This window comes from Mytilus californianus, unplaced genomic scaffold (assembly GCF_021869535.1).
Source record: "Mytilus californianus isolate M0D057914Y unplaced genomic scaffold, xbMytCali1.0.p SCAF_3, whole genome shotgun sequence".
Classification (NCBI taxonomy): Eukaryota; Metazoa; Mollusca; class Bivalvia; order Mytilida; family Mytilidae; genus Mytilus; species Mytilus californianus.
Genome location: NW_026262679.1, coordinates 115,621,092 through 115,693,180, shown reverse-complemented (window position 1 = coordinate 115,693,180; position 72,089 = coordinate 115,621,092). Strand labels below are relative to the sequence as shown.

The 72,089-nt window shown below is 32.7% G+C and overlaps 2 protein-coding genes and 1 long non-coding RNA gene across 4 annotated transcripts; all 3 read right to left on the bottom strand.

Moving 5' to 3' along the window:
• Positions 1 to 6,778: 6,778 nt before the first annotated feature.
• LOC127733727 (uncharacterized) lies at positions 6,779 to 12,911 on the bottom strand. The gene is made up of 7 exons (XM_052243043.1): positions 12,490 to 12,911; positions 12,030 to 12,202; positions 10,421 to 11,530; positions 9,764 to 9,957; positions 8,761 to 8,911; positions 8,048 to 8,239; positions 6,779 to 6,942 (listed from the first exon to the last, which is right to left on the bottom strand). The coding sequence occupies exons 1-7, from the start codon at positions 12,909 to 12,911 to the stop codon at positions 6,779 to 6,781; spliced, it is 2,406 nt and encodes an 801-aa protein (XP_052099003.1).
• A 276-nt stretch (positions 12,912 to 13,187) lies between these two features.
• Positions 13,188 to 17,983, bottom strand: LOC127735903 (uncharacterized). Its single transcript, XR_007998650.1, has 3 exons — positions 17,882 to 17,983; positions 13,959 to 14,353; positions 13,188 to 13,311 (listed from the first exon to the last, which is right to left on the bottom strand). It is a non-coding gene; the product is annotated as an uncharacterized LOC127735903 (long non-coding RNA).
• Positions 17,984 to 40,109: 22,126 nt separating this feature from the next.
• On the bottom strand, positions 40,110 to 70,287 carry LOC127735898 (eukaryotic translation initiation factor 2-alpha kinase 3-like). 2 transcript variants are annotated; one of them, XM_052246319.1, is made up of 18 exons: positions 69,968 to 70,287; positions 66,384 to 66,513; positions 65,696 to 65,893; positions 63,404 to 63,537; positions 62,542 to 62,663; positions 62,239 to 62,345; positions 61,477 to 61,621; positions 58,861 to 58,989; positions 58,268 to 58,366; positions 57,458 to 57,578; positions 56,945 to 57,038; positions 49,855 to 49,931; positions 49,452 to 49,571; positions 49,135 to 49,278; positions 47,536 to 48,322; positions 45,574 to 45,738; positions 42,702 to 42,866; positions 40,110 to 41,632 (listed from the first exon to the last, which is right to left on the bottom strand). In XM_052246319.1, the coding sequence occupies exons 1-18, from the start codon at positions 70,183 to 70,185 to the stop codon at positions 41,456 to 41,458; spliced, it is 3,132 nt and encodes a 1,043-aa protein (XP_052102279.1). In that variant the 5' UTR covers positions 70,186 to 70,287; the 3' UTR covers positions 40,110 to 41,455. The 2 variants fall into 2 exon arrangements, with proteins under 2 accessions (XP_052102279.1, XP_052102280.1); XM_052246320.1 differs by lacking the exons at positions 66,384 to 66,513; positions 69,968 to 70,287 and having other exon boundaries at positions 63,404 to 63,559; positions 65,696 to 65,816.
• Positions 70,288 to 72,089: the final 1,802 nt, after the last annotated feature.

Here is a 72,089-nt window from a genome sequence, read left to right as displayed (position 1 = left end):
GGCTGACATTGTTTTGTTTATCAGCTCATAGACATAATTTTGTCATGTGACCGTGACGTCATCAACATTTTTTCATGGTTTACTCCAGTTTAAAATGGAATTTAGAACTAAATTACTGTAAATTCAGAAATTATTGTGAGGTTTTTATTAATGCCAATAATGCGACTGTGTGAGTATCTCAATAATAAGAACTCGCATTCTGATATCTGATGCATATATCTGTATGTAGCTTTTCCTGAAATCGCAATCATTAATCTCGCATTTATGTCCATTCTTCAAAAATCGCAATAATTTCTGTATTTACAGTATAAGAAATGACTGTAATATTTTTTCTGTCTATTTGAAATAACATAAAAAATGTGGTGCACACTTTAAAATAACACGCTACACGGGTTATTCAGTGTGCACCACATTTTTTATGTTATTTCTTCATAGACAGAAAAAATATTGTGAAAATGAGGTCAAGGTCAAATAAAACCTGCCAGACTGACATGTACATCGTAAAATATTTCCATACACCAAATAAAGTTAACCTATTGCATACAGCAATAGAAAAACAGACCAAAACACAAAAACTAAACTATAACCACTCAACCATGAAAATGAGGTCAAGGTCAGATGACACCTGCCAGTTGGACATGTACACCTTACAATCATTAAATACACCAAATATAGTAGACTTATTTCTTATAGTATCTGAGATATGGACTTGACCACGAAAATTTAACTTTGTTCACTGATCCATGAAATGAGGTCGAGGTCAAGTGAAAATTGTCTGACAGCCACGAGGACCCTGCAAGGTACGCACATACCAAATATAATTATCCTATTACTCATAATAAGAGAGAAATTGACATTACAAAAAATCTGAACTTTTTTTTCAAGTAGTCACTGAACCATGAAAATGAGGTCAAGGACAATGGACATATGACAGACGGAAACTTCATATCATAAGGCATCTATATACAAAGTATGAAGCATCCAGGTCTTCTACCTTCTGAAATATTAAGCTTTGAAGAAGTTAGTTCACTATCCCTATGTCGTGCTTTCTGCGACAAAAGTCGCAGGCTCGACAAAAAATAAGCGTGCATAAAAGCTTCTAGAGTGTTTTTCAAAAGTAAAATACAAATATTTGACTTGAAAGTACATTTGACTTTCAAAATAATGTTCAACTAATTAGTTAAATGAAATCTGTCAGAAGCAAATGATCTGATATATTCTTAATGTATCAAGTAAAATGTATGAGCTATAAGCTTAATCTTAAACTTATATTCTAATCTGACAACTGAAAATGAAAAAAAAGAATCAATATGAGAACCAAAACAAAAATGGTACTAAGGGGTTTCTCCTTAAGAAAGTTAGTACAATAATGCAGATATTTCTTATTCTATTTTGTTTAATTATTTTACCTCACATATATGCAGAGTAGCTACAATTTTGTCACAATTGACTACAAAAATGCCAATAAGGGCTTTGAGGAAGGACTTTGCAGTTATATAAAATTAAAAGAACAGAGTTCCAATGTCCCCGGCGTTGCATATCTTATATTTCCAAGGGGCATAACTCTTTAAAAAAAAAGTTGATTGTCCACCATTACAGAACTTATTGCTGATAGTAACCTATAGTATAAGTTTTATAAAAAATCTGGCAAGAATTGTACCTGTGAGAGTGCTAACGAGGCCATTTTCCATAAATTTAATATTTCCAAGGGGCATAACTCTTTTGAAAAAAGAAGATCGGCCACCCTTATAGAATTTGTCCCAGATATTGCTGATATTAACCTATAGTATAAGTTTTATTAAAATCTGGCAAGAATTGTACCCATGAGAGCGCTAATGAGGCCATTTTCCATAAATTTAATATTTCCAATAGGCATAACTCTTATAAAAAGTCAATCTGCCACCATAATAGAACTTGTCCGAGATATTGCTGCTATTAACCTATAGTATAAGTTTTCTGAAAATCTGGCAAGAATTGTACCCATGAGAGCGCTAACGAGGCCATTTTCCATAAATTTAATTTTTCCAAGGGGGCACAACTCTTTTTTAAAAAGTTGATCTGCCACCATTATAAACCTTGGCCGAGATATTGCTGATATTAACCTATATTATAAGTTTTTTTTAAATCTGGCAAGAATTGTACCTGTGAGAGCGCTAACAAGACCAGACAGACGGACGGACTAACGCCCGGTATTTCCATGTCCCCTGCAACGCGTTACGCAGGGGACAATAAAGTATGTAGGGAAACCATAATCACAACATTTTTGTGGATAATGAACAAAATCAAAGCAAACAGACAAGACATAATCATAATAAACAACTTAAGTGGTCCAACTAGTTATGATGGCCTAAGTAGAACATTAAGATAACACAACTTGTATGTCATAATACATTGGTCAAAGAATTATAGAGGAAAATTTGCCATAAAATTGAATCTTTTTTTAATATAAATTTGTAACCTACTCATTATAAAACATAATTGAAATGTCATAACATTAATATCCATACTCGTTTTAACTACCTTCAAAAACATCACTAGAATCATATATTAAGTGATTAACATTTAAAATTACTTTCTCAATTATATATCTATAACTTGATATTCTGACCAAATCACAAACTTTAACAATCCTGTTATGCCAGACACAACACACCGCCTATGTAATAGTTAAACAGGCACTCAGCAAAAAAAGATGTCCCTTGCAGCTGTAAAAATATGGTCAACCAAAGGCTAACAATCCTACCAAGTATGAGATCTTTCTGTAAAACAGTCTAAGAGGAGTTGAGTTCACAAGGTGATATCTTTACAATTCTGAAGGATACAATGGTCAAAGTCCAGCAACTCCTGTCAAATTCGTCAAATCACACTGATGATATAGCATGGTCAAGAGAATACGACTACAAATAATCATACCTAGAATGAAAGCTTTCTGTCAAATTATCTATGAGAATATTGATATGTTTGGGACAGACAGATGGATACTATTACCATATCCAACATGGCATGGGGAATTCAGGACATGAAAACTTTTCCAACAGAATTTGAACATGGTTATCAAATTGAAAAGCTTCATCTTGAAGTTACCGACAACAATAAAAAAAAATAAATGGGGAATGTGTCCATGGGACACAGATGATGCCCCCGCTTGCATATCATATAAAGTTATAAAGGGACATAACTGAAGAACTATAAAAGTGACACTACCCAAATTTGTACTTCATCTGAGTTTTGTGGTAATAAGTATTGTGTATAAGTCTCATAACATTTGGTTGAGGCTAACTTAAGTTAGAGAACGGAAACTAAAAATTCAGCAATTTTTCCATTTGTAAACAGGCATAACTCGAGAACGGTAAAAGTGACACCACCAAAATTCAAACTTGATCTGTATTTTGTGGTAAAAAGAATTATGTATAAGTTTCATAACATGTGGTTGAGGCAAACTAAAGTTAGAGAACGGAAACTAAAAATTCAGCAATTTTTATGTTTATAAAGGGGCATAACTCAAGAACGGTAAAAGTGACGCCACCCAATTTCAAACTTGATCTGAACTATGTGGTAATAAGCATTGTGTATAAGTTGTATAACATTTGGTTGAGGCAAACTAAAGTTAAGAGAACGGAAACGAAAAATTCAGCAGTTTTTATGTTTATAAAGGGGCATAACTCAAGAACGGTAAAAGTGACGCCACCAAATTTTGAACTTGATCTGTATTATGTGGTAATAAGCATTGTGTATAAATTTCATAACATTTGGTTGAGGCAAACTAAAGTTAGAGAACAGAAACCAACTTTGGGACGTACAAACGTACGTACAGACTGACAAGGGTAAAACGGCGGGGGCATAATTATATATTTGAATAACAAATGGATAAATAAATACAGAATAGTTTTGAGACTGCCAGACAGACAGACCTAAATCAATTGAAACACACCTCTTTACAGCTGTAGTATAAATACATTGGAAAAGCTTTATCTAACACCACTTTAGATTCAATTACATGATTATCAGAGTCATTTTATATTTGGCAACATTGTTGTACACTTGTAGTCAATGTTTCCAGGGTATTTCAAATATTTTTTGTTGTTGAAAATTTGGCAAATAGTACATTCATGACATAAGAAAAGAAATACCACCATCAGTTTTGATCTGACAGTCGCAAATATCTGTTTTACTGGCTCACTTACACATCAATAATATATCTTCACTTGTAACCATTAGGCTTGCAACTGACAACAGTGCCATTCACAAAACAGTTATTTCTTATTTATACCTAGGCTAAAATACTAGCCTTACATATAAAACAAATCTACATACAACTTAATAACTGTAAACAAAAAATTACATAAAAAAGTAACATGATTATTTAGGAAAGAGAATAATTAAATCTAGCATGTAGCACTACCACCTTTTTATGCAAGTGACAACATAGTCATTTTAATTTGCTTCTTTTTCAATATCAGTTTATTGTTCAAATTCCTCTATTAAATCTCGTTACAAACTTCAAACTATCATGAAAAATCTCAATTTTATTTCTCATAATAATCAGGGAATAACAGCCGCATATCCATTTCTTTGCAACCAATAATGATTTAGGTTAATTGACATGCCTGTCACATATTTCTCAGGTATCACCTAGTTTGTAAATTTTGAGCTGATGATTGAGAAAATTGACAACAATTAGACGTCCATCTTCCGTTAAATGCATATCAGAGGGTCTTTTGATAGGTTCTGAGAAACCAACAATACACACAAACCCACCATCTGGACGGAATATCTGAAATACAAACAATCCACTCTAATAATGTTGTTAACATTTACCAAGGGAACTCCTTGATGATATTACAAGTTCAATTCATTGATCCAATCAATAATTATGTTAATTTATTATTATTTAAGAAAGTTGGAGTAAAAATTTTATGTCACTATAACATCACAAACAAGAATGTGTCCATAGTACACGGATGCCCCATTTGCACTATCATTTTCTACATACCTGCCAACTTTTGAAAGTCCCCATGGGGGTTTTAGTGCGCGACAACAATTCTTTGTGACATATTTTGCGTGTGCTGTTTTGTGGTCTAGAGAAAGTGTCATATTTGTATGATGAGTTTACAAGCCCTTTTCTTAAGTTTATTAGCATGATTCTAGTTATTATTAATATATCAGTAGAAAAGATGAATCTGTAGCTAGAAGACCAGGATTTATTTTCTTGTGTTTGGATATTAAATGATTGTTGATGTTTAAAATTTAAAATTATGCATAAAGAAGGACTTTTATCAGGTTGGGAACAACACCCCAAATGAGGGGTAACCCCTCAATGTAAGGACATTAAAAACCAATTTTAAGTACAAATGAGCACATATCTATAATATTTGAAGAAACTTTTCCTAAAGAATTATACATCTATCTGGTATTATATGGTCAAAACATGTCCAAGAATTTTGTAATGTTCCTGGATTTTTATCTTCTTTATTATTAAAAATAATTGGACCCCTCATTTAGAAAAGACTTTAAAGTTGTTCCAAATATAATGAATTTTCCCAATTTTAAAAATTTAAGTTAAAAAATCTTAATTTATCTTTTTTCTTTTATACAACAGTCATTTAAGGGATATACCCCTCATTTGGGGTTTGTTCCGTACCTGTTTGTTTGGTCCTTGTGAAAAATGAAGTACAAATGTATAGTACATTGTACCTTAAATGATTTGCCCCATTTGGTAATTTAATTGAATACAAAAATGACATATGTTTCAGCAAGTGTAATGTCAATAAATTAGTGAATAAACTACTATTTATTATCTTTATGGTAGTACTGCATCATTGAATTTTGTCAGTCAGCCATGCTTTTATTCTTACGCTGTTTAAGAACCTCCTTGCAGATGAACATAAACCTTCCATGTTCACAATTTTACAATTCTGACTAACACACAGAGGAATACAACACAAGTTCAAAATCTAGCATGTTAGAATTATCTTAAGAGAAAACGTTTTTGATTGGCTTATTAATTTGATCATGAGAAACACAGAATTTGATTGGCTGATCACGATTGTCTTCCCTTGGGATCAGGTCAAAATCGGGAACATTCATATTTTTCGTGTAGATTTTCACAAAATCGTGTTTTAGAGGTTTTTTCACGATCACGATCGTGCAATCGTGACAAAGGGTCAAAATCGTGTAGTACACGCCTAAATCGTGAAAGTTGGCAGGTATGTTTCTATGTTTAGTGGACCGTGAAATTGGAGTCAAAACTCTAATTTGGAATTAAAATTAGAAAGATCATATCATAGGGAACATGTGTACTAAGTTTCAAGTTGATTGGACTTCAACTTCATCAAAAACTACCTTGACCAAAAACTTTAACCTGAAGCGGAACAGACGAACGAACGGACAGACGCACAGACCGAAAAACATAATGCCCCTAAGTGGGGCATATAATGTTGAAAGTCGGAAGTTCCAAACCAAATACTTGAGAGAAATTCGTGTTCCCTAAACACAATAAAATGAACATGTGTACATGTACAAGTTTCATTGTATATACTAGCTTTACCAAAAACTTTTATTGTGATTTTGGACAGACAGACACACAGATACATCAAATATAATGCCCCTTGAGTTTGAAGGCAGAGCATATAACAGACAAAAATTGATTCAATGCTAAAATTTCATGATCATTTTTTGTACTTGAACCTAGTAAATCTATTTCATACCTGAACCCTGTCATTTTTACTATCTGCTACTATCATATTACCACTACCATCCACAACCTAATATAACTATTTCATACCTGAACCCTGTCATTTTTACTATCTGCTACAATCATATTACCACTACTATCCACAACAACACCGGAGGGTTCAAAGAATTCTCCATTGCCATATCCTCCTCTACCAAAGTAAGACTTGATCCTTCCTTGTAGATCTGTTACATAGATCTCATGTCGACCTTTAAAAAAATAATTATCAGAAATTAGAAAACTGACATGCCATCATGATGATATCAAATTAAATTTTCCAAGTTCATAAATATTGGGCGATGGATCATTATTCTCAAAAGTCAAAAAGCAATAGTATTTGCAAAATATCATATAATTTACTTCAGTCATTGTGACTGCAATCCAAAAACTTAATAGAACCTAAAAGACACCTAGAGGGCAACACAATGCTTCCATTTATATGGGTGTAAAATCCATCAAAATTTACATTCAAGATGAGTTCAATTATCTCCCCTTTAAGACAGCTAACTGGAGTGATTTTGTTTTAAGTACATTAACAGATGTTGTAAAGGCTGTACATAAAGTTTAAATGAAATTAATTTGAAGTTGTCTGAGATGTACATGATTTACTGACGAATACAAAAATTCTTATATTTTCTAACCATTTAAATACTGTACTATTATTTAATTTGTGTTTTGCACAATATCATGTCTTTCAGTATTGTTTATGATGTTGTCATATTTTCTACCAAGTACTCTGAATAACAACTATCAATATTAGTATAGGATGAAGTGATTTCTAATTAGGACTGTTCCATTCAAACATACATGGTACCCAAAATAGCTATTTTGAAAACAGGGTAACCGTCTAGAGAGGCAATTTAAGAATTTCTCTCTCTTTCACTGTGCAAAACCACCCACCCATGGATGAGATTTCAAGATGCATTCCCTGTCTCATGTTTTATTTTATGGATCTTTCACTGTGCAAAACCACCCACCCATGGATGAGATTTCAAGATGCATTCCCTGTCTCATGTTTTATTTTATGGATCTTTCACTGTGCAAAACCACCCACCCATGGATGAGATTTCGGGATGCATTCCCTGTCTCATGTTTTATTTTATGGATCTTTCACTGTGCAAAACCACCCACCCATGGATGAGATTTCGGGATGCATTCCCTGTCTCATGTTTTATTTTATGGAACAACCCTAATTAGAAATCACTTCATCCTATACTAATACTTAGGTTAGGTATTTTGAGCTTTATTGATGCAGTTTTTGTGTGTTTTTGTTTTACTTGTGCTTCTAGTTCAGATTTTATAGTAGCTATTTACCTAGATCACTGACAACAAGTGTACTCTTGCCAACATCTAGAAATCTACACCTTGTCTGTGGAATACGTCCCTGCAACGGTGTGTAAGGAAATGAGTTTACCAGTTCTCCCTCCTGGGAGAAAATAACTATTCTGGGGTTTCTTTTATCAACATCCAGTGTTAACAGATTTTTGTCTGGAGTCATACTCAGACCTGAAATTAGAGAGTTGACAACATTGAAGAACTGAAATTCAAGTTGAAAAATTATCACGTTATATAAAACAAAACACATTTGAATGAACTATTTTGAAAATTAGGAATGTAAGCGAGTAAGGTGTTACACAAACCAGACTTGAAAATATTCCTGGGGTCTATGTCATTTGATCGTCTTTAAAAATCCCTATCATGAATTTAAATCTTATACTGAATTATTCTGTACCACAAAACCAAGAGAGTTCACCAATTTAAATTTAAGTATTAAATGTATATAACTGAATTTTACAATTCTTTACCCATAGAGTGAGTGATTTGAATAATCCCATTTCATTCAAGTATAAAGTATGAATATTTGAATTTAACAATACTTTAACATGTGGATGAGAGAGCATTGGTGTTCTATTTGTTAAAGTTTTAGATATGAATTAAACCTTACTGTACCATAAGGCTGGGAGAGTTGACCAATTCCCATCTGTCTAATTATAACATGTATATTTCTAAATTTAACCATAATTTACCATAAGGTTGAGAGAGTTGACCAATTCCCATCTGTCTAATTATAGCACCTCTCTCTAGATCAAACATTCTGATACATTTATCATCCTTTACAAACAGTTCATTTCTCTCATTCACAACCACTGCTGATGGTCTCTGCATGGCAGGTTTCAGCTGGGAAAAAAAGAATGTTAAATAACCTTGATAGATTTAACAGACAGAGGCCTTACTTAAACAATCAGCTTTTCAAAATTTACAAAAAAAGTTATGCCGAAAATGAGGCTTTCCCAATTATATAAGGGCTGTTCCTTTATTAAAACATTACATGGAACCCATGGAAGGCACTTTCAAAGTTAATTATTTAAAGAAACTATGGAGGCAAATTTAGAATTTCACTTACATTTTTACTGTACTCATCACCCACTCATAATGGAAATTTCAAAGCCCCTTCCCTTGCTCCCATGTATGTTTTGATGGAACAGTAAGGGGTGTACTTGCTATCGAACTGGTTTAAGATATAAATTTGCACATTCCCTACTGTTACTCATAATTGTTATTGTTTTGTTGTACTGCAAATATTGTGAATTTTTGGTTTTGTTCTCCATCAAAATTCTGTAATAGACCACTTTCGAGTTATGTCCTTCACCTGAAAAGTTTGTCAATTGTGTGCCCCTTTGTGACGTCATTTACCAGATAGAAGGGATCGCCTGTATTCCTGCTCTATTCAAGTTCATCAAGCGTCTTTGTGATCGTCATTATGCAGGATAAACTAGAAATAATATTTGTTCCATAAGTACTTAATCACAATTCCCTAATGATATAGCAGTGCTGAATATCAACTATAAAAATTTAATTTGCCGAATAAATCGTGCAGTATAGCATTATCATTTTTTTCAACCAATCGCTCAACATAGGAACGGAAGTGATGACGCCCCTAAAAACACGAATGATGTTCACTAAAACCAAAGTTTTTGACGGAAATGCAACGAACTTGGAAGTTGTCTATTAGCTTAAATAGTTAATTACCATGGTACCAATGGTTAATTTCAACTTGCTGTCAGCAGTGAAAATCTTAACAAGGTGATTTCCAGTGTCTGCCACTATGACATCCCCTTTACTGGAGGTGGTGACACCTATTGGGAAATGAAAACCAAGGTCTTTCCCACCAATTTTTCCAACGAGTTTGGCTGGTATTGGAGGCAAAATCTTTGATACACCTCCTATGATATAAAATCAACATGCATGCGAGTAAATTTGTTTGTCTATGTCTATGATTTACTTTATAGAATTTTACATACATGAGAAATAACTACTGAATGATAATATAGATTGCTTGTCACAGCATTATATTTACAAAATCTCTTTAATATTACATAATGAGTGAAATATAAAGATTAATAATTAAAATGTTATCTAATTATAGCAGATGTTCACATTTTTTATCATTTGTCTGTACTCATGTAATTTTGGACATCATTATTGAGACAGCGAAAGATAAAGATAAAGATAATAAGACTATAAACGTTTTTATTCAAAAATTCCAATTTGAAGAGGACTGTAATAACTGAAAATGGCAAACATCACTATCAAGAAAGAGCTGCATTAAATTTTTTAAATGTCACATTTTGATATTTATTCATAAATTCAATTTTAACATACATTTTTTATAATGTTTTTAATTACCTTTTGACATGTTCTTTATATATTTAGCAACAGGACTAAGTGTACTAGCTCTAGGATTATTACTTTGTGTGTCTGGTTCAGGTTTGTTCAGTTTTGTTTCATTTGGTTCTCTGATGTTAACTTTGCCTGTACTGATTTCTGTTGAAGGACCAGTAACTGAACTACCCCAATCATCTTTAGGGTTATGACCCTTTATGCCTGTTAACGCACTGGTAACTTGTTTACTTTTAGCACCAGACCCTGTCTCACACCACTCATCACCTGAACTGTATGCTTCCTGTAACTTGTTTAAGCTGTGAACATAATGTTGTCCTGTTTTAGAATTTATGCCTGTTTCACACCAATCATTCATTGCATTGTGACCTCTTCCCACATTTGACTTGTAAGGATGGTTACTTTTCCCTGTTGTCACTACCTTAGGAACAGTTTCTGTCCAAACTTCTCCACCTCGAATGAATGTAGCTTTCTCTTGGGATGTTTCCAACCAGTTGTCAGCAAACTTTCCTGAATCTTTACCATCAGACACTCCAGAATCTTCTTCCCAACCAGAATCGGCTACTCCGCTTGAATCCCCATCAGTCTTGTCATCTTTGTTCTGAAGACTTTCAGTCTTGAATAATGTTTTTACTGGTAATGCTACTAGTTCCAATTTTACAGGTGATTGTATAATACCCTGCTTCTTACCCTTAATGTCAAGATAGCCATCACTTCCTTCTGGACGGGCTATTCTATAATTTATTGGAATAGCATTAAAATTGTTATTTGCATCTTTTTCAGTTTTAACCATTACTGGACGCGGAGATGTCTTTAAACTGGTTGAAGGTCGTCTCAATCTAAATTCCTCTGCATCTTTATCAAGAAGGCTTTGACATGTATATCTTGACTCAGCAATTTTCTTTTGACCCTTAGGTGTACTTGTATTAGAATTAGAGGTCATCACGTGCGACTGGTCATTTAACCAACATTCTGTTACACTGTCCACTGAGCCTACACTTTCTCCAAAGGGCAGACATTTTTCAATATATTTAGATTCTTTAATTGGAGATACATGTGGCTGACAATTTTTTGTATCAGATGATTTTCCCCACCAGTCTGAATTTTCTGGAAGATCTGAAATGCACGAAAATAACAGCCATGTAAGCAATATTCACTATGACAATGTTCAATGCTAGTTGTAAGTTGCATCCCTTAAAATCTTCATCTGTGCCTATTACAATTCAGACTACCTCATGTCTTCTTTGCTATTTTGTACTTTGATTTATGCAGATTTTTAGGAAAGAATGTTGTTAATTCATATACTTGAACTATTACGACAAGAAATAATCTTTAGCGACGAACACATGATTTTTGTACATGTATGTCCTGTTATTAATTTGCACTATAGAAATCATGGTGACCAAAAATAATTACCTTTGCAACTTTCGTATGTCATGTTGTTAAATTTAACGGTCAATACAAGAATTAGAAAACCCTTCAACTAGCATGTTATTTTTGAATGTCATGTCTTTAATGTGTACTTTTATGACAACAAATACACACATCTGCCACTAACATGTAATTTTTGTATGTCATGTTACACATTTGTACTATCAAGATCAACAATACCAACCTCTATGGCTAACATGTGGCTGGTGTATGACATTCTCAGCTTTCGCTGTAGTAATCAGACCAGTCAACATAGACAGACTTTGAGCAGCTAACATTGGTTTTTTCTGTTTCAGCGTCTCCTTCTCAGATAGAGGTAGAGGGGGTATTTCTGCGATACCAGGAGGTGGAGGTGGTCTGGAAAAATAAAAGCATTCTTAAAAATTAAAATACAAGTCTGCTAAATCATATTCATATTGTTAATTGATATTACTCAGAAGCTATGTTTTTCAATGAACAGATTTAATTTTATCTACATCAAATTTATTTTCGTTATGTCAAATTCATAAAATACACATGTTCAGGGGTAGGCATTTTAGGTGATAATTTGAGAAATAGAGCATTATTTTGGGCATGGGTAATTTTTTCCAACCCTAGAGAATGCTTTAAAAAATCCATGTTAAGAAATGTCCCTTTTATCTTACACATAGTTCTGTGTGAGGTTATCAGTATCATGTCTGGGAGTTTTTTTACTGTCTACTTTCCCATCTCCATAATTTTTGGCAGTAAAGGACAGTGGGTTGGACGACCTTTCCCCCTCCATCTCATCATCACTACTATTCCAAACAAAATCTTCTTCAAACTGCTTGTTCTTATCTCTCAATTTCTTGCCAGCCGTTTTTCTCATTTGAACTTTTGCTGATGATTTGACCTCCTTCCTAAGAGGTTTTGAAGGTGAACTTTTACAATCTTCTGGATATGAGGAGCTACTCTCATCTGAAATTGATCTTTTACCCAAACCAACATCCTCTAGAAAGTTACGTACCAACCTCACACAAGGAGAGATGTTAGGATTAACAACATCAAAGAACTTTCTTTTATCTAAGTTTTTTAAATCACTGTTCATAGCTACACCCTGATCGTGACTTTTATTTTGCAAAAACTGTTCGGTTGAATTTGCTGATTTACTAGCAATATCATTTTCATCCATAATCACATGGGACTGTGTTTCACATTCTGCACAACTTATAATAGTCTGGCTGTCTACATCTTTCTTGCCTTTACTGTAAGTACGTCCACAAAATGGACAATAATCTTTAAACAGTACTTCTGTTTGACTGGACCGAGACGATGTCAATCTATTTTGGTTCAAGTCTTTTTGATTATGATTAACAAGGTTGTCAGCTTGATTAATTCTGATACTTCCAAAGTTAGAGTAGTCATCAGCTGCCCTCTGTGGTACAAAGTCTAAACATATAACATCTTCTTCGAGTTCAAGGTCAGCAGAATTTTCTCTTGAAATTATCCTGAAATGAAATTACATAAAATTCTAATAAGCAGATTTCTCAAAATGTTGTTTGTCTATTGGTAATAGGACCACAAAGATTGAAATCTTTCCGTGAACATAACAAGTGAAACTGCGAGCTACTGCTCTCTGATGATACCCCAGCCGCAACTGGATAATTTTATAATTTAAAATATGCAAGTGTTCGGTAAACAGGAAGTTGTTGAGTGATGAATCTGAAAACGCATCACACGGTATAGCTGACTTATATAAACCCTGAAATCAAATTTCAGAAATCCTTGTGATGTAGCTACTGAAAAAGATGCGACGAAAAATATTCATGGGACGGATGGACTGATTGAAGGACAGACAGAGGTAAAAAAGTATACCCCCACTTTTTTAAAGCGGGGATAAAAAAATTTATTGCAACCCATTGGTCACTTTAAAATTTAAGATACATGTTGATCATAGAATGCACTTTATTGAACCCACCACTTTCATTTGAAAGTTCCTGTACAAAGTCAAGGCTATGAATATTTTTTAAATCGCAATAATTAAACACACGTTTTTGATGATTCTTCAAAAATCGCAATAATAAATGCCTGCAATAATTTCTGAATTTACAGTATTTATAACATTCATTCATTTCTAAGGGAATTTTAAGCATACTTAAAAGCTTCCAGGAGAGTTTTCCCTCTTTGAAATTGTACAGGATTAACTGTTTTAACAACTTTCTTTAGAAGTCCTTCTGTTTCCAAACACAGTTGTTTTACTGTGGCCTCTTCTCGCTGCAACTGCACTAAACACGAATTGAGGTAAGATGTCTTTTCCTGGAAGGCGCTGGCTAACTGATGCATCATTTCCTCATGAAATATTTCAAGTTTCATTCTAATATCCTGTACATATTCAGACAGCTGTTCGTTACTTGTACTTTGTTTCATCAACAACAGGGTATGAGAGGCATTTAGCTGACGGGAAATGGCTTTCATTTTCTTCAGCAGACCATGAGAATTCATTAATGAATGTTGAAGATCACTGACAATATCTAATGGCTGATCCATTTTCTGAAAATAAATAATCAATTCAATCTTTTAACATGCATTTCTCATCATTCAAAATCATAATCAATTTGATGAGCATTTATTTTAATGATTTAGCACATGTACATAATTTAATATTGTACAAGAGTTTTGGGATGCCTATAGCTTCTTGACCTCACAATATTTTTGAATTGTTAATAAATTCTTACAATTAGATATTGTGAGAACAGTTTATACAACTTTTTCATGTTGCCTTTTGTTATTAAATTTAAAAGTAGAAATGTTAATTAAACAGTAAGCAACATATAAACAAGTCAAAATGTTCTGACTTGTGGAAGTCAAAATATTTGGTGTAATGTACTAATGAGTTACCTCCCATCATTCATTTGTCATTTCCAAACAAAATCTGACTTCTATAAGTCAGATGGCAATTTTATTCTAAATCAAAATATTTAAAATTTGACTTTAAGTCAAATAAAATGCTCTGCAGTGTCCAGCTTGATACGACCACAAAGGTCGGACCCTGAACAGTTGGGGTAAGTATGGACACAACATTCAAGCTTGAAACAGCTCTGAATTTGGATTGTGATTAAATATTTGACACAGCATAGGTTTCTGACACAGAATTATTGTGGTCTCAGAACTTAAAAATTTTGAAATTGGACATTCACCTATTATGGTCTGATATCCAAAATCTAAATACATGATTCAATTCAGAATATCAAAGAATCCAAATGATTCAACGTTTCTATGAAATCAAACAAAGTTTAATTTTGGACCCTTTGGACCAATTTAATAACGGGGCCCAAAATTCAAAATCTAAATACATGGCATGGACTGACATTAACAGCTGTCCGATTGCCCGGGACAACTAAAAACGATGTTCGGACTACTGATTTTCAAAGTGCACTTGTCCGAGGTGACAAGTTAAAAAAAAAAAAGATTCAAACTAAATTTCTCCAGTTATAGTATTTCTAGATAGGAAGTTTATTCCTAAAATCGTAAATCAATTGTTGATGTCGTTTATTCAACCTTTATACATCTGGTGCAAATTCGGCATTTCGAGTATTATCCGTAATCTAAGTTAAGTTTTAAATATGGACCAATCAAAGAGCGCAGTATTTTTATCGGACCAATCAGAAGTCTCTACTCTCGCTGTTTCTTGGAAGTGGTTCTTAATAGAAATTAAAGGGGCAAACATCCAAATTTGATTTTATTGAATAAAAAAGTTGTCTAAAATTAAACACTATAAAAATTAAGATGTTAAAAGATTGATTTGAAAGAGAAATTTACCAGTACCATACCCAGAGTTCGAAAAAAGCGCTATCCCGCTTGCCTGAGGCAAGAAAAATCTGCAGCGGGCAGGTGAAACCCATCACATAGTTGTCCGCAAGTTACAATATTGTGTTTGTGTATAACTATGTTAGACATTAATTTCTCTGTGGTGTGTGTATTATTGTTACCTTTTTCATCATCTTTATTTATTTCATATGCGCATGCCTGGAAAATCGTAAACACAGTAGTTTCACCTGAATAATTCTATTGGATCAATTCCTATACGTAAGCCAATGAGCGCCAGCGTTTTAGAATGTTTAGTTGTATCTGCTCTGGGATTTCCACTACTAATCATGAAAGGAAGTCGATACAACGATCCAATCAGAACACATTTCGCAAACGACTTTTGGGTTGATTTACAAATGAAAGTAGAAAGAAAAAAAAATATTACCTAAAGTGTGCAACCCTGGGTAAAATGGAACAATTTTTAGTAAATTATGTCCCCCCTTTAAAAAAACTTAAAGAATCCAAATAAATTATATCTGCATTGTTTAGAATGAATGCATATTTTTCACAGGAAATTTGACAACTGGGTCAATTTCTACATGTACATTGTACATCTGAAAAATTTTTGTCACATTTTTTGTAAAAGTAAGTTTTTGTTTGAAATCATCTGCCAGGAGAGGTCTAGAATGCAGGATTTGGCTTCATTTACCCAATAGCTTAAGCGGCCGCCAAACCCCCTACCGTAATTGCGACGAGCTTTGCCATCCACATTTGTAGGGCAAGTTAATCTATATATTAAGTCAATGATCTTTTTTTATTTCTACCCCTGCATGGTACCAATGTACCTTTTTTAGTGTATGTCAGTATATGATTTTTATTGATCGCCACATCATTTTTTGAGTTTGGTCCAGACACTGACGCTGTCCCAACTAAGTTAATCTATATATAACTTGCCCTTGGGCAAGTCAATGGTCTTTTTTTATTTCTACCCTTGCATTGGTACCATTTTTAGTGTATGTCAGTATATGATTTATATCAATTGCCGCATCATTTTTTTAGTTTGGCCCAGACACTGACTATGTCCCAACTAACTGAACAGGAGGTCATACACTGACTGACAGACATTAACAGACTGTTAAAATAACAATATAGTAATATAGAACTTGTCATTGTATCAGATTCACTCTGTCTGAGCTCTATCTGAAAAATTCATCTTTATTTTTTCGTTTGCTACACTACTGTAGTGTTACTTAAATTTTCACTTCTCTGACTTTCAATTTTCAGTTCACAAATTGTACCCATTATATACTGAGTCTGTACAAAACTTAAAAAAAAGGTGAACTTAACAGATGGAGCTCCAACAATAACACAATAATTATACTTTATTGCAATGTTGTGCGACTTTATCAAATATACATAAAAGTCACTGCAAATCAATAGGTACTTAAAAATGTGGACCAATTTAAAAACAGGGTCCAAAATCCAAATACATGGTTAGATTAAGTATATTAAAGAACCCAAAGAATTCAAGACTGAATTAAACCTCATAGAAATTGGTCAAGAAATAAGCAATTTATGCAAAGTATTGGAAAAGTATTGTTTCTCTTAATCATAAACAGTTAGGGCCATAACCCCCAACCTTCTTTTTAAGGTATAGAACCTTGTGGTACAATTTCATGGAGATATATAGACTTACACTCAAGTTATTGTCCAGAAACCAGGAAATTCGTGATTTTTGGCCACCAATTCAATGGTTTGGGCCATAACCCCCAAAATTAATCATTAATGACATTATAGATAAATTTATTCTTTAAATTATGGAAAATTTATATTTTTTAATTTTGTCACATGTAAACAAACCATTGGCAAAAAAAAAGTGGTATTCTTTGGGTTAATGAGTGTCCTAATCTGTATGATTTAATGGAAATATGATGCACACAAAGCACCGGAGGCGGGCAGATGTACAATTCTATTTTTTTTTATCTACTGTCATGCACAGTGGAAATTAATAGAGGGGTACCATCATATTAGCTACGGTAATTTTAATATCGTATGGATAAGCAGATGAACACATTAAGTAAGTGAAAATAAGTTAAAAATATTACAAAATATTTACTAAAATAATTAAAATAACAAAAAAAAATATTTAGAAAAAAGGGGGGTCCATTCCATTATGGCACTGTGATCACATAAATATTCAATCCTCACAGCAGTTTACAAAATATTTCAAATTCTCAAAGGAAATTAATGTAAGGAGAAAATTGTCCGCACTATTTTTGACTGTGTTGCTCTTGGTGTTTCTTTTAAAATAACTGAACTATCTGCGGTCAACTGTTGCTGTAGTTTTTAAACGTCACATCCTCAGCAGCATGCAAGTTCTTAATCGGAAGTGGTGAGTAGTCTATATCAAAGGGGTGTTTCTTTAAAAAAATATATGACAATGTACTTATCTTCGGCATATATTGTTCAATCAATCATTTTTAAATCTTTTTCAACTAAGGCATCTTCTTTTCTCACTATTGTTGAAATTTTAAATTCATATTGAATTAATTGAATTAATTTTAAATCAACCTTCTACCCCTATTAAAAAATGGATCTATTCCAATTGACGCATGGCGGGAAAATTTCTTTTATAAACAGTGATCAGAATTCCTTATATTACTTTCCAGACAAAGCTGCATAGACCCCTTCGACTTGGCCACTTGAGGTTTATTTGACTACAGTAGTCTTAAAATTTAGTGACGTAATCAGTATATTTTATAAGTCTACAGGTTTATGATACCCAGTCTGATTTTTTTTTAAATGATCAGAAGATGAAAGTTCAAGAGTGGGAACTTTGTTCATTAACATACAATTGATAAAAGAGAGGTGAAAATTATGATTAAGCTTGTCAATGCTCTGATTTTAGTGCAAGCACTTTATGCATAAAACAGGTTAATCAAATATCTTTTATTCAATCAGTATAAATCACTAAAAATACTAATCCCTTTTGGGATTCAGAGTCCAGAGTAATTTTCTGATTTGGCAGCCTCCGAGAAAATCGATCCAAACTCAGAATTCCAAAAGAGATTTATATACATTTGATACCCCAAGTGGATACATGTTTTTAAAAACTTTCATGTATTTTTGTTTTTTTAAGTGATTTAAAATCATAACTACATTCTGCAGAGTGATTATATAGTTATGATTTTAAATCACTTAGAAATACAAAAATACATGAAAGTTTTAAAAAACATGTATCCATGTGGGGTATCAAATGTATTCAATAAGTCAGGGACCTACAAACATACATACAAAAATAAATTAGACATGTCTCCAGATGTCAGTGGGAGTCTTATTTACCTAAAGGCAGAGTTTTGTAGAAATGTGAATAGGGGGATACAATCTGGACATGTCAGTTTTTATGTTGCTGTGATGTCTTAAACATACTCACTGATGCTCATATTGACATATTTGATCAAAAGCAAATGAACCCCATTTAGCTCTTATTTAATTTTGCCAAGAACTATGGCTATCTTTCACATTAATTTTAGGAAAATTAAATATGAGCTACAACCTTACCAAAAATAGTTTTACCCAAATCAACATCTTACATAAGACATTTGACAACATACATTTTTGAGAGCTAATGCATTAGACAATAAGTTTAAAGCCAAACAAATTTGAAATTCAAAATTATAGGAAAAACTGATATGTGACGGACTAAGATCGTGTGAACATTTCAAGGATGTTTTATGATAGATTTATAATTCTTATTCATTTTTGAATTCAAGGGGCCTATCATACATTATACCTTCTCCTTTGAAGTCCAATATTCTAATAAAGGGCCAAATCTCCCACTCTGGTTGTTAAATCTCCAAATTTCTTCCTCATCAACTCTTTAACACAAAATCTTCTGAAATATGTTTTAACACTAAAAGCATTTTAATTCAATGCCGTTTTGATTGTGCATGTGCTTGTTGGTATGAAGGTTTATAAAAAAAAACTAAATAAAGTTTTAAGGTTTATGCAATATTTTCCTCAGAGAAAACATATCATTGTAGATGAATTTGAAAAAAAAATGGGATTATTGTTTGTAACAGAGAGGTACAACAATGTCTTAATCATGTGCAAGGACGTATAACTAACATTTGCATCTAATATATGTCCTTGTAATGTGTTAATGTTTTTCAAGACAAATGTCCAGAATACTTAAAAAAATTTGTTTTTTCAAGAACTTTATTGAATAGTACTACTGAAATAACTGCCTATGTTTTTTATGTTAGTGTTAAAGGTGTGAAATCTTTTACTTTCTTATTAAAAAACTAGAATTCTCTACCAGATCAAGTAAAATGTATTATTGTGAATTAAAAAACAAAATTTAAGTTTCAAGTAAAAAACACTTAATGTCGAGTAATCAGAGGTCAATGTCAGATGCAGATTTTATATTTTATTTAGTAGATTGCTTTTTATACAAAAGTTTTAAGCTGTGATACATAGATACTATTGAATGATAATTTTTAAAGGCAGTGCTTTAATGCCTTTCTAGTTGCCGTGTTAATCTTTCTTTCCGCGAAATCCAACTTATCTACGTGGGGGGTCATTAGGCTCCAAGTAGATCCGGAAAATGTTGATTCTCTCCTCTTCTTATTGTGATATAAAATGTGTTTTGTTTCATTTCATTTACATTGGGAAATAGAGAAACGATCATTGTGTTTTGTTAGTTTTAAAAACTTATGATATATTTGAATTTTTCATTATAAGCAGTCAACCGATTGACAAACTAGAATTATTTGAATTCCGTGTGGAAAGAGGTCGGGTTAATTTCGAGTGTTATCTGTAATCTAGATGTTTATAAATCATTTCAGTCGTTGATATAATAATTAAAGGTCGACTGAACATGAATTATATTATACAATTTAAAGCGCATTTCTGTTTATGCACGCGAACCCGTCTAACGTTATTGTTATTTCGCATTTATATAAAGTAGCAAATTATCGTTCCTAATTAGGTGGCGCCGTGGTAGCAGATCTTGTTCTTCAACTTCCGGTTTCTGCAATGTGCAACTATTACAGTTGCATTTTTAATTAACGATGCCAAGTACTTGTTGTTGTGTACCTGGATGTCATTTAAGAGGAGGACATGCATTTCCAAATGACTTAAAAAGAAGGAAAAGTTGGAACAACGCTATGGCCCATACGCATATTGGACGAGAACACGATGAAATCGTGGAGTCCATCTCAATCAGCTGTTGTTTGCAAGGCACATTTTACTGAAAAGACTACGTGCAGGAAACTATTCATGGTAAAAATCTATTTTCTTTTTTAAAATATATAGTTATATATGTAATCGCCATGCGAATAAACCAAAGTCTGTTTACAACCGCAATTATCGTTTTAGAATAAAAGGGGGTGGTTAATTCAAGACGTCATAATTTTTTGGATTACGATTCAATGTGATCTGTTTGAGCTTTTTTGGTGCTTGCTACAATTATAATGATTTCTTACAAGAGGTATATCATACTGAGAATTATTTTAGCAGTAATTATGCTAATGTAGTAATGACATGAATGCATAAGCTATGCCTCATAGACTTTCTTGAAAAATATCAATGACAATGTTAACAGGAACAAAACAATGACATGCTCTCATCTATGTTATAGTTATTTAGGTACAAACAGTGTATGTTTGTTGCATACGTCTCTCATTGTTTGTCCTTTGGATTTACATAACATACATTTTGATGTACATTGAATCAGCCTAACATAGTTTTATCCAGATTGTAATGAATAAATCTAGTTAATATTTTGCCAGGTAGTACAAAGTATGCATTGCTAATGGAAGTTCATTTAATTATCAAAAAACTAATGTTTTATAACCTTTTTCAGGGCGCAAACCCACCATACAGAGACTTAAGTCTACTGCCATTCCCAGCCTATTTTCCTGGACCGAGCAAGAGACTGAATCGTCCGCAAAAAGAAAAATCAGGGCAGTTTCCTGTAAAAACAAAAGAACTAAACTTGATGAATATTGTAGTAGAAATCTAGAGGAAAGTTTTGATCGTAAAGTTGGTTTTCCTGAAGAAGTCATTCATACTGCAGACAGGATTTATGACTGTCCACCACCAACTGCCGAGCTAATGTTGAGCTTCACAGATGGAATTACGCAAACACCATCAATGCCTATATTTTCAGCAGAGAATTTTGAAATGAAGACACGTGACACAGCCATGCATTCTTATACCGGTTTAGAGTTGTATACTAAATTTTTATTTGTTTTGACCACACTTGGTCCAGCAGCACATTGTTTGAGATACATATATTTTCAAATTGATAGGGTGTCATTTGAAAATCAGTTTTTTTATGACTTTGATGAAATTGAGGCATTATACAACCAACTTTGAACTGTCTAGATTCTAGATTGAAACTAGTGTTAAGAATATTGTGTAAACATGGATTGTTTTTATGTCTAAACAGTGGAGTGAGGCTAACACTTGGCCATTTAGTGGTTTAGTCAGGTATTTTTCGCCATCCAACTTCAAATTAAAGTTTCCTACAACTTGGATTATTATTGAAAGCACAGAATATCCCTTGATAAAACCTAAAGCTCCTAGAGCTCAGGCAACCTTTTCATCATATAAAAACAGAAACACTGAAAATACTTGTATGTTCGACACCTGGTGGTTTAGTCAACTACATGTATGTCTCTAATGCATATGTTGGTTGTACCAGTGACTGTGAAATAGTTGAAAGATGTAGAATAGTTCAATTATGTGATCCAGGTGACAGTGTGATGGCAGACAAAGGTTTAAATGTGCAAGATTTGTTTGCTCACTTTTTAAAAAAAAAGAAACAGAATTAGTTCCAAAACTCTTATACGGGATAGAAAAGTCTCCAATTAACAGGTGCACATATAGCTAATTATTGGACTTGGCAAAACATACAAAATTCTAATAAATCCTATGAATGGAACTGAAACAAAACTTTCATCTGAAATAACATTTAGTTGTTTTATGTTGTGTAATTTTACAACTTGTATTGTGCCAAAGGATGCATGAATAAAAGTGACGCAATGAAGTTTGTTCTGATATATATATATAAATATTATTTACAATTACATGCACATGTAAATTGTAATGCATACATGTATAAAAATAAGGAGATGTGGTATGATATATATTCAGTGAGTTTATCGAACCAAAGTGCATAAGAAATGGGTTAAGCAGTTACAGGTGTTACTGTCATCGTACAATCTCCAACAATTAGAAAAACTTGTACCGTGTAAAAAATTTCAGAGATCTTACAACTAAGTTTTGTTGTCTCACCTTGACTTTGGTGAATTGTTTATATCTGTTGATGTAAATATAAAAAAGAAGATGTGGTATGATTGCCAATGAGACAATTCTCCACAAGAGACCATATGACACAGAAATTAACAGCTATAGGTCACAGTACGGCCTTCAACAATGAGCAAAGCCCATACCGCACAGTCAGCTATAAAAGGCCCCGAAATGACAATGTAAAACAATTCAAACAAGAAAACTAACGGCCTAATTTATGTACAAAAAATGAACGAATAACAAATATGCAACACATAAACAAACAACAAACACTGAATTACAGGCTCCTGACTTGGGACAGACACATACATGTACATACAGAATGTGGCGGGGTTAAACATGTAAGCGGGATCCCAACCCTCCCCCTAACCTGGGACAGTGGTGTAACAGTACAATATAAGAACGAACTATCAAAATCAGTTGAAAGAGGCTTAACTCATCAGATGGATAAATACAAATACAAGTGGACGTGGCCGGGTAGTTGTACATCCAAACAACAAAAAGACACTAAGTACAGATCTGAGAGTACTCGCAGTTTACTGACAGCTAGTTCAAAGCCACTAACAACTGATAAAAAAATCTTGCATCTAAGACTAAATTATCAATCCGTAAGCTCCCTTTAGAATTTTATAAATTTTAGATTTTACATTTCTGAGTTATGGGGTTTTATTCATTAAAAAAGGGGGGATTTTCCAGTTTTTGGACAACAACCCAAAAATGCTTTAGGCAGTTCGCATGAAACTTTGGTGAATTATTTATAGCTATTGATGTAATCTCCCTATTGATTTTCATAAATTTCAAATATGACATTGAGAAGAAATTGAACTTTATTTGTTTATAGTCTGGCAACAGATTTATTAAGTATTGTGCAACAGCACAGTGTATTGCACAACAGCAAGAAATCTTTAATTGAATATAAATTCAATTCATATACATGTAACCGATTTCAAGTTCTTTGACTACATTTATTCAGAAACTATAATATGTCAAATATTTAATTACAATCCAAATTCAGACCTGTATCAAGCTTGAATATTGTGTCCATTTTTGCCCCAACTGTTCAGGGTCGGACCTCTGCGGGTGTATCCAGCTGCGCTCAGCGAATCAGTTTATTTCTTAATTAAGAACTCCTTTTTGTCGATCCTGCGACAAAAGTCGCAGAAAGCTCGACATAGGGATAGTGATCCGGCGGCGGCGTTAGCTAACTTCTTAAAAGCTTTATATTTTAGAAGGTGGAAGGTCTGGATGCTTCATACTTTGTATATGGATGCCTCATGTTATGAAGTTTCAGTCAGTCACATGTCCAATGTCCCTGACCTCATTTTCATGGTTCAGTGACTACTTGAAAAAAAAGTTAAGATTTTTTGTAATGTTAAATTCTCTCTTATTATAAGTAATAGGATAACTATATTTGGTATGTGCGTACCTTGCAAGGTCCTCATGCCCGTCAGACAGTTTTCACTTGACCTCAACCTCATTTCATGGATCAGTGAACAAGGTTAAGTTTTGGTGGTCAAATCCATATCTCAGATACTATAAGCAATAGGTCTAGTATATTCGGTGTATGGAAGGACTGTAAGGTGTACATGTCCAACTGGCAGGTGTCATATGACCTTGACCTCATTTTCATGGTTCAGTGGTTATAGTTAAGTTTTTGTGTTTTGGTCTGTTTTTCTTTTACTGTATGCAATAGGTCTACTATATTTGGTGTAAAGAATGATTGTAAGGTGTACATGTCTAGCTGGCAGGTGTCATCTGACCTTGACCTCATTTTCATGGTTCAGTGGTCAAAGTTAAGTTTTTGAGTTTTGGTCTTTTTTCTAATACTATATGCAATAGTTCAACTATATTTGGTGTATGGAAATATTTTATGATCTATTTGTCAGTCACACAGGTTTTTTTTTACCTTGACCTCATTTTCAAGGTTCATTGCTCAGTTTTAAGTTTTTGTATTTTGGTCTGTTTTTCTTAAACTATAAGCAATAGGTCAACTATATTTGTTGTATGGAAGAATTGTTAGCTGTACATGCCTGCCTAGCATGGTTCATCTGACCTTGACCTCATTTTCTTGGTTCATTGGTCAATGTTTAGTTTACTTGGTTAATGTTAAGTTTATGTGACAGTTGAAATAAAGCTTTATATTTAGGACTATCAACATAATATCAATGATTAGTAAATAAGGCGAGACATTTCAGCGTGTGCACTCTTGTTTCATTCATAAATTACTTTATACTTGGAAATATGATTTTGCTTGGAGTTCTAGTTTCTAAAAAAAGTATTGTCATTGAAAGAGTTGACATGTTGCAATGTACATTTATTCTACATAGTTCTATGGTACCAAATCAAAAGTTTACCGGGTATATAAAAGAAAGAAGTCAAAGGTTTCCCATCATAGTTTAGTTACATACATTTTTTTTGTACCTGAGGTGGTTGAATATAGATCATTATATAAATAAGGAGATATGTTATGATTGCCATATGAAACAACTATCATCCATACATTGTACTTACCAGTAACAAACCACATTTGCAAAGTTGAATAAAATACAGTTGATTAAATTTACTTATTACTAAAAAGAAAATGCCAAACTATTTTAAACAGTATTTGACTATAAACATAGATAAAAAAGGTACAAACTGGACATAATGCACTAGTTCATAAACAAGTGAGAACAATCGCCTTCATATAGTGCTCAGAATATGACATTCATAAAACTTGTTCAATATCATTAGAGAACTCTAAATCTTAAATACTGAAAGCCACCTCTGATAAGTACAATGTACTATGCAAGATAATAATTTTTTTTTAAACATATTTTATTTGCAAAAGTAGCAAAAGGGATTGGACACAAGTTATAACAACATTAGTGACGTCCTCTCCCTGAAGATAATGATATAACTGAACTAAAAATACACACAACCTGTAATTAACTGCCTTTACAGCGCTTTCGCGCTTTGATTTTGTTATATTATCAACACTATAACAACCCTATTGGAAATAAGCTTTTTACTTTCATGGGTCATCCTTGGGTTAAGGTCTTAAATATACATCATGCGCGTAGCTACGTTTAGGCCAAAACGCCCGGGGGTACACATAAATTTTGAAGAAAAAAATATTTGAACCCAAATAAATTATAAGAACTGATTGAAAACACACGAGCCTTGTATTTTTTTCTTCAATGACTTGTAATTGGAGATAAAAGACAAAATGACGAAATATACTTTTTAATCAAATGGTATCATATGATTTATTAGGTACTTTTAGGTCATATACATGTAGCTCTGTAACTCTTTCGGTTCTTATACATCCTCGGCTTTAAAATATTCGGCTTTGAGCATTCCTGATGAAGGTAAATCCAGAAAAGCGCTTCAAACTCATGAAATTAATAATGTGTTGTTTTCATATTTTATATTATATATTTTTTTCATTTTCTGTCAAAGTCTCAATCTACTGTGAATTCTACTCAGTTTACTATTGTTTTATCTGGTCAGATAAGGATGTGGCTTGCATTTTTATGTTACAGTTCAATATTTATTTTTACTTTACACTTGCCCATCTATGAAAATTAATTAGAACATAATTATGTCCATTAACAAAATTTGAGTGTTAAAAGGTGAGTAAACTAGATCTATAAGGTCAAAAATATTAATAAAACGACAACATTGAAGTGGAGACTTGCTTTTTGACTATATAGAAAGTTTTGATTTTTTGTCGATTGATTGTTTACCCCACATCTCCTTTTAAACCAATCTTATTAAAATATATATCTCTGATTTCGTTTTACTCATAAGATATGAGCATGCGAGTAAATATAGATATTAATTTTAGATTGCTTTTAAACATATTTTAAGCAACTGTTTTGGGCATTTTTTCTCTTAAATACATAACCATTATATTCCAAATCAATACAATGAATAAATTTAACTGTAAAAAAACAAATTAGACCCTAAAAGAGACGCGAAAGGGATATTCAAACTCATCAGTTGAAAACTGACAATACCATGGCAAAAAACGAAAAACTATGAAAGGCAAACAACAGTATACAAAACACAACATAGAAACATAAGACTTAACAACACGGACCCCACCAAAACCTGGGGGTGATCTCATGTGCTTCGGAAGGGTAAGCAAATTCTACTCCACGTGTGCAAACCCAGTGATAAGTCTAATTCGGTAGATCACATTAGAGGAAAAGAGGACAGATTGTGGTAATATCAACAATTGGAACATATCCGTCGTCATTAACCTACTTGTTATGTCGAACGTAAAATTTTGGAAGGGATGATTTCAAAATCACCACTTGGAACTCTTGGTTCAGTAGCTTCCTTGTAAGCATCCACTATCTATCAAGGAAATGATGATAGGAAATGCAAGCTGTTGAATATCTAATCAACTGGCATGTATATACTCCATATGCAGGTGCTGCTGGAATGTTGCTACATAGAAAAGAAAAGTTCACAATTGGAGGCTGAAATCATCTCCTTTGTCGTAAAGTTTTGTTCTTAACCGACCAAGTATGTTGCTATTGATGAGTTTTTAATGACAGATATTGATATCTCTTTCTCAATAACGCGTGAACATCCGGGGGGTTTCGCCCCCAACCAGGAGGTCTTCTGTTCTGGACCTCAAACCCCTCGATGAGGTTCGGGCATACACTTAAAAATGGCCTAGCTACGCCACTGTACATGCACCTAACTTCACAACCATTACGATATCTAAAGGTTTTATTTTAGCTATGGTTCAAAATCTACGGTAATGTCCATTTGCATATATTGCCTTTACCTGAATAAACATTATTATTATTATGTATTTTTTTATGATGATGGTTTATGATTTTTATTTTCAGTTAATATAAAGTTGTGAAGAATGACAACAATTGTAAATCCTGGGTAAGATAACAAGTTAGCAGACTAGCACATGTATAGGATAAATAACAAAAAAAACCAAATAATAAATACATTATACTACATGTACCTTGTGCCCATAAACACAGATACTTAATTATCCTTCTTGTTCTAATAGATGGTAGCCATAATGTAGAAGTTTCAAGAGGCTAAATTCATTTAACCCTACCACTCATCCTACTTTTCCAATTAACTTACAATTTAGTCAATATTGACCATTTATGCACCAACCAACGATTAGTTCCATATAGTTAAACATCATTATACCAGTAAGGCAAATAGTTTTTGTCGAGAACAGTAACAGTATACACCTATTGACTGGTTATGAGGGTAATAGCAAGTTTGTTGTCCCTGAGATACCAACTATTGATCGAGGCGAGGCGAGGCTACATTATACATGTAGAATAATGTGTCTGAGTAAGGTGACATGTCTTCCTGCGGACTGTTACCTTGTAAACTAGCACATCAAAAAATCCAACTCCGCGTGTCAGTCTAGTACAAAGCAGGATAAATATTCATTTTTCATTAACATGTTCTTGTCCTGAATATGCATATTAATTTGCCGCTGGATGTTAAGCAGCCATCCATCATCAGAGTTGTTAGTAAATACATTTGACAGACATAAGTAAGAGTGGATATGCTGAAATATCTAGATTGTCTAAGGGGGATGTTACTTTGTATCAGATACATAAACTGTGTTATTTGAGCGCAATGACGTTCTCTTCATGAAGAAGACTCGTCCAGCATTGTAAGCATGATTCATTAAGAGTAAACTCATTTGAAACAATGACGAGACTTAATTTCCTGACTACTCAATTCTTCATACATATATATATACATGATGTTGTAGTTAAAATTTATGTCACATTCTAACCCCATTCAAACCCCTTTTCATTTCATGTTTATTTTATATCATGCATTTCATGTTCATACCCTCAAACATGGTTTAAAAATTTTAAATCACCCCAAATGCTTAGTTCAAAGTCAGAATAATTTGTATAATTAAGGTGACTTGTCTGAGTACAGACTTTAAGGTTGAGTGAGCTAGCATGTTTAAGTGTATCGTCTGTTACAAAGCAGGGATGTTCATATATGACCGTATAATAGGGTACTTTAAGTTTATACGTGCTGGACATTAAGTGGTCATCACCCAATCCGTCCATTTACTACAGATTACAGGGTTCAAGTAAGGCAAAAAGAATACAATTGTAATAGCCTTTTTGTGTGTTTCATTGTATAACTTAATATTATTTGTGTTTGTTAATGGATAGTGATATAACTTTCAGATTTGAAGACTTTAGGCCAGAGAAAGTTCAGCCAGCTGGAAACCATCAGTGTGTCATGGCAGAAATAGATAAGATAAATAAAGATCTACAGGAACTTAAGGATGGCCTAGTTGATACAAGTGGTAGGTGTATACTAATTTCATTATGGCCTAGTTGATACAAGCAGTAAGTGTGTACTCAACTTAAGGATGGCCTAGTTGATACAAATAGTAGGTGTATACTTAATTTAAGGATGGCCTAGTTGATACAAATAGTAGGTGTATACTTAACTTAAGGATGGCCTAGTTGATACAAATAGTAGGTGTATACTTAATTTAAGGATGGCCTAGTTGATACAAATAGTAGGTGTATACTTAACTTAAGGATGGCCTAGTTGATAGAAATAGTAGGTGTATACTTAATTTAAGGATGGCTTAGTTGATGCAAGTGGTAGGTGTATTCTAAACTTCATTTTGGCTTAGTTGATGCAAGTGGTAGTCACTAGTAGGTGTATACTTAACTTATGGATTGCCATGAGTGATCGGTGTAAATTTCACTTAAGGATGGCCCATTTGATACAAGTGATAGGTTACAGTAGGTGTATACTTAACTTAAAAGATTGTCTACATGTAGTTGATACAGTTGGTAGGTGTATACCAAAACTAAAGGATGGCCTATTTGGGTTGATACAAGTGGTAGGTATATGATAATTTTAGCTAGGTTTCTTCAGAAGACATGATTTTTTTTTGTCTCACCTGAGACAAAAGTTGCAGGATGCAAGATATAGGGATAACAGTCTGGCTGCAGCATTAACTATTTGTATTAAGCTTTAGGTAGCAAAGCACAGGAGTTTGGTTTCACATTTTTGTACAATTTGTTGTCTGCAGTAGAGGTTATTTTAAGTTTTTTAACATGAAAAGACAGAAACGAGGAATAGGTTTAGAAATTCAACCAAAAAAGGAGATTTTACACTTTGACATGGCATGTTTCTTCAAATCACTTTTTGTCGCATTTCAGTGGTAACATAAAATATATATAATTTATAATTAGGGCCCCACCGAATGGCGGACGCCCTATAGTGATCAGTCTGTCCATCCGTAACAAATTGTATCTGCTCTATATCTAGAGACCCGATATGATTTCAAAGTTTATACTTGACATGTATATAAACCAACACCAGAGAGTGTGTAATAATGTATGTACAACTTCCTAGGTCAAAGGTCAAGGTCATAAACTTCAGTTTCAGTTGACAACCCCATGTCCAATGATAAAGATACAAATTTTTTACCACACATTATTCACAGCGGGGCCCACAGAGATGGCTCCCATCTCAATGATATCTAGTTGAACCAGTTTTCAATACTAGAAGACCAATTTGCTCGTTTTAGCTCACAGAACACAGAAAACCATTAAAAGTGGAAATTGATAAAAAAAAAGTTTCACCTTAAGGTAGCAATACACAGTTAGAAGTTTGGTTTCACATTTTGGCCATGGTGAATTATTCAAATATTTTGTGACATTTTCACCCCCCTTTTTGCAATATTTTGTATATTTCAGAGGTTTGTAGACCTGAAGTCTTCATATGTCCATTGTACTTCATTTTCATGGTTCAGTGACTGCTTGAAAAAAAAAGTTTAGTTTTTTTGATTCAGCCATGCTGGATCTATGGGATCACTCTGGATTTTGAGATGGTGCAGAATTCTAAGTTGAAGACACAATTTTAATCATCCTCTGCCAACTTTTGACATGTTATTTGCTCTTAAATTAAGAAAAGATAGGTCAAACAGCTATTTTATTTTAAATAAACAGTTGCATATAGTTCCTTTGTAAATGAAAAAAATATACAATATTACTATTTATGAATAAATGTGAAAAGGTGAAATATCAAAGTTAAGCAGTTGGCAAGAATTATGAAAGTGATTTATGAGTATCTTCTGTTTGTGTGAGGAATGGAATAAAATTTAGAACAAGATGTGTATTGATGTCAAAGTTGATTCCCACACTTTTTAAAATTTCTATTGTTCCAATTCTTTTCTGTGCAAAATAAGAGTACTGATACAATACCAGTATGATTGACAACTGTTATGATCTATAAACAATTACATTTAAAGGTGTGAGTATTAAATGCAGTCATCTCCAATATACTGCCAATCTCAATTGACCACCATTAATATTTCTGTATTAAACACACTTTATCATACAGCTCAATAAACACTATTCATGACCTCAATAGTATACCAATGATAACTTTTGATCCATATTACCGTTACATAAAATTATTCTGTGAATTATGTATCAAGAATAAGTTATGGAGTATTAATAAGATGAATTTTTAAAGAACAGACAAAATATAAAATATGTAGAATAAGATGCAAGCAGGGGATATTAATCAGTAATCTACATTCATTTAAGTTAAAATTTTCCGTCATTTGCTTAAAACAAAGAACAAAATTGCATAACTGTAAAATCTAACGTGAGCATTTTCAGTAATAATATTTGTTTTATTACCATTGTGTTACTATTTAACAATACATGTATAAGGTATTTGTGAAGATATACGGACGACAGGAAATGTATTTTTTTTATTATTAATGAAGAGTGAACACCAATTTAAATTAGAATTAATTAATACTTCATATATAGTTGTTTAAAATGGACACGTTCAATGCATCTTTTTTGAAATTCTTTTTTCCATCCATATCAAAATTATTAAATTAAATAATGTTTAGAATAGATGTGAAAAATCAGTGCACCTTCTAAAATTGTAATATCAAAAAAATTGTGAATCAGTATTGAGAAGTTCTCCATCTTTGACCAAAATCACTTATCCAAAGTTCTGATGGCCATCTTGAAATGTTTTTAAATAGTTGGTATGATGAAAAAGATATTGAAATTGGGATCAGAAAAAATGTCTGACTAGCTGAAAAATGGCTGGATCACAGCACCAACAATGCTTTGATTTTTATTTATGAATTTCTCAATTATTATGAGTAATGGATAACTATATTTGGTATATGGCAATGGGTTCCTTGCAAGGTCTACATGTCTGTCAGAAAGGGTTCACCTGACCTTGACCTCATTTCATGGATCAGTGATCAAAGTTAAAGTTACAAGATTAGGTCTGTTTCTCAGATACTGTAAGCAGTATGTCAATCATATTTGGTGTATGGAATGATTGTAAGGTGTACATATCAGTCTGGCAGGTTTCATCTGACCTTGACCCCATTTTCACAGTTCATTCATGGGTCAATGTTTTTTCCTGGTTAAGTGTGTTTCCCAGTACTATCAGCAATAACATCAACTATATTTAATGCATGGAATGATTGTAAGTTGTAAATGTGTCAGACAGGGTTCATCTGACTTTGACCTCATATCCATGGTTCATTGGTCAGTATTAAGTTTTCGTGGTTTGGTCTGTTTATTGCATACTATTAGCAATATGTTAACTATATTTGGTTTATGTAATGATTGAAAGGTGTACATGTCTGTCTGGCTTGGTTTATCTGACCTTGGCATCATTTTCAAGGATCATGTTTCTGTGATACATGTAGTAAAACTTTATCTTTAGGATTATCAACATAAAATAAACCATGAATTGTAAAGCAGGCGAGACATTTGAGCTTGTGAACTCTTATTTTTATAAATGATGGATTTTAAAAGTAACAACTTGAAACTACATTTCATTTTTTGGCCAAAGAAAGCAACAAATAAAACCATTGAGATTTGTGTATAAAAAATCAAATGTTATTTTTCAGTGTCATAGTGTACCATTAGGGGTATATCAGATGAAACATCAAAATTATCTGTTGTATGAACAAAGGGTGAGAACAAAGAAGTAAGGAGATGTCAGTGAGACAGCAACTCAATAACACAATTAAATCAGACAGATAGATATAAACATCCTATCCACATTGATAGACATTGTGTGCACATACCTTATATTTCAACTCTATTGTCATGAGTCTTACTGGTAAATAGTTACTTATTAACAGTCAACCTTACACTTTATTGAATAAGAATAAGAGGCTGTAGTAACTTAGATAATTAGAAGGTAGTATATTTCTCTGATTTTTTATATTTTTAAATATTTTCAGTTAGATGCCACATGTTAGAAGTGGAGTTAGCTACACAGTTCAGCCCATATATGGTGTCAACAGTCAGGAACACTAAACAAGATTGTGTAAAATGTACAGAGACAATTAGGAACTATGTTGGAGCAGTATCAGAGTGATACACAAAATTTACTGTTCAAAATAGTTCTATTGTTGTTAAATTTGTTGAACAATTAAAGTGCTTCTAAATTTGATATATTGTTAACCAACATTATCATGTTTATATTGTTCTTTTAATGACTTTCCTTTGTTAACATATAACAATGTATTTTATGCCAAAAAAATAAATAAATAAATTTCTAAGGAATTATGTAGTTAAATGATGTGTAAGATTTTGGAGATGTACCGGTACACAAAACAGAATGGTGAATTGGAATCAGAAATTTTAAATAATAACACAGTGGTTGTGTTTTGTTGCTGTATATGCGATATAGTCCAGATTAATTTTAATCAAAACATTTTTCTTTTGAGGAAAGGCTAACAATATCAGATATTTAGACATTTTTGTATCGCCTGTGATGAAATTCGCAGTATGCAGCGGCATAAACTATTTGTATAAACCTTTATATTTCAAAAGGTAGAAGACCTGGATGCTTCATACCTTGTATGCAGATACCTCATGTTACGAAGTTTCCATCTGTCATATATATGCCCATTGTCCTGGACCTCATTTTCATGGTTCAGTGAATGCTTGAAAAAAAAAATTACAGTTTTTTTGTCATGTGAATTTCTCTCTTATTATGAGTAATAGGATAACTATATTTGGTATATGGGTTCCTTGCAACGTTTACATGTCCGTCAGACAGGGTTAACCTAACCTCTACCTCAATTCATGGATCAGTTATCAAGGTTAAAGTTACATGATTCGTTTCTCAGATACTACAAGCAGCAGGTCAACTATATGTGGTGTATGGAATGATTGTAAGAGGTACATGTCAGACTGGCAGGTTTCATCTGACCTTGACCTTATTTTCATGGTTCATTGGTCATTGTTAATTTTTTGTGTTTTGGTCTGTTTTTCAAGTACTATAAGCAATAGGTCAACTATATTTGGTTTATGATTGTAAGGTGTACATGTCTGTCTAGCCAGTATCATCTGACCTTGACCTCTATTTCATGGTTCATTGGTCAATGATAAGTTTTTGTGTTTTGTAAGGTGTACATGTCCGTCTAGCCGGTGTCATCTGACCTTGACCTCATTTCCATGGTTCATTGGTCAATGATAAGTTTTTGTGTTTTGGTCTGTTTTTCAAGTACTATAAGCAATAGGTCAACTATATTTGGTTTATGGAATGATTGTAAGGTGAACATGTCTGTCTAGCCGGTATCATCTGACCTTGACCTCATTTCCATGGATCATTGGTTAACATTAAGTTTTTGTGTTTTGGTCTGTTTTCAAGTACCATAAGCAATGGGTCAACAATATTTGGTGTATGGAATATTTGTAAGGTATACATGTCTGTATGAAAGTTTTTATCTGACCTTGACCTCATTGTCATGGATCTTTAAAAATGTTAAGTTTATGTGATACTTGCAGTAAAACCTTTATCTTTAAGGCTTTCAAAATAAAATCAATGGTCAGTAAAACAGGTGAGACATTTCAGCGTGTGCACTCTTGTTCAATTATTATGATAAAATTGAAAATGGAAATGAGGAATGTGTCAAAGAGCAGAAAACAACCCAAGACCACCAATGGGTCTTCAACACAGCGAGAAAATCCCGCACCCAGAGGCGAGCTTCAGCTGGCCCCTAAATGATAATATATACTAGTTCAGCGAAAATGGACATCACACTAAACTCCATGTACATGAACCCAACTTAAAAAAACATACAAGACTAACATTTAAGGTCAGAGGTTACTGACTTAATTGGTACAGCTGCAAAAATGTGGCGTGGGTTAAACATGTTTTGATAGATCTAAACCCTCCCTTATTATGGCATGGACATGGTAATTCCAAACAACATATTATTGAATAAGTATATTAATGCATTAGTATCTTTTAAATTTAAAATTTTACTGGCTACAGAGCAACTTAGAATTGACTTTTTAGAGAAACAAATTGTTTTTTATTCATACTCAAAAAAGTGCAATTAAATATTTAGGGTCAATTTTGGTTTTCACTATTTGTGGTTATTAACATCTTGAATTTAAAAAAAAACATTCCAGTTCATCATGATGGCTTGGCGCAAATTTATCTCAGAAACATTGAGTTAAATAATGCATCTCGAAGTGTCCACTCTTTCCAAGAAAATCATTATTCTTCAAAAAATTACTCCGAGTAAAAAATTCCAAGTAGGACTCCAAGAAATGGTCACGCCAGGTCGCCAATTATTCTTTTTGATTGTCAATGTCCAAGTTTGAGAAAACCTGATATCACCATATTTTTGTTATGTATGTAAGTCTGGTAACTTTAGAAAGATGTAAACTTGCTTCAGATAGTTATTCAAACTACAGTTGGATTAATAAAAGTCCTTAATTTGTACTAGTGGATTTATTACCATGGATTTGTACTTAGGTTTATTTAGGAATATATAAATATAAACTTCAATTATCAGGCCAAATTACAGTGATTTAATTTTGGTGGATTGAATAAAATTACACAATTTCAATTACATTTATACAAGGCTTGAGCATGTCTTCAGAAGGAATTACTTTATTTGAAAGATCAAGGTTAAGGCGCTCCGAATTATGTTTGGGTAGCAAGAGAGTCAAATTAGAAAATATAATTTCACGACAGAGATGGGTTTACAAGCCCGTGTTTGTCTATGAGGATAACATGCCTATTTATATACTTCACATTTGACCCAGTAAGTTTGGCATACAAGCCTGCTGCAAGGGATACTTGTAAAAAGTCTAAACTATAAATAAAATATGTATAATTTTCATCCCTTGTAAATAATTATTTTAATTTAGGCCAGATTGATATGAAAGCCTTAATTATATTTTCTCTAGCTGGTTCTGCTCCTGTTTACAAAAACTCCAAAAAATTTTCAAACAATGTGTATCACTACCATGCACATGATTGACTGTGAAACTCCGATCACGAGTCTGGAAATTTTGGTCAAGTCTAATTAGAACTCAGATCAGTTGGTTTTTTATCGATTTTTTTTTGTCATTAATGTAACCGTCAGATGTAAAAATTGTCTTTTTTGTGTGTCTTTTCTTCAATCTTTCACCTGCATGTAATATATTAATGTGTTTACAGTAGCCTTGTCTATTAGAATGTTATCAATGGAAAGAATTATTCTGTTTCTCTTTTTGATAGTTGACTCCTCGTAGATAAAGTACTATGAATTAACCTTTCCATTGAGTACAAAGAGAAAATTAAAGCATAGTGTTTAATTCATGCCACCATCTTTTTTATTTTTATTCAATGTAGTAGAGATATAAGAAAGAATAGATAATAAACTGTTATCACAGAGATATGTCTCGCTTTTTTGTAATTTTGATTATGCAAATGTTGAAATTAAAATGGCAATACTTAACAAGTTAGGCTAATATTCAAAGTCAATGAACCATGACTGAAGTACATGGCTAAACCATCTCCATGTAAATGAGATGCGCCAATGCTAATACAACTGCATACCAAATATCATTGACTTATTATAAGTTGTTCCTTTGAACAAACCTAAACACAAACATTAACTTGTAAACTATGTAAAAGTTTCAAAGTCAATGAACCATGATGAGTGGGTGGAGCTATATAATCTCCATGGAAACGATACTTACAAATGCCAATTGTAAACTAAGCAAAAGTTTCAAAGTCAATAGGCCATGACTGAGGGGATGGGGCCAAATATTCTCCATTGAAATGAGATGTGCTAATGCTTATACAACTGAATACCAATTAACATTGGCCTACCACTAATGGTTCCCCTTGAACTGACCTAATCACAAACTAATACATGTTAACTAAGCAAAATTTCCAAAGTCAATAGACCATGACTAAGGGGGCTGAGCCAAATAATCTCCATGGAAATGAGATATGCCAATGCTTATACAACTGTATATCAAATATCATTGACCTACCACTAATGGTTCCCCATGAACTGACCTATAATCACAAACGAATACATGTAAAATAAGCAAAAGTTTCAAAGTCAATAGACCATGACTGAGGGGGAAGGGCCAAATAATCTCCATGGAAATGAGATGTGCCAATGATAATACAACTGTATACCAAATATGATTGACCTACAACTTGTGGTTCACCACAAACTAGACCTAATCACAAACTAATACATTGTTGACGCCGGAAACAGCATACCTATGTCTCGCTTTTTGACTCTGTCAAGCGAGACAAAAAATTAACAAACAAAAACAATAGCTTTGCATGGTTTTACAGCATTAATAAACAAGGTTCTCACTAAGGGGACTCCATGAGTCCTGGACTCATGAAAATCTGTCTGGACTCACCATTTTCAAAACTGGTGAGTCCAAAGATGCATCAAAATTGAAATATTTTGTATAAACTGAACACACATATCATGACAATAAAGTCATTTTTCTAGAAAACTTAGGACTGTCATTTTTTCAAACACTTTAAAATATATTAGCTATAAAAGCACTGTCTATATTACACCGAACAATGTTATTTAATCACTAAAGCACTGTCTTGGAACACTGGGTCATGTAAGAAGTACAAGCCAACTTGGCTGCCTTTGATACACTGGACTTAAAAGTAATCCTGATTCTGGTAACAGTTGGTGAAGTTGTTAATTAATCCAAACACTGAGGAGGCTGTGAATTGTCTTTGAGTCATTGTTGACCCTGTTGTCAGTTAAGAACTTCTTGAGCATGAGTCATTTAATGTCCGCATTAGAGTGTGAAATAGTGACCATTTTTTGCTGAGTTGAAAGTTTATTAAATGGTTTTTTTTTCGGCATTAAAACATTCTGATTGATGTTTGACAACAACATTCCACTTTTCTATCAATGCAGGTATTAACTTTAATCATCTTTGGCGTGTGCCATAAACAGAAGCCATATCGAGTAATAGTATTCGATCACCTGTTGGTTTTCAACAGCTGTTTTTTGATAAATTCCACATGGATTTCCAGTTTCCATTCTGAATTTTAATGATAGTTTAGGCAGATTTCGGCAAGTCGGCGTACCAAATGTTCTGATGAGAAAAAGAACTAGAGGTTCTAAAGAGCCTGTGTCGCTCACCTTGGTCAATCTGCATATTCAACAAAGGACACTCCAACGTTGTAGACAAAATAGAATTCATGACAAAAATCTCTGTTTTGTTGATCTTGGATTGCTGATCATTTAGTCTGTTAAGTTTCTCTCTATCTTCTTTAGTTTTTGCTCAAAACACAAAATAGGGTAAAAAAATCCTCATTTAAGTGCAATCACTCAGTCTAATAACTATATCAGCTAAATTGACTTGTTAGTAGATCTGTCCTTGCTGATCATTTTTGTGATTTAAAATGTCTATTTATCTATTATAATTTTTATCATCTAAGGCAAAATGCAAAAAAATGGTAACAATTGTCATTAAAGGTCAATAACTCCAATAAAGAGTCGTCGGACGATTTCCTCCATTTGTCTAAATTATAGATCTTGTCTTGCTAATAATCTTTGCTTATTGAAGTTTCTATTTATCTATTATAATTTTTAAGATATAAGGCAAAAATACAAAAAATTGATAAAAATCGTCATCAAAGGGCAATAACTTTAATAAGGAGTCAACTGACGATTTCGACCATGTAGACTTATTTGTAGAACTTGTTATGCGCATCATTTTTGCAATTTAAAGTTTCTCCCTATCAATTACTAGTTTTCAAGATATAGGCAAAAATGAAAAAATTAAGTTAGAGAACGGAAACTAAAATTTTTGCAATTTTTCCATTTATAAAGGGGCATAACTCTAGAACGGTTAAAGTGACGCCACCAAAATTCGAATTTAACTCTATTTTGTGGTAATAAGCATTGTGTATAAGTTTCATAACATTTGGTTGAGGCAAACTCAAGTTAGAGAACGGAAACCAATTTTGGGATGTACGGACGGACGGACAAGGGTACTTAATGCCCCCACCGCTACGGCAGGGGCATAAAAATTGTCATTTAAGGGCAATAACTCCTATAAGAAGTCGTCTGACAGTTTTGACGTATATAAATAATTGGTCAAGCTCAACATTCTGAACATTTCTGCTCCTGTCAGATTTTCGCTATTTATAACGTTTTCAAAATAATAGACAAAACTTGCATTTTACCCCTATGTTCTATTTATGTCCATGTTGGCCATCTTGTTTGGCAGGCAGGGTCATCGGACACATTTTTTAAACTAGATACCCCACTGATGATTGAAATTTGGATAAATTTGACCCAGTAGTTTCAGAGGAGAAGATTTTTAAGTTAAGGACGATGACGGACGCCAAGTGATGAGAAAAGCTCCCTTGACCCTTCGTGCCAGGTGAGCTAAAAATAATCGGATTCCAGAGAAAGCTGAGTTATTATTGACATGTGGCCACTAGAAATATCTCAGTCGACTTTTCATAATTATATCAAACGACAGAAACGATCTTAAAAACAACTTAAGATCGAAATACCACTTGGAATAAACATGAACTCTTTCACACAGATTTTTAAGTAATTCCAGAATGTCAATCGGTTGACTGCTCATAATGCAAAATGCAACTCTTATCCAAAGTTTTGAAAACTAACAAAAAACAACATTCAATTCTTTACTGTCCAGTGTCAGTGAATAACAATAAAAAACACAGAACATCACAAATAGAAGAAGAAATAATTCCACTTTTCAGGATTTTTATCATGAGGTATTATACTATCAAAATTACATACGGGGAAACCAAACTCTGTGTCAACAGTCTATGTATTTGAATTCAAGGAGATGAATGCATGTTAATAGACAGTATAAACAATTCAAACAAAATATTAAAACTTTCTTCTTTTATTATATCTCATTTATAGTAGACCCATTTATAATGTCAATTAGTAGTGTCAACCATTTAAAAACAAAACAAGTGAAAAACTTAACAAAAATATACATGTTTACAAATACATTGTAAAAATAGAACAATAGAAATAACAGTAAAATTATTGGTAACTTTGGCTTCACTACGTCCATCACCATCTACAAAAAGCACTTACACATACACAATATTCATTCACAAAAAAAGATAAGAATAACTAGAAAAATAGCATCCAAAAATGATTTACATTGTACTATACTTTATTGTTCAATAACATTTACAATACTTTTTATGCAGCAATAACAATTCTGTCATTATGGACAAAAATTTAAGAAAAATGGTAACAATTTTTGTTTCAACTCGTATATTTGAAATTTAACAGAAAGTTTGCAATCCTATTGAGGTTGCGCATTTTCCATTATCGAGTTGTTAAATTTAAGTCCATTTTTTATATTGTATTTTTCCATTGCTGTCAGTTTTATTGGCGAAAGAAAAGGTACACAAAGTAAACAACCAATCTTCGGCCAGTATATATTACAAACGTATTACATATCAAAAGACCATGCAACTTGTCATATTCTTCAAAAATATAATGCAACTTGAACCCTTTTTGTAATTCATTTAAATTCACTTGCTATCTACTTCAAGTTTCATTTTACACGGACAGAAACTTTGTAACATAAGGTATCTGCAAACAAAGTATGAAGCATCCAGGTTTTCTACCTTCTGAAACACCTTCTAACACCTTATACATTCATTTCTTAGTATCTTATTATTTACAAAAATTACAAAATTAAACACCAATGCACGAGACATTTGTTTTTTAACTTCATGAGATATTATGCTTAGTCTTTCAAAAGTTTCTATCTAATAAATTGAACCTTGCATTTCCTAAAAAGCAATGCCACATTTTTCCATAACTTCTAAAGAGTTTTAAAAGATGTTCATGCCAAGAAAAAAAAGCCAATGGCATAAAGCATTTGAAGGGTCTGTTGATACATGTACAATGGAAAAATAATATAGCAGCACCAAAGAGAACAATATTTTCAAAGTAAATTTATATATAGATTCTTGACCTTTTCTCCAATAAGTTGTGGTGTATGTGCTAATTTTCATTGTGATGCCAATTCATTCACTTATATACCAAACTTGTATTAAATGCAAGGTTGCTCTCAAATACATTAACTAATTCTGAGCAAGTTAATATAAGCAGTAGACAAAAACAGTGCTATAAAGTGAAGAGTTATCTCCCATTAGATCACTTAAGTACCTATGGGACTAGGACACCTGTCACTACACTCCTTTCTATCATTGTGATACTGACTCGTTAATTGATCCTGAGCTACTTGATGATGTTGTGCGAAGACGATTACGTGATGTGGTGTGACGAGATGAGAAATCCTTCAGCAGGTCACTGTTTAGAATCTCTGTAGCTGAAGGTCTTTCAACTGGGTTTGGTGACAGCAGCCATGATATGTACATTGTCTGTTAAAAATAATAAATATAATGTATTATTGTAATGATGTTGTGATAGAATGTACTCAGCTCAGTACTTTTCATCCTCACTTACACATCTGTATTTGCATCTGAGCATTTCATATTGTATAGCCCCCTTAAAGATGTGCTTAACTTGCCTTAAGAAAAAGTATTTTTTGTATAGCCCCCTTAATGATATGCTTAAGAAAAAGTATTTTTTGTATAGCCCCCTTAATGATATGCTTAAGAAAAAGTATTTTTTGTATAGCCCCCTTAATGATATGCTTAAGAAAAAGTATTTTTTGTAAAGTCCCTTAATGATTTGCTAAAGTGTTTATTGTATAGCCCTTCTAGGATGTGCTAAAATATTTATTGTATAGTCCCCTTCTACAATGTGCTAAATTATGTTTTTGTAAAGCCCCTCAATGATATGCTAAAGTATTTATTGCATAGACCCCTTCTAGGATGTTCTAAAATATTTATTGTATAGCCCCCTTCTAGGATGTGCTAAAATATTTATTGTATAGTCCCCTTCTACAATGTGCTAAATTATGTTTTTGTAAAGCCCCTCAATGATATGCTAAAGTATTTATTGCATAGACCCCTTCTAGGATGTTCTAAAATATTTATTGTATAGCCCCCTTCTAGGATGTGCTCAAGTATTTATTGTATAGCCCCTTCTAGGATGTGCTAAAGTATTTATTGTATATAGCCCCTTTTAGGATGTGCTAAAGTATTTATTTTTTAGTTCCCTTCTAGGATATATATAGTAACACATTTATTGTATAGCCCCTCAATAATGTTTTTGAGTATTTATTTAATTTTGCTTCAATAAATACTGTAAATTCAGATTTTTTTGTCATAAATTGCTTTTTTCAAAAATGTGATGGGATAAGTATCACATTAATTAAAACACATAATTTAAATTTTAATTGCTTTAATAATCTTTATGCAGTATATCCTGATATAACTTTAATCTCATATTTTTTTTTCCATTCAACAATAATCCCATCATAACCACATGTTATAATTTTGGATTTTACAGTGTTGTGTTACAATACCTCAGAAAGAAGCCTACCTCAAGGGGATACTCCATCTTGAAAGAATCAGAAAATCTTTGTCTTTTTACATCCAATAAAATTTTCACTCTCTCCATTTGTGTGGAAAAACAGTAAAATAACTCAAACAGAATCATTCCCAGTGAAAATATATCAACTTTGTGACCATAAGTCTTTCCATTTATCTGAAATTTAAAACAAATATCAACTTAGTGAAATAAGTAACTCATTGCTTTCTTAAGATATGCTGCCTCACTAATGGGAGTCTAAGTCTGCTGTAGACATACAAAATTCATCACTTTCATTTGCAAAGTGTTATTATCAAGTCAGGGGTATACATGTTGCTTGTTAATTGTTCAAATAAACTGATTTAAATTGTTATATGCTAACTTGAGTCTATGGGATCTTGCCAATCTCTTTCTATGGAGATATTGCATTTGATGTCTTCTGCACATATAACTATTTGTTGTTTTTTTTTTTTACATTTCAAGCCCCTATTCCAGTTTACATAGTTTCTGTTGTTACAAGCTATAGATAAATTGCTTCGCCCAGCGCAGCTGGATACGACGGCAGAGGTCCAATCCTGAACAGTTTGGGCAAAAATGGTGCTTGATACAGGTCTGAATTTGGATTGTAATTAAATATTTGACACATAAAAGGTTTCTGACACATAAAAGGTTTCTGACACAGAATAACTGTAGTCAAAGAACTCAGAATTTATATTCAATTTTTTGCTTTTGTGCAATACACTTTGCTGTTGCGAATTGACCCCCCCCCCCCCCCCACCTCCCACAAAAAAAAAATAAAAAATTTACCCCCCCCCCCTTTTTTTTTTACTTTTATGCAATACACTATGCTGTTGCATATTAACCCCCCCCCCCTTCCCCCCCCAACAACAAACTTTTTTTTGCAAAAAAAAATAATATTTGAAGAATTTTTCTTTTTAATTTCTGAAATCTGAAATGAGAAAAAATTGACCCCCAAAATTTCTTTTTACCCCCCTTTCCCCTTTTTCCCCCCCAAAAAATTCTTTCCCTCAAGATATGGTCATAATCTCAATTCAAATTTCCAATGGAGTTTGCAACCATAATTACCCATTTAAATTTACAATAGTGCTAACTTAATCTATTTTATAATAGAATTTAAAATATGGTGTCAAATCTTTCATATGGATTTTTTGGTAAAAAAAAAAAAAATGCAACATTTGCAGATATTTTTACTGGTCTTCCTTTATAAATATGCATTTCTTTAAACATAATTTAAAAAAGCAGTGTAAGGGAGGTAATCAAAACGTTGTATTTGGATTACCTCCCTTACACTGCTTTTAAATGGTCTTGTTTATTAACCATTACTGTATACATAATTTAAAAGCAGTGTAAGGGAGGTAATTCAAATGATGTATTTAAATTACCTCCCTTACACTGCTTTAAATTATGTTTTGTATTGAAGTATTTGTCCATTAACCAGGACACCCTTGTTTTTCCCCTTTTTTTGCCCCTAATTCCTAAACAGTTTGAGCCATAACCCCCCAAAGCAAATCCTACCCTCCCTTTGTGGTATGGAAACTTGTGGTATAATTTCAGAGAGATCCATACACCGTTCCACAAGTTATTGTCTGGAAACTAGAAAAATGCTTGTTTTGGCCCCTTTTTGGCCCTTAATTCCTTAATTGTTGGTAGCATAACCCCCAACCTTCCTTTTGTAATACTGAACCTTATGGTAAAATTTCATAAGAGATCCATTCACTTAAACTAGAGTTATTGTGCAAAAACCAATGTGTCTTTGGACGACAACGACGACGACGCCGTCATACCAATATACGACCGCGGCCATATAAATAGTAATTGTAGTGATTTCGGTTTAGGTATCTCATTCCTGAGTTATGAGTAAGAGAACAGTGAATGTGGTAAATCTTAAAGTTAAGAACAAATACCAGAATATTTCAACCTAAAAGTAAATAGATAATTATAGATTATCGATGGTTTTTCAAACAAGAGGGTGTTTCTCAGCTACAATCTCAGCGAAGGGCGACAACCCTGAGACGAGATGTAGCCTAGAAACATCCTCCAGTTTGAAAGACCATTGGTAATCTGTTTATCGCTATTTTAACTAAGACGGTTGTTGATATTTACATTGACATGGGCAGTTGCACCCTTAGGTTCTAGCGATCATTTTCTATCTAAAGCAAGTAGCATGTTATACCATAAAAAAAAAAAAGACTAAAGAAAAAATACTTGAAATAGTGATAATATGATATATTATAAATCTTTAATGATTGAATCTGAGCCCTTTTAAAATTCTGTTTTTTTTTCTTCTAAAATAAGAGTTTAAACCTGAAATTTGTGAAGATTAAAAAATATGACAGTCAACCACTTATCGTTCCAATGTTAATCGTTTAAAGAAATTTTTCAACTAAAATTAACCAGTATTATTAAAACACTATTTTTTTTATATATCCTAAATTTTAATAGATTATCTATCCATTTATATATATAAACAAGTCTAAATTGAAAACAACGTTCAAACCTATGATTGCGTTGGATAAAAACCGCAATTTTTATACGTGTGCATGCAAAACAAATTTCTTGTTAGAGGGGTCTAAATACAGCACAAACAACATTTTCCAAAAGACCAAAAAAGTGAAAAAGTATATTTCAACAAAACGCATTTGACTAACAGGTCGAACAACAAATGTTCTTAAACCCTGCTGACTGCCATTGGCGATTGCCAAATAAACGGATCACCGATGTAATAAATGGATATCAATTATAAATTTAATTCTAAACAGAAAACAATAAACTTGCGGAAAAGATGGTATAGCACAAACAAAAGGTGCAAAGGTTTTTGTACACCATATATATATATATATATATTAATATCTGAAAAACCCACCTGTTCTGGACTCATGTACATTTGAGTTCCAACTTGAGCTGTATGTCTTTTGTATGGAGAGTCTTCACCTAAGTATAATTCTAGCTCTTGATCTTCTAAAGCTGTCACCAAACCAAAGTCACCAATTTTGATAACACCATCCACAGAGAAAAATATATTGGATGGCTGGAAAATAAAATGACATAAAAAATTAAGAGAAATATTCTGACGCAGCCTTTACAACCACAAAGGAATTATTTAAATATCAAATTACACAACTGTTCTTTATCATGTTTTTTTATTAACAATTTAAAATCTGCTCCATGCTTCTTACACTGAACAACAAAAGAAATGCACACGACCATGTTAACTTTTTTGTTGGTAAAAATCTAATGGCTATATCATTAATTCTTTCAAACTAATTATAAGACATGCTAGAACTTTTGAGAAAAAAAATTTACCACCAAGAAAATCCAATTCTGTAAATTTGAATAAATTCTGAAAATCATTTTTTCAATTCCAAAAAATCCTATTCTTTTTTTTACAAAAAGGGAAATGTACAGCAAGTCCTAATAAACTGCTTCGCTGAGCACAGCTGGATACGCCCGCAGAGGTCCAACCCTGAACAGTTGGGGCAAAAATGGACACAATATTCAAGCTTGATACAGGTCTGAATTTGGATTGTAATTAAATATTTGACATATTATAGGTTTCTGAATAAATGTAGTCAAAGAACTTGAAATTGGTTATATGAATTGAATTTATATTCAATTAAAGATTTCTTGCTGTTGTGCAATACACTATGCTGTTTGCGCAATACTTAGTAAATCTGTTGTCAGACTATAAACAAATAAAGTTCAATTTCTTCTCAATGTCATATTTGACATGAAATTTATGAAAACCAATAGGGAGATTACATCAATAGCTATAAATAATTCACCAAAGTTTCATGAGAATTGCTGAAAGCATTTTTGAGTTATTGTCTGAAAACTGGAAAATCCCCCCTTTTTTAATGAATAAAATCCCATAACTCGGAAATGTAAAATCTAAAATTTATAAAATTCTAAAGGGAGCTTACATCAATAGATATCAACAATTCATCAAAGTTTCATGAGAACTGCTGAAAGCATTTTTGAGTTATTATCCGAAAACTGGAAAATCCCCCTTTTTTTTATAAATAAAACCCCGTAACTTGGAAATGCAAAATCTAAAATTTATAAAAATGTAAAGGGAGCTCATGTCAATAGATATAAACAATTAACCAAAATTTCTTGCAAGTTGGTGAAAGCATTCTTGAGTTATTGTCCGAAAACTGGAAAACCCCCCTTTTTTTAATGAATAAAACCCCATAACTCGGAAACGTAAATTCTAAAATTTATAAAAAACGAAAGGGAGCTCACGTCAATAGATATAAACAATTCACCAAAATTTTATGCAAATTGGTTAAAGCGTTTTTGAGTAAATGTCCGACATGTTGACGACGGACGGACAGACAGACGGACGGACGGACAGACGGACGGACAGACGGACAACAGCATACCATAATACGTCCCGTAAACGGGCGTATAAAAATGCAAGAAGGAAAAAAGTAATTGTTTATTTTTATTTTCAGGCATTATTATTTGTTTGGGAAAATGTTATACATTCGATTTTTGTCATTTTCAGTGGACTCTACCGTAAAAGTAACTTTTCTCCATCATAATTGGTAAACATCCTTTAATGTATAAAATGTTCAGTTTTAGACATCAATAAGGAAAATTGGGTCTGTACTCTGGAAAGATGTTAAAATTACATCCCAAAGAAAAAAAATCTAATATATATTCTTTTTATAAATTCTATCATAAAATCCAGCTATCAAGACCTATTTTCAATCTGTTACATCTTTATGATTACCAAATATTGAGTTAAACTAAGAATATCCATTGAATGTGTCTTTTGTCATGTGCTTGTATAAACAGTTTTGAAACCAGAATTCAACTTTACCTTTAGATCCCTGTGCATGAGCCCCTGATTATGAACATATTCTACTGCACCCATAATTTGATCAAATATATCTAACACAACACTATTGTCTCTTTCGCTGTTATTTGATATTAACCAGTCCTTCAATGTCTCTCTGCGACACAGCTGCATTTGTATAAATAGATACAACTTTGGAGTCGGTACTTTCATCTTGTAACCTGAAGTGGTATTTTGGTCCCTTGTGGAATGCTTTTTACTGGAATTTGATACTTTTGGCAACGTTGATCCAGATTTTGATATGTCAATATGAAAGTCATTATTTTCAAACAAGATTTTGTTACTTTCTGTGAAGTCATTACTGAATATAATTTCCCCACTGTCACTTTTACTACTCTTTTCTGCACAACCTGAGTCTTCAAACACAACACTGAAAGAATTGCTATTATCATTTCTTTTTTTGTTGGCATTTGAAAACGGAATGTTATTAGAACAGCTTCCACTGTCATCACTTTCATCCAATTTAAACTGAACATCGAGAGAATCTTCATTCCAAGTTTCATCGAAACCTTCCAACATACTCTCTTGGCGTACACTTCCTTCTCTAGAAAAAGAGATACTATCTGTGTGAACACTAAATTCTTGACTACCGCCAGCTTTTTTAGACTTTGCAAACACTGTATCTATATCCTTTTGTCCTCCAAATGGATTCAGTATGTCAAAGGCTGGGGATGGTGGCATTTTGATGGACAAGGATCCAGTTCCTATCTGTGTTACAGAGTTACATGGAGTTGGTGATGTTAAACATTCACTGAAATATGTAAAAAAAGAAACTTGAAAATAAGAAAAAGTTTCAAGAGAATTTGACAATTTTGAGTTTAATGGTTTTCGCATTTGATATAATATAATTTGATGAGAAGCAAATATTATAGATGTCTGGGAAAAATAAATACTATTCACAGGCTATTAACCAGGATGATTCTGATTTTGATGATGTGCAGTCATGAGGCTTGAGACTTTATCTTCAACTTGGCTATCATGTGTAAAATAATACAAGTGTTCCGTAAACAGGAAGTTGTTGAGTGATGAATCTGAAAACACATCACACAGTATAGCTGACTTATATAAACCCTGACAAAATTTCAGAAATCTTTGTAATGTAGTTCCTGAGAAAGATGCGACGAAAATATTCATTTGACAACCGGACAGACTGACGGAGGATGGACTGACGGATGGAAGGACTGATGGATGGACAGACAGACAGAGGTAAAACAGTATACCCCCACTTTCTTAAAGCGGGAGTATGAAAAACTGTATATCCCCCACTTTTTTAAAGCGGGGGTATAATAATTAGATGTAATCAATGTTTAACATGTGAATTTCCTATGGATGCAAAACAAAATAAAATGGATGTTAACAATCAAACCAGTAACTTTAATGTTTTAATTAAAGAATGTGTGTTCATTGTAAATTGATATACACCTCTTTGGCATTAATCTTTGATGACAAAGTATTTTTGCCAATAAAAAAACCCAGCAGAAATGTTTTTTTTCACTGATGATTAACAAATGATGCATTATTAAAACCATTGCAAAAATTCATTATTTGTTAACTGCTTAGTACCTGTCTTCAAACTGCTTATCTTGGTCTTCCTGCCATCCAGGGGGAGGTGACTCTAGCCAAGCATTGAAATACCTGACTATACCACTGTGTTCTAATTTGGCCAAGGCCTTGACTTCTCTCATCACTTTTTCTTTTGATCCTTCACTGGAATATAAAATTTATAAATGAAGAGGATTTGTTCAAATCTCAAAGGAATACAAAGGTCATTTTCGCAATACCCGTTTTAGATGCATGCTGATCACATATTCTGAACTACAATAAAACTATTTAAAGATAAGGCTACATACTAAGCATATGAAAATAACATTGAACAGTACCTGTGCAGGGTAATTCTTTTTACAGCATAATCACAGTCATCCACTTTGTTTCTTGACTCAAAAACAATACCAAACCCTCCTTTACCCAGGACTTGTACATGGTCAAAATCTGAGGTATATCTGAAAACCAAACAACAACTGTTTAGAATAACACAATACAAAACCCTACTATAAGCAGGAGTTATATATGCTCAAAATCTGAGGAATATCTGAAAAAAACAAAATACACTTGTTTAATAGATCAACACAATACAAAATCTTCCTTTACCCAGGACTTACATATTGTCAAAATCTGAGGTATATCTGAAAAACAAAAGACACTTGTTTAGACCAACACAATACCAAACCTTCCTTTACCCAGGACTTGTATATGGTCAAAATCTGAGGTCATATGTTTACATACCTTGATACAAATTCTTCTGTTTTCTTTTCTACAACATCTTTGCTGTTGCCGTTTACATCTTCCAAACAGTTTGGTTTCTACAATCAATAACACACATCAAATTTTTATCAATTTGTATAAAGCATCCAGTTTTATTATTTGCTTGCCATCTTTGCATACGTTGTGTTTTGAGTTTCAAGGTTTTATAAAAAAGCAATGATACAGGTTATAACCAGCTAGCACCTATAAATGTTCACCCAAAATTTGACTTGGATATCATATGTATTCACAAAAATAACACATTTAGGGCCTAACATTCAACTGTGAAAGATACTATAAACAAACTTACATTTGGGTGTAAAATATTAATTTAAGGTAGATCAGGTGTCTTTTTCTGAGCATCCCTTCTGGGCATGCTGCAAAAATACCTTTTTTTTTTAAATATTTTACCAAGTATCATTCAATATACAACAAAATACCAAAAAACTTGAAATTTAAAGATTAAACTATCAAAAGATTAAGTGTCATAAAGTATATTTAAAATTTTCAGAAAAAAATCCTTTTAAAATCAAGGGCAGATAATTATACTGAATTTGAAGGACAATTTGTGTTTTTTTGACTTTTCAAGAAAATAAGGCCCATGACCCCCTATTTTTATTTGATATTTCAAAAGTATTAATGAAAAGCAATTCTCTCATCGAATTTTAGCCAATTCAATTGTTTAATGTTTCCTTGATAAGGAAAAATTAAGTTTCCCCTATATAAACATTATCAAATAACCCAAATTTCATTAATTTCAATGTATTTTAACAAAAAAACAAGGTCTGTGACCCCCAGTTTTTATATTGAAATTTGAAAGAACATTGACCCAGAAGTTTAAGAATCAAAGCACTGTAAGCGCTGTAGGCAGTTAACCAAAAACCAAGGCAAACATAATTATGAAAACTGTGGCTATGTTGCTTCATTTTTTTTAAGATTTAAAAGAACAAACATTAAACATTCATATATTGTGCATTTATGTTCATTTAATGAATTAATTATTAAGGCAAATAATTCATATTTTATCAAGGTTTTCAAAAGCAACGCATATATCAAGTATATTTTTCATGGTCATGTGTCTGCAGTGGTACAAGTTCGAAATGATTGCAGTTGTTCTAGTTGATAGTTAACGTTGGTATTAGTTGACTGTTAGTAGTTCAAGTTGACTTAGTACGAGCTTGTAATAGTATGCATGGACTTGCTTCCCTGGAAAGAAAACTGAGTGTGTGTTCTACAGTGCAAAAGTTATGAGACACAAATCAGACAAATGTTTACTACTACGGGGATCAAAGGTGAGGTCTGACTGACCTGCCCATAGTAAATGTAAATGACCCCCGCCTTCACCCCAAGTCCATGATGTCTAAGTTTGGAATAAAATGACAGGTGATTATAATAAAGTTGGTCAAACACTCTTGGGCTTGAAAGATATGTTTTCTTTAAAATGAGCCATATTAAAATGAAATTTTTTATAGAACCAGAAATTATTCAAAATATAATTAAGGTAAATTCTTTAAACCTACTCATTTTTGCATCAATAAAATTTTATAATAAACAAGAAATAATTGTAACAGAATGCTGTTACGAAGTCTCCCAAACAAAGCTGCCATAATTATTCATTCCCATGGTCGCCTGACATTGGGCAAAGTCTAGTACACATTGATTAGGTCTAGTAAAGTGATATGCATATGTGATGCCTATGAGATTGACCTTGTATGTCATTCAAATCTGTTTGAAATGACGAACAGGAATGAATATGGTTTAAGAGTTGGTATCTCAAACTTTTACAAGTTCTTAAAACACACACAAGAGGGGATGGGGTGACCTTAGGGACTAACCCTATATTTCATTTGATTTTTTATGTTGTCCCATACATGAATATATATATGGTTTAGGGGTGGGGATCTCGACCGTTATCAAGTTTTCAAACAGGAGGGGGTGGGGTGACCCCAGTGACTTCCCCTATATTTCATTTGATTTGTTATATTGCCAAATACATGAGTATATATGGTTTAGGGGTGGGGATCTCATCTGTTTCCAAGTTATCAAACAGGAGGGGGTAGGGTGAACCTTAGGACTCTCCCTATATTTCATTTGAAAAGTTCTGCTGTCCCATACATGAATATATATGGTTTAATTTAGAGGTCGGGATCTCGACTGTTTCCAAGTTCTCAAACAGGAGGGGTGGGGTGACTGCAGGGACTCCCCTATATTTCATTTGATTTGTTATATAGTCCCATACATGAGTATATATGGTTTCGGGGTGAGGATCTCGACCGTTTCCAAGTTCTCAAACAGGATGGTTTACAGTGACCATAGGAGCTGCCCCTATATTTCATTTGATTTGTTATATTGTCCCATACATGAATATATATGGTTTAGGGTGGGGATCTCGACCGTTTTCAAATTCTCAAACAGGAAGGGATAGAGTGGCCCCAAGCACTCAACCTATATTTCATATGATTTGTTATATTGTCCCATACATGAATATATATGGTTAAGGGGTGGATCTCGACCGTTTCCAAGTTCTCTAACAGGAGGGGTGGGGTGACCCCCAAGGACTCCCCCTATATTTCATTTCATTTGTTATATTGTCACATACATGAATATGTATGGTTTATGGGATCATTATTTTTTTGTATGCTCCAATGAACAAATTATGTCTTTAAGAGAAAGATATATACCTACATATTACACACAAAATCCTTCCCAATTGAAACTTACTGGTCTATTATCACACTGTAACGTGCCACTGCTAACAAAAGTGTGCATGTTTCTAAGACATATTGAAAAAATATTTTCATAATACAAAGCATGTTACAATAACTTCATATCCACGTTGCAATTAAGAATTTTGCAAACAAATCAACCAACTATGGTTTATTTCAATTTTATTGTATGATATCACTTATTTATTTATTGTGTGTCTTGCTTGTAAATGTATAAGTATATATGTAATTGTTAATGTATAATTGTTATCCTCATGTAGCACCATACGTGTGCTTAAGTTTAAATAAATTGTCTTGTCTTGTCTTGGGATCTTGACCGTTTCCAAATTCTCAAACAGGAGGGGTGGGGTGACCGCAGGGACTCCCTCTATATTTCATTTGATTTATTATATTGTCCCATACATGAATATATTTGGTTTAGGGGTGGGGATCTCGACCATTTCAAAGTTCCCAAACAGGAGGGTTGGGGTGTCACCCCAGGGACTCCCCTGTATTTCATTTGATTAGTTATATTGTCCCATACATGTATATAAATGGTTTAGGGGTGGGGATCTCGACTGTTTCCAAGTTCTCAAACAGGAGGGGTGGGGTAACCCTAGGGACTTCCCCCTATATTTCATTTGATCCCATACATGAATATATATGGTTTAGGGGTGGGGATCTCATCCGTTTCAAAGTTATCAAACAGGAGGGGGTAGAGTGACCCAAAGGATTCCACCTATATATCATATGATTTGCTTACATTCAGGTATCATAAAATCTAGTTGCACTATTTGCGAAAACAAAGTAAGAAACTTCCAGCTATGTTAACTGACCCTTCAAAATTGAGAAAAAAATTAAAGTAATATGTTTACACTTTAAAAGCATCTTACATGCATTATCAACATTTATCACTGATAAAGAAGATTTATACTGTCACCAGGAACATATATATTGTTAGATATACTGTTCCCAGCTGTCACATTGTATTGGATTTTGACATTAAAATTTGTCAAAAAGTAATTTTGAGTTTCTGTATCAAATATTTTTTGCTTTTTCTTTCTTTTACATATATCTTTTGGTTTCCATTTCTAGTGTTTATATTTATTTACCATGCATAGATGTATTTTGTCACCTGCCTGAAATTTTTTTTTGTAGTTGATCTCCAAAACCCGGAATTACCCTTATCCGCTTCCGGAATCGGACCCGATATTGTAATTGTCTATACGGCATCCATTGTTTTTCAATGTTGTTTTTGTCAGTCAGATACGATTTTACACATTACTTGTAGGCGATTATCTGTATAAAGCTAGCGGTTGAACAAAATGAACATCGCTGTCATGAATAATAAAGATGAAAATACCTTTTGAGATCGTTTATTTAGAGACTTTGGTAAAAAGGTTTGCAAAGTTATTTTTAATTTTCTTTCAAGTGAAAGGTCCGTCGGGCGTAGCTAGTAACCAAGTCGAGAGTCCGATTGCAAAAGTGGAAGGTTGCGGACCTCGGACCACCGCTAATTTGAATCCCTGCCTCCAAATTGAAAAGATACGAAAATTTCGTCTTCTAATTTGAAATTGCCGCCAACAGCATGAACAGTCGAACTTATTAATAGACTACTGACGTAGTTGTAACACGTATTGACGACAAACAATATTCCTACGACTTTTGCCATTTGGGAAATCTAAACTACTTGTCTTTAAAGATTTTCGACGATTAAATATTTCATACAATTATTCTTTGACATCTTAGCCAAAAGCACAGGGGATAATAAACTACATAAGGATTCCTAATGTGCTCTACTTCCTATGTGCAACTTCAAAACTTTTGGGTGGTTCGACGATCATTTAAGGTTTTTTCTGGTAATATTTTTGTAATCCAGAATTAAAAGTATGAAAAAACTATTCAATTAGTTATAAATAACATTATATCCAGCTAGATAATAACAATGGCACGTATTTCAGCATTTATTGGGTAGAACACAAATCTAGGGTGCTCGCATAAGGCAGCTTAACTGCCTAAAAATCTATTGTCGAACATTAAGACACCCCAGCTCAGGGCTTCCAAAATTTCCTGACGACAGCCGGACATTTTTCAAAGAAATATTTTTGACGGTCAATGATCAGCTGGATACTTAAATGTAACTGAGAGGATGCATAAATTGATATATGTGTCTAAATAATTAGTAGTGTTATATGCAATAAAATTATTTATAACTGTTTTGTTTTCTTCATTCTAAAAATAAATAAAATATTATCCTCGGTATTGTGTCATTTTTCTGTGTATCGTAATACAGTAACCATCATTGCATCAATCAGCTTCAGTACCTGACTGTTCTCATGTTTTTGTTTCTGTTTATATAATCTATCTTCTCTCTGTGAGTACTTAACACTTTGTAAATTAAGGCCATCTTATTTGAAACTGTTGATGTTGGCTTTAATTGCAGTACAACTTGATCATCAATACACGTGATACTTTTCTTTTTGTGTATTGATTACCTGACCACGTGACTTTTACAACTGATGCGGTATTTATAGATAACATTGAGGAGGCCCGATGAAGGATATTGTTTTAAACAGTGTAAAATCTACTGAACAGTGATAACATTTTTCTTTGTACAATTTCCCAACCTGATTTAGAAAATAAGGAATAAATAAAAACATACTCAGTTGATAAATAATTTAATGAATAACAACATGATATTTTATGTAAGCATATAACAACAATAAAATGTCAGAAGAGCACAATGCTGACAAACACACGCAATAAATATTACAATGAGCACATTGAAAAGAAGCACAGATCACAGCACAAGATTAGAGTTCATTTAGTCTAATTAAAGATTTTACATTCATGAGCTTGCTAAATGCATTGTTCTGATAAACATGGCGGTTACGAACGGATTGCCATTTGCGGATAGCAGGAACAGGGTCAAAGTCTTTAACATCTACACCTACTAAGCTTATCCTCATAAGTTGATCTAAAGCGTCAATACCTAGACTACACCTTAGTCGATCATAATTCCCACGGCGGGACTTAACTTTACGTCGGACATCACCTCTTTCTCTATAACATCGGAAATTGTCTGAATAAATTCGGAGCAGGCATTGTTCTCTTGATATAATTTAGAAGTGATCACGGCACCATTTAACTTAGTTAAATCATTTATTGACTGAAATTTGTCCATTGGTTTTTCCTATATATTTTAGTAAATTTTCCCCTTGAGAGTACCCCAGTATTTAACACGATGTACAGTGTTAAATAAAATAATATATATCATACTTATTCATTTATAAATATCCTTATTTGAAGAATAACTTTTAAATATCAGGATACTTTTAAAACTGAATGCTCATTTAAAATAATATCTATAAAGCGTAATTAAATAGGATGTTGTTCCATACACGCTTACATGTTTGACCTCGTTTACCGGATTACCTTTATGTACATTGTTATGCATCATTAATTCTATTGATAAAGATAAGCTAAGGACACCTCATCAAAGGTAACAAACCTGTAATAAGTGAATGATTTATGGCTTCAATATAACTTATTCAAGGGATAATTGTTTGACAGCTTGTTGTTATTTAAATAAAAGAAAACATGTTTTTTCTACTTTTTATTGATGTACACAAACTAAAGACCAAGCCGTACATTTATGTACCCAGAGGATTAGACTAACTGAGACACTTCAAAGTATCTGAAATATGCTGCTTCTGTTTTATTAAACCCAATTATGACCGAAATATCTTTGTGAAATAGATTGCCACAATTATAAACTAAAATGCCCAAACGGACATGCCCAAAGCCCCAAACGGACATTTTTATCGATCGATAGTTGGTAAAAATTGAAATGACCTTTTCATGAAAATGCCTTGAATAACAAAATGTGGCACACCAAATCTATTTGACCGTTTGAGGCTGAGAGCAGCCGGTCTTTTTATGAAAGTTTCGGTCAAGTCCGGAATATATGACCGTTTTGGAAGCCCTGCCCCAGCTACCTTAAATATCACAAAACGTCCAGATGGTTTAAAAAACTGGGATCTTCTCTTATATGAATACATGAGTCAAAGTTTGAAATTCATTAATATGAATCGCAGCAAAATCAATTGAAAAGGACTAAACATGAAAAAAATGTTAAATCTCCTAATATAGTGATCTAAAACCTATTTAATACATGTATAGTTAATGTAATACCACAGTCTATAGTCTTTTTAATCATGGATCTCCCACTATCAGAACAGTATGTTAGTTTAATACATTTCAATTATCAGTTATAAATTTTACCTTCAATAGGTCTTAATTTCTATTCTTAAAGAAAATTCAAACTGATTAAGGGCAATTTCTTTTTAAATGTACCGACTACATACCTTAATAACAATCAAGCCTTGTTTGACTGCAACTTTGGTCAGAAACAGATGGACAAATACAGCAAAAAACATACTGAACACAAGAACTTCCTTCCTGCAAAACAAACATTAATTAAATGTAATATATATATGGTTTATTTTTATCCAAAATGTTTAGTCCTTTAATTTTAAGAATTTTATTATGATGGCAGATCTTTAATGTGACAGTTTCCGTTAGATTTATTTACAAACTTCCCTATGCTTGAGGCAATTTAGTTCTTGATATATTTTATGAAAACTGGAATTGAAGACCATATGTTGACTTCTGAATGTTGTATATTTTTTTTGTAATTGGGTTGCTGTCTTATTGATATTCAACCAACATCTTCTTTATTCAAATAGACTAAATAGATCCATTCATATTCATTGTTTGCCATCAATAAACACAAGCCAACAGACAATTTTTCCCATGTTGCAGCAGTTTCTGAGAGCTTAAAATTGTTTATTTGACACTGATGTAAACAGTTAACTTACCAGTATGACCAGAACGACTGTGTGATGTTAACCAACATATCTGGTTCATCTGTACTGTTGTTTTCAGGACGATCTTCTGGTACAGAAAACATAAATTCTGGATATAAATAATATCCATCATCTAAAACAACAAACAATAGAATGCAAAGAACACAAAATATTCTAGACTGTGAGTTTTCTGTAATACTTAAAAGAATCTGAAACAATCTGTTACTTAAGTTATGGAGTATTCAAAATTTTGGATATCAACAACATGTTTGCAACATACTTCATTTTATTTATCAGCTTAACGTTTCTGCAGTTAATTGAAGAAATATAGAATGATCTTCTGTTGAGAGTGAGTCAAATTATTTGTCAACTCAAGATAGTTAGATATTAGATTTTCGAGATGTTAAAATTTAAATTCAACTATTGAGTGGAAATAAAATATTTTACCTGATGAAAAAACAGAAGAATTTGTCTTCCCTTAGTTTTTCAGTTTTTCTCGTGAAAAACTGAACAACAACAGTGTTGTTGCTTATAAAATTACCAATAATGTTACATCATAATGAATTAGCTACTTATCTCAGCATCTAAATATACTGGTTTATTTTGAGAGAAAATTTAACCCACATGCGGTTTACATAAAAAAATTCAACCATGGATGATATGTGTTTAAATTTATTAACTGATGAACTAAATGAACTTACTGTACTAATTGTTAAAATTCTTAAATATTCCAGGAATTATTGAAGGCCTAACTGTTTTTACCAAATGAATAGTTACAAAATTAAATATGTCATTATTTCTTGAAAGATTCAATGTACTTACCAAATGGATAGTTGTATAAAACCATCCCAGTCTCTTTAGTTTGTCCTTCTTCTAACAGTGGTACTTCTTTGTTTTTCATCATAGGGGTTCTAGATGGTGCTGTTAAAAAAAAAGAACATTTTCATTATGTCAAGTCATTTTTAATTTATATAAAAATCAACTGAAACAATTTCCAAGCAAAACAACCTAATGTTTGATTAAAAAAAAAATAATTTGAAACAAAAATAAATTCTTATCAGATCATTTTGTATCATCACAATTTTCTATGGTCTTTCTGGGTGATAATTTTTCATCTCATTCTATTCGACTGAGGTGTATTTTTCTCAGTGGGATAGAATGAGAATATCAAGATGACACAAGCCCAACATCATTGTTTTTTCATAGGAAAATTGCAATAAACAGATTATCTATATTCTTTCAAACTGGAGGAAGTTTCTTGGCTACATCACATCTAAGGATTATCTCCCATCAATGAAATTGAAGCTGGGAAACTCCCTTCTCCTTTTTAAAACCATAGAAAATCTACAATTCTACATTTGTATAATATTAGGGATATGTTTCGAGTATGTATCTTTTAGAATAATGACATTTACCTGAAGCTAGATAAGGCTTCCATGTGACCCTGGGTACATTTCTAGTAGGATAATCTCCATGGACAACTTTAGCCATTTTTTCCTTCATAGCTACTGATGGCTGTACATATAATTGGTTTTGATGTTTACCTACAGAAAAAAGTACATTTCATTATTAAATTTTCTACTCCATAACTACTAGTTATACAGGGAACAAAAGCTATTGCTTTTAGGGGTTATTTGATGTTTCTGCTTTTTATCAAATTTCATGGATGATTGAAACTTGAATTAGAAGATAAGCCAACACCAAAGAGAAAGTGCTCAAATCTATCACACATGTAAAGTTGATCGGATTTGTTAGGGCTATTCAACAAAAAATGTGTGTGTGTGTGTGTGTAGGGGGGTCAATCTGTCCAATCTATCAAGGGGTGATTGATTTTTTTCTATTTAATCTTTTTGGCATAAACCTAGTTCTATCCCAAAGCTGAACAACTATACAAATATTTCAGCAATATTTTGTACCATTAGACTCAGTAACTACTGACTAATCATTCACTGGATTTTACTTCTATGTTCCAATTCTAGCAATGACACCCATGATGGTTGACAGACAGGATCACAAATTTGAAAGTACACTCTCTCTATCAAATCAAAGCATCGTTGATGTTGTGATCCAGCCATATTCATAGCTAGTCTGATATTCTTTCTGACCATTCTTTTTTCTAAATTTTTTTCTCTTTTCATTTCCAATCTTACTGTAAAATGTCTATGTTATTGTCCAAAGGTAGGGAATTTCGCAATATTGAAGCAAATATAGATATTTATACTGATCTTTTAATTTCAGACTCTGTCAGATTTTATTTTTGACCAGAATGGAAAGGAAAATCATCAAACAAGTAATATATTTTGTATATGCCATTAATAATGACAGGTTTAATAATTTCCAGAAAGAGGCCTTATTAATGCACTTTCTCAACAACAAAAATTATAAAAAATAATAACTATGTTTTATCTAGACTGGTGTTCATTCTTCATTAAGAAAAAATACATTTCCTGTATTCAAATCTGAATGTACAAATACCTAATGCTGAGATATTTCCAATTACTGTCAAATAGCAATATAATGGGATATAAATGTAAAACAAACAAATAAATTTTATTGCAGAAAATGCTCAGGTAAGAATTATGCAATTTTGTTAAATATTTCAACCAAATTTCTGATAATTGTAACTAATTAATTAGAACTTGATTATTGACTTATGTCAGATGATAATGGCACTGATTTTACAAGTAAAATAAAATTTGCTTGCATTTTTTATACATATTCTTTTCATTTTAAGTATTTTCTTTGAAAAAAACAAAACACATCAGATTAATCATTCAGCTAGCTAGCAAAATTAACAGAATATTTTAATGTAGTGTAGATCAAAATAAATAATACATTTGTAGGTTTACTATTGAGGTCAAGAATGTGTGTATTCAGTTAGGTGTGTAATAAATTGTGTCTATTTAATTATGTAAGAGGTGATGAGATATTAACTGTTTTGAATTAAGCCTGGGGTTGTTTCTAATTAATACTTATTTGAAAATCATGACAGTTAATAATCATTCTGACTCTTACTTGCCTATGGAAAGAATTGGAGTAATACCATTTAAAAAAAGTGTGGGAATCAACTTAGATATATTAATACACATGTTGACCTACATTTCATTGAACAATAATTTACACAAGCACAAGATACTAATATAATACTTTAAAAATTCTTATCAACTGATTCAATTGATGTACAAATACTTTTTCAAATTAATTCGTAAATAGAAAATCATCATAAATTTTGATTTAGAAAGGAATTATATGCAAGTGTATATCTAAAATAAAGTCACTATTCGACCAATCTTTTCTTAATTTAAGGGCAAATAACATGTCAAAAAATTGCAGTTGATGATTAAAAGTGTGTAGAAAGTTTCTGCAAGTCATAAAAACACATAATTAGTTTCATGATTATGTCTTCAACTTAGTATTCTGCACCATCTCCAAAACCAGAGTGATCGCATAGATCCAGCATGGCTGAATCAAAAACGAGTGAATATAAGTGTTACCAGTGATTAAAAAATAATAAGAATGCTTCATGAAATAACAAATAGTATGGTGAGTGTATAGTCATTTCATGACACAGGAAATCATTCAATGATTTTTTTTTTAATTTTAAAAAGCATTCCAGGTGGTTTAGAGCAATAGACAACTTTCGAGTTCGATGCATTTCCGTCAAAAACTCTGGTTTTAATGAACATCATTCGTGCGTTTAGGGGCATCGTCACTTCCGTTCCAATGTTGAGCAAGTGGTTGGAAAACCATAATGCTATATTGTACGAATTATTCGGCAAATTAAATTCTCATAATTGACAATCAGCACTACTGTCATTAGGGAATTGTGATTAAGTACTTACAAAACAAACATTATTTCTAGTTTATCCTGCACAATGACGATCACTAAGACGCTTGATGAACGTTAATAGTGCAGGGATACAGGCGATCCCCTCTATCTGGTAAATGACGTCATAAAGGCGCGCATAATTGATGAGTTTTTTCCGGTGAAGGATGAACTCGAAAGTGGTCTATTCTCATGGGTTACTTACCTACATACAGCAATGGCTCAGGAGAGGGTGCATTTTGTGGTGGTTCAAAAGAAGACATTGCAGGTACATGTTGATTGTCAAATACACTGATTGGTTTAAGTATACCATTCCTCAGTAGCCAAGCATTTGCTACAGGGCTAGTAAACTAAAAAAAATCAACAAAAAGTTTACTACACTGTCAAAACATACAATGTGTAAGTTCAGGAATTCTTTTTTGTTCTTAGAAAATTGAAGGACAGCAGTTGCAGTGACCATCTGGTTCTTATAAATTAAAAAAGTCTTTCAGAAGCTCTATACTGAAAAGAAATTTACTTTGTTTCAGTAAAATGCCTAACTACTGTCAGTTTACTTTTCTCAAAAGCAATTTTTGAAACATGCTTAAAATTTGATTTTGAGGTCATCACTGACTATTTTATTCTATGGTGATCATTGACTATTTGACCTAATGGTGATCATCGACTATTTGACCCTGTGGTTTTGACTATTTGATACAGTCATCATACTTTGGTGATCATTGAATATTGGATATTCTAGTAATCATTCATAATTTGATTCTGTGGTGATCAGTGACATTAACTCTGTGGTAATTGTTCCTAATTTGATTCTTTGTGATCACTGACTATTTGATTCTATGGTAATAACTGACTATTTGATTCTATGGTAATCACTGACTATTTGATTCTATGGTAATAACTGACTATAAATAAATCGATGATACTGTGTCAACATGAAGGTTGTTTTTTATAGACTTCAATATAATACCTTATGTTTCCAACTGATAACTTCAATGTTATCAGAACTCAGTCCAACAACAAGACCCTCAGGAACAACTATCTTAAGTAGGGGTTCAACTTCAATTTCTTCTTCCTCTGAATAAAAAAAAAGGAATTTTCATAAAAATTGTCTTAAAAAATAAACAAATGTTTATCATTTATTAATGAAATTGAATAATTCTTAGAACTGTTTACTAACAAATGTTTTCTGTTGCTAGGTTGTTGTCACATTTTATTTTACCTAACTTAGTTTTTATTCATACAAGTAATGCTTCATAAGATATGACTTTACCATTAGCTGGACAGGTAACAATCTTAACATCATCGTCATAATCCGTGTCAACAGGTTTGACTGGTTTAATGTTGGTCCCCGGTAAAAATTCCAGATCATGTGATCCTACGCTGAAGTTCCATCTACAACAACAATGATTCTTTTTATTTTAACATCTTTATTATGACATGTAAAATTATCTCCCATTATATTTTTTGTTTTTTACAAGTTCAGATCATATGTTTTCATATGTCATATCATATAATTATGTTCTATATTCTTTTTTAATAATTGTAGAATCACAGTCCATTCTAAAACTAGATGAAAAAACAGAATAATACAAAGGATACTTCAGTTTAATGTAAAATGAGTGTACACTTTTAACTGAGCAATTAACATATAACTTTATCATATGAATATCACAAGAGGAATAATATATATAACGAAGCCAGGTTCTATCACAATGTTCAACTTTAATTCTTGGTGTGAATGGGAACATTAATACACACTATTACTGGCTATCAGTACTGCAGATTTAATCGGTAACACATATCAAAATCTGCTGTACATGATTGTAAAATACTTTTACGGCAACGGTGATCAGAATGATAGAATATAAAATCTGCTGGACACGACAGCAAAAACAATTGTTTTGGATGGCAGTCGGGAACACAGATCCTATTGTATCTGTCATAATTACTCTCAGTAATAGGGGTGCTGTTCAAAATTTAAATTATGTTCAAATATATAAATGCATTTTTTCCATTAAATCATTCTGATGATACATGTACCTTGGCCATATAACTTAATGGTAAAAAACTATTTAAAAGATATTGACTTGTTTGGTAAAGTTCAATAACAGCAGTTCTTCAACATAACTTACTTTTCCATTCCTACTCTAGAATCAACTGCTCTTACAGTTTGTGTATTTCTAGTAACTACAAGGACATCTTCCTCTTCCGTTACCATGGAATCACCAAATGTATGACAGCCATGAGCACTGCATGTGTACTTCAACTATAGTAATGAACATATGATACTACAAGTACACAAAATTTATTTATACATTCGAACTATAAAACGTAAATTCACCATAAATTCTTTTTTTTATGAGTTATTCATAGTATGACCATGACTTTTTAATGTTTTCTACAAGCATGTTAATATCAACATGCATTGACTTGTAAAGGTCACAAGGCAGTTTATTCAAGAAGATCTTGGCTAAAATATTTTCAAACTAAGTAAATACATTAACAATGTTTCCCTTTGCAAATTATTATATTCTATATCATCTATGTTTCATATACAGAAGAGTTGTTGTTACCTTGCAAATACGATTATCATATCATTATTACACAAGAGTGCACACGCTGAAATGTCTCGCCTTCTTTACTAATCATTGATATTATGTTGATAGTCCTAAATATAAAGCTTTATTACAACTGTCACATAAACTTAACATTAACCAAGTAAACTAAACATTGACCAATGAACCATGAAAATGAGGTCAAGGTCAGATGAACCATGCTAGGCAGGCATGTACAGCTAACAATTCTTCCATACAACAAATATAGTTGACCTATTGCTTATAGTTTAAGAAAAACAGACGAAAACACAAAAACTTAACACTGAGCAATGAACCTTGAAAATGAGGTCAAGGTCAAATAAAACCTGCGTGACTGACATATAGATCATAAAATATTTCCATACACCAAATATAGTTGAACTATTGCATATAGTATTAGAAAAAAAGACCAAAACTCAAAAACTTAACTTTGACCACTGAACCATGAAAATGAGGTCAAGGTAAGATGACACCTGCCAGCTAGACATGTACACCTTACAATCATTCCATACACCAAATATAGTAGACCTATTGCATACAGTATAAGAAAAACAGACCAAAACACAAAAACTTAACTATAACCACTGAACCATGAAAATGAGGTCAAGGTCAGATGACACCTGCCAGTTGGACATGTACACCTTACAGTCCTTCCATACACCGAATATACTAGACCTATTGCTTATAGTATCTGAGATATGGACTTGACCACGAAAACTTAACCTTGTTCACTGATCCATGAAATGAGGTCGAGGTCAAGTGAAAACTGTCTGACGGGCATGAGGACCTTGCAAGGTACGCACATACCAAATATAGTTATCCTATTACTTATAATAAGAGAGAATTTAACATTACAAAAAATCTGAACTTTTTTTTCAAGTAGTCACTGAACCATGAAAATGAGGTCAAGGACATTGGACATGTGACTGACGGAAACTTCGTAACATGAGGCATCCATATACAAAGTATGAAGCATCCAGGTCTTCCATCTTCTAAAATATAAAGCTTTTAAGAAGTTAGCTAACGCCGCCGCCGCCGCCGCCGCCGCCGTAGCCGCCGCCGGATCGCTATCCCTATGTCGAGCTTTCTGCGACAAAAGTCGCAGGCTCGACAAAAATGTATCATAAATATCATTACTAAGATAGTATCTAAGAGTTAAACAATTAGAGGTATTCTCAGGTGTGACATCAATAGCAGGCCACAAGATAATACAATTTAGAGCTTGCCACATATTTCTGGGCTATGTTCACTAATTGCAGCTGTATGGTGACCTCTGTTTTGTTTTGATCAAATTTTATTTGTCAGGTTGCTTTCTCATGGATGTTGACCCCACATTTCTTCTTATTCATATCAACATAAAAAGGTTTATGAATTATCTCCCTTTAAATAATTCAAACAGTCTTCAATAAGGTGAATAGTCTAGGTGTTGCTTACAGTTTGTGTTCTTCCATGTTTAGGGCATAAATAGCAGTGGGAAAAGTTAACCAAAATGCACTGGTAATTTGTATGTTTAATTTACATTAAAGAGAAAGTCACTTATTGTACAAAATACACTGGTATCTTTTTGTTCAATTTTTTTCTTTAGAAAACTTACAATAAGTTTAAAAGAAAATGAAATCAGTTTCAATTTAGTTTTTTTTAAACTTTTTTATACCATTTTGAAAGAATGGGTCTCCATATGGAAATCGTGTAAACATCAAAGTGGCGACACTAAGGAAACATTTCTTCACAAAAAATACCACTGTATGTATCAATCTTTCCTGAAATATCACAATATATTTCTAGTGTATCTTTTCACCTCCATTTAATAGTCAAAGTTTAAATCATTACCTGACCAGAAAGGGGGTCTAAACCATATGACAATAAATCTTTGCCACCAATCATAGTTATATCTTCTGTCATCTTAAACGATGAGCTAAGTAATGTTTCTGCAGAAAGGGGAACAGCCTCGATACTCTCTCCATCAAACTGGTACAAACCACCATCAAGAGATGGTATAAGACGTGTTTTCATCCCATTTCTTGTTATCTGGTAATAAAATAACATGAAGGTAAAATATACTCATGCCGTCATGGGGCATTGTATTAGAAATACCAAGTTTTAACGTATTCATTCACAATTCTACATAAAGGGTTTTCAATAAAGAATTCCAATCCATCAGGTTTACATAAATGATCAGTATAATTCATAAATTGTTTTATAATAAATTAAGCTGTTAGTTTACTCAATTGAATTGTTTCATATTTTTCTTGTCAGGGCCATCTATACGGTATTTGTTTTTTTCAATGTTGAAGGTTGACTGTTGCCTATAATTGCTTACATCTATTTCATTTAAACTGTGGTGGATAGTTGTCTTATTAGCAAGCATACCACATCTTTTTTATATGGTAAAATGTCTGATATTGATATTGAATGTCTATTCAGAATGCAGTGACAACCCATAAGATGCCAACTGACATCCGACCTTTTTACATGTAGGTATTTTATACTATAGGAAAGAATTTTGATTTGAACTGACCTCTAAGTTACCGATACTGGATGACAACAATGGTCTGGTATCAGCATCAACACTCCAAAGTATCTTGCCACTATCCTGTACATCTAATGCTGAAACTTTACCATCTAAAGTACTCACTACCATCAGAAATCTACAAGAAGTACAATAAATGATAATATATCCAGATAAAACTTGGTGAATATGTTTTTTATGGTATTATGAACATAATAAGATGATAAGTAAAAAATCGCGAATTTTCCCTTTAAGTAATTAACCTTTATCATATTGAAACATTTGTTCTCTTATACCCACAACAAACTTTACCATCTACAAAATTTACATTTCTTCCTTTAATATTAAATCCTTTTCAATATTTCATGTATTGTCGCAATTGTGAATTGATTAATACCAAATGCCAATTACTGTTGGAATGAAACAAATACAGGGCTATTGTTCTTTAATGCATCTGGTTTACCAGATTTTACAATATTATCTTATACATATTATACAAATTCATTTTTACAGGATCAGGGTAAAAACTACCCTTGAAATACCCATTCCAATCTGGGTTTGTACTTTTAAGTGTATAGGAAGGTTAATATTGAATACTGCCAAGTAAATTTATATGTTTTGGATTTCCTAGTCTGTTTGTGTCTGCCCTCAATCATTTTTTGCAATATATTTAAGTTGAGTATTACAAATGCCTAGGTTCCCCTGTCACTGTGGTATATATTGTCTATGTAAAATACTTAGGAACTTTTACCTGTAGACACATGTAATGTACCTGACTTACCTTATTTTGTAAATAATTTTATCTTAGACCAATATTTTTTATGGCTTTGTCTGACTAAGGTTACACTGCATGAAAAGTTATTTGATCTTATTTTACAAATGTATATCAACATTTTCCTTCCTATTTACAAAGCTCCAATTTTGAAGGACAAATTTCTCATTTTTAAAAATGTTCATGTAAAGTGGTGTATATTTCTATATTTGGTATTATTGAATTTGAAAACATAAATTTTTATTTATCAGGATGTACATGTAAATACTGTTATACAATTACATGTAGGCGGCACACAATGCTTTATGGTATTAAATTTAGATTAAATAAAGTTTTCAGATAAAAAAGTGTGGAGAAAAAATGAATAGATTTTGAAAGAAGTCAGGGGTTTTGATTTATACATGTAAGGTTGCATTTATTATAACATCATTTTGTTATTATTGTCAAATTTCTTTATGAGTTTTATATTACACCAAGTCACCAGAAATAATTTCATTTTTTATTGAAAACAGTTTTAAAAAAAGTCATAAGACACAAGATTCATATTTTAAAAAGAAAACATTTGTGCAATAAACAGCTGCGCCAAGAGCGCATGATAGGCCCGTCACATTTTTTACGAATAAAGTTCAATAACTTCTCAATGTCATATCAGAAATTTGTGAAAAACTAAAGGGAGGTTATCTTAATTGATATAAACCAGTAACCAAAGTTTAATGAAAACTGCTCAAAGCACTTTAAAGGTAGTGTCTGAAAACTAGAAAATCACCCCTTTTTTATGAATAAAATCCCATAACTCTGAAGTGTAAAATCTAAAATTTATTAAAATTGAAAGGGAGCTTACATCAGCAGATATAAACAATTCTCCAAAGTTTCATGAGAACTGCTGAAAGCATTTTTGAGTTGTTGTCCGAAAACTGGAAAATCCCCCTTTTTTATTAATGAATAAAACTCCATAACTCGGAAACATAAAATCTAAAATTCATAAAAATCAAAAGGGAGCTCATATCAATAGATATAAACAATTGACCAACGTTTCTTGCAAATTGGTAAAAGCATTTTTGAGTTATTGTCCGAAAATTGGAAAATCCCCCCTTTTTTAAAGAGTAAAACCCCATAACTCAGAAACGTAAAATCTAAATTTTATAAAAAACGAAAGGGAGCTCACATCAATAGATATGAACAATTCACCAAAGTTTTATGCAAATTGGTTGAAGCATTTTTGAGTTAATGTCCGACATGTTGACGACGGAAGGACTAACAGATGGACGGACAACGGTATACCATAATACGTCCCGTAAACAGGCATATAAAAAACTAACGAATAGTATTATAGGGCATATACATTTGTAACTAAAGTTACATTAGCAGTTTTTCCTTCCATTTTTAACATTGCTTAATAGAAAGTTTTGATTTTTCAACTTTATTTGTTTTGATAATGTACTTTATCTGCATGAAAACTAATTCTTGAAACTTCAAAAAATGAAAAATTAGTTTGGCCATATCTTGATGTTCCCAGTTTATCATATAGATATAACAGATTTTTCATCGTTTTTTAATGTATACATGAAGTACTTTAATTTGTTTTGCTTTAAATAAAAAATTGAAGATTTTTTGCACTGGATATGTACATGTATATCATAATCTAATTTAGGAATACACATTTAACCCTGACACATTCTGTATGTGCCTGTTTCAAGTCAGAAGCCTGTAATTCAATCTAATACAGGCTCAACAGGTCCTAAATATCTGTGACTCATTTCATAAAAAATCTTACAAGAAAGAATACTTGTAAGTCATGAACATTTCCGTATAACTTACGATCAATTTTTGTCGTAAGATTTTTTGTGAAAAGAGCCTCTGCAGTTTAAAAGAAGATATTGATCAATCTTTCTACAAAATATAATTTCCCTTTGTCCCTTTGTAAATTAAGATATTTCAGGTTCTAACTTATTTTTTGGAAGTGCAATCTTAAACTTTGCCGAAATAACAAAGAAGTATCATTAACCATCATTTTCCAGTAAGTACTGTATACATAAATACTCATTAGTCAATTATGTTTCTGTATTATACCAGAGTTATTTCAGTATTTAAATGTTAAATCCAAAACTCTTAATCATGGAATAATGATTATACTGTACACCTTTCAAAAATTAGGCTGTGCTTAAAGCACAAATTGCAGAACTGATATACATGTCTTTCCCCCAAAAAATTGCACTTCCATCAGTGCACTGTACTCATCTACATCTATTCCCATGTTTTACATTTACATGCAAGTCTTTCAAAACCTTATAAAAAGCTTGTAGGTGCTAAACATATTTCTAACAACACTGCAGGTGCTTGACATGTATGCATACTAAAGTAAAGCCAAGGTTTATAAAGCCTTTATTCTGTTGTGGGTGCAACTGTAATCTGTATGCAAATTTTGCTAAACCCGCTTGAACACATGGCTTGAGAACATGGCTTGAGCCTTTTTTCGGCATATAAGCAAAGGTAACATTGTCAATGCTCTGGTTGGAGAAGGAAAAACAAAATTTCTTCTTAAACAGAAAACTTTTATATTTTAAAATACAAACAGTATAAATTAGTCACTATAAATTTCAGTTGCAAAGACTAGTGAGACAAGGGGAGATAATTTTTGTAGCTCGATAGTGTTTTTTTTTTATTATTGTAGATTAACTGAATCTTTTAAATGTCCAATTTTGGCCATTGTTCTCAGTCTTATGATACATTTTGTAAGCATGACAGTCGACAATACCAGCATGTCTGTCAAATATGATTTACTGGGATGATGTTTTCAATTTTTGCAAACAGAAATTCTTACTTATTTAGTACTGATGGAGGTTTTGCCACACATGATGATCTTTGACCAGTAATTTCGGGTTCCCTTGGAAAGTCATAGTATGTTCCAGAATCTGCAGATCTCAAAGTGTCAATATCATCCGCGGCTTTGATGCAACTGATCGTATAAAACAGGGCTCCAACCGACGTAGCAAACCAAATCATACACGAATTCCATCGTTTGCTTCGTCTTCTTCCCATTTACAATACAAAAATCTGATGCATTTATATCTGACGTAAGATAATCTGTTGAAAACAGTCCAAGTGTTTACACCGGAAATGAGATCAGCTAAGTCGACGTGGTCAAAGCGACACTTCCGATTGTCATACGATTGGTTTTCCCCTAATCTATTTATAACCAGCACATGATATCAAAAAGTAACAAACATAGCTAATGCTTGTCTATCAAAGTTACACAATTATGTGTTTCGATTAAAAACAAACATTAATGCAGGACAAACGACATTTCTGAACAACCCTGATAACGGACAACTAATTTTATTTCTTATGAAGCGTTCCTTTTAATACTCATTTCAAGGATTTGTGTAGTAAGATCTTACTATAACGTGACGGTACCCAAATTGCACCTATTTTGGCAGTTTTTTCACCGACGTTTATTTACGATCCAGACAAAAGTTTCCATTCTGTGTTTATTTTGTAGATGTATCCTTTTTTCTACATAGTTACTATTATTTGTCTGTTTGTCTTTTTATTTTTGGCCATGGCGTTGTCAGTTTGTTTTCGATCTATGAGTTTGACTGTCCCTATGGTATCTTTCGTCCCTCTTTTACACCAGTGTCGTCCGAAACTGACATGCAATGTATGCTTGATAAAGCTAGGCCATGAGTGGTGCAAGCGATGGCGTGTTTTGATAAATACAGAGAAATCAAAAGTTATGCGGCATTTTAATTCGTCCGTCTCGATCTAAAAGAAGTGAATTCCAGTTCAAAATCGGTGACAATCTACATCAAATAACTGACACATATAAATACCTCGGTGTAACTTTTCACGACCTAAAGGACTTTAAAGATAATGCAAAAGACTATCGGAAGCTGGAGGTAGAGCTTTAGGAGGGGTCATCTCCAAGATTCATCATCTAAAAGACTTCGGAATGAAAACGTTTGAGAAACTTTTTACTTCGTGTGTAGTACCAGTGCTTGACTTCAGCTCTTCGATCTCGGGATACAAAGACTTCGCTCGCTTGAATCAAATTCAGAACAAAGCAATTCGTTATTTTCTTGGCGTCCATAAATTTGCACCGACATATTGGCAATAAACGGTGAAGTTGGTTGGGTGAACGCAAAGGAACGACGTTGGTGTAATATGACAAGGTATTGGAACAAACTTGTATCAATGGACGAAACTCGTATATGTAAACGCGTCTTCAATTGGGACTACGAAAAATGCACGAACAATTGGTCATCTGAAGTGAAAAACATTATGTCAGTTATAGGATTAGAGAGCAACTTTATTTCAAAAAACACCTGCGATTTAATGATGTGCAAAACATTGCTGAAAGATAAATGCTCCGCAGATTGGCAGAAAGGTTTAACGACCTTTCCGAAACTACGAACATACAGGCTCATAAAATCTGAATGCAGCTGTGAACATTACATTGAACTTAATCTTAACTGTAACGAAAGGTCCATAATAGCACAACTCTGGTGTGGCATTCTTCCACTCAGGTTGGAAACTGGTCGTTTTGTAGGTGAAGACGAAGGTGACCGTTTGTGTAAAATGTGTAGTGACAACTGTGTAGAAAACGAATTTCATTTCCTCATAAACTGTAACTTTTACAACAATCTGCGACTGCAACATTTCTCACAAATAGACAATTTATGTATACTATCAAATGAAGAATAGTTTAAATATTTACTATGTCAACATCCGAGAAAAACAGCTAAATACCTATTGCAAGCTTTCAGTAAGAGAAAAAACCTTTTATATGAAAATTTTCGATAAAATTTATTTATTTTGTTCGTCGTACCATTGACATTAATGTTTAACGTGACTTATAGATCCAAAGGGTCGGGTGTTCTAATTATTGTTTTTTTATATTTCACTATATTATATTTTGTGAAAAACACATGTCACTATAATAAATA

Excerpts from the sequence above, each read along its gene's own strand:
- LOC127733727 (XM_052243043.1), bottom strand. The coding sequence starts at position 12,911 with ATGAACAGTGATTTAAAAAACTTAGATAAAAGAAAGTTCTTTGATGTT. Across the intron at positions 8,912-9,763 it reads AATTAACCATTGGTACCATG|CTGAAACCTGCCATGCAGAG; the intron begins GTAATTAACTAT and ends TTTTTTTCCCAG. Across the intron at positions 6,943-8,047 it reads ACTTGTTGTCAGTGATCTAG|GTCGACATGAGATCTATGTA; the intron begins GTAAATAGCTAC and ends ATTTTTTTAAAG.
- LOC127735898 (XM_052246319.1), bottom strand. The coding sequence starts at position 70,185 with ATGGGAAGAAGACGAAGCAAACGATGGAATTCGTGTATGATTTGGTTT. Across the intron at positions 66,514-69,967 it reads CCTCCATCAGTACTAAATAA|ATTTCTGATGGTAGTGAGTA; the intron begins GTAAGAATTTCT and ends TACTTCTTGTAG. Across the intron at positions 41,633-42,701 it reads AGATGGAGTATCCCCTTGAG|ACAATGTACATATCATGGCT; the intron begins GTAGGCTTCTTT and ends TATTTTTAACAG.